This window comes from Oncorhynchus mykiss, chromosome 16 (genome assembly GCF_057628025.1).
Source record: "Oncorhynchus mykiss isolate SJ-2025 chromosome 16, ASM5762802v1, whole genome shotgun sequence".
NCBI lineage: Eukaryota > Metazoa > Chordata > Actinopteri > Salmoniformes > Salmonidae > Oncorhynchus > Oncorhynchus mykiss.
Window position 1 is genome coordinate 13,907,646 of NC_143037.1, and position 69,044 is coordinate 13,976,689.

The 69,044-nt window shown below is 41.6% G+C and overlaps 6 protein-coding genes across 19 annotated transcripts in view; 3 read left to right on the plus strand and 3 right to left on the minus strand.

Annotated features, from left to right (window-relative positions):
• Positions 1-282: 282 nt before the first annotated feature.
• Positions 283-13,938, minus strand: LOC110491410 (cone cGMP-specific 3',5'-cyclic phosphodiesterase subunit alpha'-like). Its single transcript, XM_036946253.2, has 22 exons — positions 13,227-13,938; positions 11,990-12,142; positions 11,539-11,628; positions 9,571-9,711; positions 9,355-9,429; positions 9,175-9,242; positions 8,989-9,055; positions 8,626-8,673; positions 8,304-8,453; positions 7,973-8,116; positions 7,811-7,876; positions 7,459-7,605; positions 6,862-6,969; positions 5,681-5,790; positions 5,186-5,273; positions 4,949-5,049; positions 4,731-4,838; positions 4,479-4,542; positions 4,249-4,323; positions 4,039-4,122; positions 3,552-3,696; positions 283-2,234 (listed from the first exon to the last, which is right to left on the minus strand). Exons 1-22 carry the CDS (start codon positions 13,686-13,688, stop codon positions 2,185-2,187), a joined length of 2,544 nt encoding a protein of 847 aa, XP_036802148.2. The 5' UTR covers positions 13,689-13,938; the 3' UTR covers positions 283-2,184.
• Positions 13,939-20,722: 6,784 nt separating this feature from the next.
• On the plus strand, positions 20,723-23,215 carry rbp2 (retinol-binding protein 2). Of its 2 annotated transcripts, XM_021564379.3 has the most exons (7): positions 20,723-21,114; positions 21,325-21,402; positions 21,667-21,773; positions 21,938-22,074; positions 22,234-22,340; positions 22,551-22,763; positions 22,929-23,215. In XM_021564379.3, the coding sequence occupies exons 2-7, from the start codon at positions 21,366-21,368 to the stop codon at positions 22,946-22,948; spliced, it is 621 nt and encodes a 206-aa protein (XP_021420054.1). In that variant the 5' UTR covers positions 20,723-21,114; positions 21,325-21,365; the 3' UTR covers positions 22,949-23,215.
• A 147-nt stretch (positions 23,216-23,362) lies between these two features.
• Positions 23,363-33,271, minus strand: LOC110491408 (centrosomal protein of 55 kDa). Of its 2 annotated transcripts, none has more exons than XM_021564831.3 (9): positions 33,144-33,271; positions 32,372-32,580; positions 31,704-31,976; positions 29,286-29,339; positions 28,992-29,142; positions 27,594-27,886; positions 27,119-27,190; positions 25,121-25,252; positions 23,363-24,973 (listed from the first exon to the last, which is right to left on the minus strand). In XM_021564831.3, exons 2-9 carry the CDS (start codon positions 32,555-32,557, stop codon positions 24,773-24,775), a joined length of 1,362 nt encoding a protein of 453 aa, XP_021420506.2. In that variant the 5' UTR covers positions 32,558-32,580; positions 33,144-33,271; the 3' UTR covers positions 23,363-24,772. The 2 variants fall into 2 exon arrangements, with proteins under 2 accessions (XP_021420506.2, XP_021420508.2); XM_021564833.3 differs by having other exon boundaries at positions 31,704-31,958; positions 33,144-33,264.
• A 241-nt stretch (positions 33,272-33,512) lies between these two features.
• LOC110491411 (myoferlin) lies at positions 33,513-58,582 on the plus strand. Of its 6 annotated transcripts, none has more exons than XR_016487138.1 (53): positions 33,513-33,826; positions 34,230-34,285; positions 34,529-34,620; positions 39,091-39,199; positions 39,458-39,551; positions 39,954-40,099; positions 40,207-40,335; positions 40,499-40,561; positions 40,672-40,722; positions 40,864-40,894; positions 41,100-41,215; positions 43,125-43,251; positions 43,958-44,061; positions 44,166-44,234; positions 44,315-44,358; positions 44,917-44,999; positions 45,248-45,286; positions 46,058-46,182; positions 46,265-46,378; positions 46,505-46,682; positions 46,778-46,902; positions 46,988-47,097; positions 47,399-47,591; positions 47,809-48,096; positions 48,222-48,385; positions 48,745-48,859; positions 49,052-49,154; positions 49,338-49,477; positions 49,562-49,732; positions 49,885-49,975; positions 50,064-50,141; positions 50,262-50,443; positions 50,869-51,027; positions 51,138-51,239; positions 51,346-51,507; positions 51,938-52,100; positions 52,217-52,290; positions 52,425-53,482; positions 53,583-53,681; positions 53,896-54,024; positions 54,223-54,378; positions 54,774-54,865; positions 55,291-55,461; positions 55,719-55,867; positions 56,047-56,186; positions 56,268-56,356; positions 56,448-56,543; positions 56,680-56,821; positions 56,931-57,030; positions 57,168-57,361; positions 57,551-57,660; positions 57,774-57,921; positions 58,059-58,582. XR_016487138.1 is itself a non-coding variant. In XM_021564838.3 (53 exons), the coding sequence occupies exons 1-53, from the start codon at positions 33,736-33,738 to the stop codon at positions 58,095-58,097; spliced, it is 6,147 nt and encodes a 2,048-aa protein (XP_021420513.3). In that variant the 5' UTR covers positions 33,513-33,735; the 3' UTR covers positions 58,098-58,582. The 6 variants fall into 6 exon arrangements, 4 of the variants coding, with proteins under 4 accessions (XP_021420513.3, XP_090058087.1, XP_090058089.1 ...); XM_021564838.3 differs by having other exon boundaries at positions 53,471-53,482; XM_090201961.1 differs by lacking the exon at positions 52,425-53,482.
• Positions 58,583-62,968: 4,386 nt separating this feature from the next.
• Positions 62,969-66,777, plus strand: nudt13 (nudix (nucleoside diphosphate linked moiety X)-type motif 13). Of its 6 annotated transcripts, none has more exons than XM_021564841.3 (9): positions 62,969-63,082; positions 63,580-63,729; positions 63,845-63,987; positions 64,221-64,328; positions 64,500-64,606; positions 64,724-64,849; positions 65,005-65,116; positions 65,324-65,478; positions 66,059-66,777. In XM_021564841.3, exons 2-9 carry the CDS (start codon positions 63,650-63,652, stop codon positions 66,248-66,250), a joined length of 1,023 nt encoding a protein of 340 aa, XP_021420516.1. In that variant the 5' UTR covers positions 62,969-63,082; positions 63,580-63,649; the 3' UTR covers positions 66,251-66,777. The 6 variants fall into 6 exon arrangements, with proteins under 6 accessions (XP_021420516.1, XP_090058097.1, XP_021420515.1 ...); XM_090201971.1 differs by having other exon boundaries at positions 65,324-65,379; XM_021564840.3 differs by having other exon boundaries at positions 63,632-63,729.
• Positions 66,778-66,872: 95 nt separating this feature from the next.
• Positions 66,873-69,044, minus strand: part of dnajc9 (DnaJ heat shock protein family (Hsp40) member C9) — a 3,812-nt gene continuing 1,640 nt past the window's right edge. For both annotated transcript variants that reach the window (XM_036946255.2, XM_021564843.3), the window contains exons 2-6: positions 68,554-68,745; positions 68,275-68,415; positions 67,808-68,062; positions 67,567-67,650; positions 66,873-67,448 (exon numbers count right to left, since the gene is read on the minus strand). In XM_036946255.2, coding sequence (XP_036802150.2) covers positions 67,338-67,448; positions 67,567-67,650; positions 67,808-68,062; positions 68,275-68,415; positions 68,554-68,745 — 783 coding nt within the window. In that variant the 3' untranslated portion in view covers positions 66,873-67,337. The remainder of the gene's footprint in view (positions 67,449-67,566; positions 67,651-67,807; positions 68,063-68,274; positions 68,416-68,553; positions 68,746-69,044) is intronic.

A 69,044-nucleotide genomic window follows, 5' to 3' on the forward strand; every position in this document is an offset into this window, starting at 1 on the left:
CATTCAGCATGTCAATGTGCTAGTCCAGCTCAAGGCAGAGGAGGCTGGTGTGGGGAGCTGTAGGAATACGGGTAATGGCTGGAATGGAGTTAATGGAACAGTTTCCATGTGCTTGATTTGTTTGCTACCATCCCATTGATTCCATTCCAGCCATTACAATGAGCCTGTCCTCTTATAGCTCCTCCCACAATCTCCTCTTGTTTCAAGGGTAGTGGGTAAAATTGTTCAAGTGTAAAAATGAATTCAGTGGGCAGGTGTAAAGAATGTGACGAGAATCCCCCAGACTTTGATGTATGCCTTTATTTTACGTTACATCTTATGACACGTACATACAGTAGAATTAGTTTGATCAGACATCAAATTCTAATCTCTCTCAAGGATAACTCAATTTAATTAGTAGATCTGCATCTTGGGGTCCTTTAAATGTATGTGTAGGATAGATGAACTCACTTTCCCATATGGCTGTCATAGTGTAAAGCCCTGATCCGAGTGGCCTGCCCTGCCTAGCAGCTTTAGGAACAAAGATTCAGAGAAGCCATTTAAGATGCAGGTTGGCTGTCAAAGCCACTCTTATTGGATTAGTGCTCTTGATTGACAGGGCACGTTGCATAAGCAAAGAATCAAACTTTGCCTGCATTGTTTCCTGCCAACAGCCACTGCCTCCGCAGACGCCTCAGTCACCTGTTACAGTAGGTCGAAAGGAGATGTCTCGGCAGGAATCGTAAGGAGTTCTTTTTATGGGAACCCCATTGCAATTCAATCGGGTTCATCAATTAACTTTCTCACTGTTGCATAAATACATTTTACACAGGTCCCCGAATGGTCAAACAAAGAAAATAAGGACTTTGGCCTGCCTGAGACCACATTGGAGGCTGGTACTCCATCAAACAAACATGATGGCCCTCACAAACAGTAGATATGATAAGACTTCGGTAGCCTGCTTGATCTACAGTAAGTAGGGTATTTCAAGTTTAAAGCTGTGCAGATCTCAAAAGCTGTCTGGCAAGCAAACTCAATCCCATCAAATCATCTTATGGTCAGGTACTTGAAGACACACGAACCTGATAGAACATTTCCGAGGCTTGCCTCCTAGTAACAAGCAAATTGTAGATTTAATTTGTACATATTTTACATACATTTCCTATGTGATGAACTACATTTCTTTGGAGAATGCACATACATAATAGCATCATCTATATTTTTGAAAGATTACTGCATTTCAATATATGATACACATATGTATAAATAGCAAGTAATATGTATATTACATTTTCAAGTTATTGGGAAAATGTTGTGCAGTTTAAAATTGTACACAGTTTGCAATGGATACCTGATGCTCAAACACGACTTCTAACCAGATCATCAGTTCATACGATCTAAAGACTCTTAAAATACATCAAGTAGAAAATCTGACAAACAATCCAAAAATATATATTTAGCATATTAACACAAATATACCTTCACAAGGCTCAGAAGAGTGTGCACGTTTTCAGCATTGCTGCTATATTAACCTTCGGTAAAGTCAATTGTCACTTGCTAAAACACAGTAGCAAGTTTACCTTTTAAGCTTGAGTTATGGGAAGAAGTGTGTGCTCTTGCAGCACAGCATTCTAAAGGAGCAGTGTCTGTCTCTCTCTTTCTACAGAGTTTGTGTTATCATTTGTACTCATATTTGTTCGTAAAAAAAAATCTTGAGATGTGTATATAAGATATTTAGCAGTATTCCTGTTCTCATAAAACAGCTCAGTTATAAAAGTTTGTCCACTGAACTCTCACCCTCATATCTTTATGGGCCATCAGAGTATGGATAAAAATGTACAGCTAATTATTTCCCCGAGCAGAATGTGTCTCAATAAATAGTATTTAAATACAGTATATGCCATTTGGAAGATGTTAAGATGTAATGTTTGTTTCATTACATAGATGATGTTAGTTGTTGATTAAGTAGTACCTATAGTTAGTTATCTGTGAAAGATATGCTCTACTTTAACTGTGCTGTCCAGATATGGTAATGCTCCAACTGCTGGTACATCTGTGTTGATCCATCAGGATTGGCTTATCAAGTCCTGAGAATGAGGGGAAGCGATCGAGTCAGTCCACAAAGGGATACAACTTCACACTGACTGCCTGCTGCGCCTAGGGATCCTCCGCCACACGGCAAGGGCAGAGGCACACTCCAGGGGGTTAGGCAATGGTGCAGGTCTTGGACTTTCCCCCCTCTGGGACCTCATCTGCTGTTTAAACAGAAAACCGGACAGCAGGACAGTTAGCCAGCAAGTAGCAACATAGCAAGACAGCAATGGACATGCATAGCAAGACAAATCAAATCAAAAGTTTGATTGATTTGATTTAATAGCAAGACAGGAAGCAGCAATATAAACAGTAAGAAGACTGTCTCAGTTTGTCTACTTATGTAACCTTAACACCAAGGTTAGGTAACTTTGTGGCCTGAATGACCACTGGAGCCTTGGCTAGTGTATGCATTGACAAGCCTCAGGCACTGTGTCTAAAATAATGGTACTTACTCTTACTGGTATGGATATTTCTCTGGAGATTGTACAATAGCATTCCCTTTAATTCTAATTCAATTCTTGAATTATAATTGGCCACACCCCACAGGAAGCAGAATTTGAATTGAATTTGAATTAAAGAGGAAATCAGCAGTTGAAACAATAACAAAGCGTATTCCCCACCCCTGTTTCGGTAAAAAGCGGAGGGGATGGGGCTGGAGAAATGTTACCACTCATAGACAGTGCTATGGATGAAAGGACTGACCATCCACGATATCAAAATTATGCTTTTAACTATGGTTTGAGGCTATATAGTGTTTGTTTACATGTACTTTATTTACACACATTGGAGTAAAACAGGCTTATTTGGGTTCTGATTGGGTACGACAGTTGAACTAAGCTCATGAGGCATTTCTAAGTTATATTCTTCAAGAATCAGTGGGTACATCTCATTTAGAAGACATAACATGCATGTAGAAACTGCAGATTTACCCTTTAAAGGTAGTATATTTAATTCAACTAAATTAAAATGGTTAATTTCTTCTACCCGTCATTACACTGAGTATACAAAACAAACATTAAGGACACCTTCCTAATATTGAGTTACACACATATAAAATCATGTCTCAATTGTTTCAAGGCTTAAAAATCATTCTTTTAACCTGTCTCCACACCATCTACACTCATTGAAGTATATTTAACAAGTGACATCAATAAAGGATAATATCTTTCACCTGGATTCACCTGGTCAGTCATGGAAAGAGCAGGTGTTCTTAATGTTTTGTACACTCTGGGTAAATCACTTTATTAATCACCGTTTGGGGGATTATTAAAGTACTATCTTATCTTATAATAAATGTTTATTTTGACATATGGCGTCCAATATTATGTAAACATTTGATTTTTAAAACTTCTTAAATTCAATTTTAAATAGAACTTATATATATAAATTCCAAATTCCAAATTCCAAACTGAAATTCCAAATTCCAAACTGACTCCAACCCTGATTTCTTTGAGACTTGAATGTATTTCAAATGTCACCTGGTGGTGCCTCAAGCTTCTTTTTCTCTTCCTCGATGGCCGCCATCTTGGCGGCGTGGATGTCGGCCAGCTCTTTCCAGTTCTTTAGGTTGATGTTCAGCCCATCAAACATGGGGGTGATCTCTACGTGGAACCTTGAGAATTCCTGCACACAAGTAGGCCCCATTTATCGCAAGCATTCACATACCAGGGACTGTCACTCAGCCTGACATCTTCCTTTACGGTGCAAACATTCCTGCCGGGGAGTTTATCTGGTGCGCACTTAGAGATAAATACGCCCACTAGGCTCTCAGGTGGTCTAAACTGGACGGCCCTGTCACAGAAGTTGATATTGATAGTTCACAGAGAAACTGATCTCATCTATTTTTATAAGGATTATTCCGTTTCCAAAAATAAAAAGACAAATATCACAAGCTAATTTTGTTCTAATCAATCCCAATGAATTAAGAATAGGGCTTGGTTGAATTTCAACCAGCCAGGCAGTTACCTTGTACACGAACGCACACACAAACTGAATGAAACCGCACTGCATCTTGGGTAACTCCGCCGCACAGTTTCTGTCCATCATGGGCTGAGGAGCAATGAACGGGATGGAGTAAGATCAACACAAACAGAGAACTAACATATGTTCAGTGATTACTCTATAAACATCTATTGTAAATAAACTGAGTTTCCCCCCCCCCCCTCACAAACTCACAATGGGTTGCTGATCGAGAACGGTCCTTTCCAAGTCACCTTGCTCCCAGAACTCAGCTGCGACCATAAGAGCCACCTATGAGGTGGAGAATTGGCAGCAAAGAATGTATCAGTACTAATCTGCACCTCGGGGCTTCCTGTGGTCTATATTGTTTGGAGGAAATGGAAAAAGGGATTTTGTTTTCCGGTGTTGTTTTGTTTCATGACATGGTGGACAGATATAGCACCCACCTTGCTCTGGACATCCCATGGTTTGGTGATGGCAGACAAGTCACAACCTGTCATCATCATGGCCCTGACACACAAGAAGGGACAGTACTGTTAGAGGAATTATTCCAGAATTATACAAGAATCTTCATTAATGTTATACAAGCAACCATAAACTGTGGCAATGTGCACTTTAAGAAAAGTGGCCAACTGCCTCAAGTTTGCAATCGCGTAGCAAAACCCTGAGATGGCGGACAGAAGAACATTCCTACTCACATGATAATTTCCTTCCTGATTGGGTTGTTGGAAATATGATCGATTTTATCCTTCTCGGTTTCCATTGGCTCAGTGGCGTTCACAATGTTCTGGAACATTGTTCTTTTTCTGGGGGCCAGACCAACAGTCAAATTAGCAGTTTGCACAAGATAGATGATACTGATTCAGTATATTAAGAAGCAGCTATATCAGAGATAACAACAATTGTAAAAACCCACTTGAAGTACAAGGCCAGATCAGTGGCAATGATGCAGACGTCAAACAAGTGCTGTACAGTCTCAAACTGACGCTTCTGGAGATTCACAAAGATGTTCAGGCTCTGAAGGAGGAGTAGAGAAAAATGAAAGTTCAACTCCCGCAATTGTCTTGTGTACGAACACTGGCCAAACGTAGTGCACTCTATAGGGAATAGGGTGCCATTTGGGACACAGAAACTGGAGTCAGGCGTCTCTAACCTCCTCAGCCATGAGCGTCTTGCTATACTCCAAATGGTGCCTCTCCATGATGGAGGAGCCGTGTAGTTTGGCTAAAGGCGATCCACTCCTGCAGGTCAGAGAGGGGGAACACCCAATCGTTAGACCCCAAACGGCACATTCCAAACCAATAACAGATAACTAAACTGTGATGATTTTAAGAGTGCTTCGAGTGCAGGTTGGCATTTATTTCCCCCGTCATGCATTTTGTTCTGACAGCAGCTCTGCAGAGTGGTCGCTATCTGGCACAGCCACAAAGTCATAAAATCTGATTTTAAACCGAACCCTAACCTTAACCCTAACCTTACCCACACTGCTAACCCTAATGCCTAACCCTTTTACAATATAACCAGTTTTGACTTTGCAGCTGGTCTATCTAAGGGGAACTCGCTCAGTTCTGCCTCCAAGACAAGACTCATGACAATAAACGTCAATCTGCACTTTGAATGCTCATAGGTAAACGGAGGGGGTTCTTACTTTGTCTGGTATAAGTTGTTGGTCCCCCTGTGGTCAATATCGTGGCAGAATGCAGCGGCCACCATGGCAAAGGCATCCAGGTCAGAGTAATATTTCCTCAGCCTGCCAGTCTGTGAAGCAAAAGGGCTGATCCATTATATTTTCTCTTATTGTTTTTCTACTTCACAAACAACATCACACAAAAAAAAACAATCTATTATCAAACAGAATGGGAGGGGTGGGGTGATCGATCTATTATCAAACAGAATGGGAGGGGTGGGGTGAACGATCTATTATCAAACAGAATGAGAGGGGTGGGGTGAACGATCCATTATCAAACAGAATGGGAGGGGTGGGGTGAACGATCTATTATCAAACAGAATGGGAGGGGTGGGGTGATCGATCTATTATCAAACAGAATGAGAGGGGTGGGGTGAACGATCTATTATCAAACAGAATGGGAGGGGTGGGGTGATCGATCCATTATCAAACAGAATGAGAGGGGTGGGGTGAACGATCCATTATCAAACAGAATGGGAGGGGTGGGGTGATCGATCTATTATCAAACAGAATGGGAGGGGTGGGGTGAACGATCCATTATCAAACAGAATGGGAGGGGTGGGGTGAACGATCCATTATCAAACAGAATGGGAGGGGTGGGGTGATCGATCTATTATCAAACAGAATGAGAGGGGTGGGGTGAACGATCCATTATCAAACAGAATGAGAGGGGTGGGGTGAACGATCCATTATCAAACAGAATGGGAGGGGTGGGGTGATCGATCTATTATCAAACAAAATGGGAGGGGTGGGGTGATCGATCCATTATCAAACAGAATGGGAGGGGTGGGGTGAACGATCCATTATCAAACAGAATGGGAGGGGTGGGGTGAACAATCTATTATCAAACAGAATGGGAGGGGTGGGGTGAACGATCCATTATCAAACAGAATGGGAGGGGTGGGGTGATCGATCCATTATCAAACAGAATGGGAGGGGTGGGGTGATCGATCTATTATCAAACAGTTGGCCCACCTCCCTGACCTACATTAGTGAGCAGCCATTGGTTGGCAGCATCAATGTCTCTAAACAAACATGAACTTTTAACTACTCTTCTTTTGGTGAGGTTATACACCGTCATTCTGTAAATCGATGTAGCTATCAGGTGATAGTACTGGTGCTGTAGGAGTAAAGGGACTCACCTGTAGAAGACAGAACATGGTCTGGCCCACGTTGAAGCCGTGTCTCCAGTTGTGGTAGGTGATGTCACGGTAACCTTTCCGGACAGTGTACATCCATCGCGTGAGGGTCTGGTTGTACATGGGAAAAGGAAACACTATGACATGAGGGATATTTTACCAATGATCTGTTTGTCACGTTTACCATGAGCTACAGTACATGTACATATTACCTCAACTACCTCGTATCCCTGCACATTGACTCCGGGACCTTGTATATAGCCTCGTTATTGTTATTTTATTGTTGCTATTTTCTATTCTATTTGCTAATTTCCTTACTTTTTAACTCTGCACTAATGGGAAAGGGCTCGTAAGTAAGCATATCACAGTAAAGTCTACACCTGTTGTATTCGGTGCATGTGACAAATAACATCTGATTTGATTTGTATGAGCAAACCAGTAAGACATAGTAGTTTGACAAAAGGAATGTATTGAGTCATGTACAGTTTATACATTGCAATGCATTCTGGGGACATTTACTGTATAATGCTGAGGTTACAACTAAATAACTACATTCAAATAAACATGATTGTTTTACTAGCCAGGGGCTTCAGGACTGACCTCTGCTGGCACTTTGAACTTCTCCACCACGTTCAGCTCAAAGAAGCAGCGAATCCCGCACATGATGAGGCCGTGCTCAGTCACAGGGAAGTCACTGAAGGAGAACAGTAGCAGGTCGACGTCTATGGCCACAGGACAATTTGATCTCTACACAAGGGCAAATGAATAACCAAATATTTATTAACTGCTGAGTCCACTTTCACAGGCAGTTGAAAGTGTTATTACCCTGTTCATAACTTCATGTTCTGTGTTTGGTATCATGCCCTTGTCCAAGTTGATCCTTCACACCACTCTGCCACATTATCATTGTGTCTCTACCCACTTTCACTGACAGCCTGAAACATGATCCTACCAAGAGTTTGTACATCTCTTTCTGGTCACAGTCCTCTGGATCCGCATCAAACTTTTCCTTTGTGTTCTGTGGAAAGAGAAAATGTACGTCCCGTGAGGCTAGTTTCCTCTGTGAATCTCCACTGTCTAGAAGGTCTAAGATTTAACATATCTCAGGTCTCACCAGGATACTCTGCATTTCTGTGTTGGTGCATCTAGTCTGACACATGAGCATCTCCTGGGCGATGTCCTTTCTCCACTCCATCCTGTTCAGTCTGTCGTATGTGTCGCAGTTCAACACCGACCATCCCAGGAACTGGGTGAGGGCCTGGAACAATGCAGACAGGTCTTTAGCACCTCATACGTTCACAACCCAAGACAGGAATGATGAGAAAAGTGGTTGATATGACAGAGAGAGAGAGAGAGCATGCAAAAGAGAGAGAGAGAAAGAGAGAGAGAGAGAAAGAGAGAAAGTGCGAGAGAGCGAGAGAGAGAGTGGATGTCTGTGCACTCACCTCAGTGATCTGTTCGTCGTGCTCATCGAATGGTTTACCATCTTTCCTGTTGAAGAAAGTGGCAATACCCACGATTTCTTCCTTTTTGTTGACGATGGGAAGGGACAAGACATTCTTGATGATGAAACCTGACTCATCCACAGCCTCTTTCTGAAAGACAAAACGGCATGAAGTCGATTAGTAAACGCTTTGAGAAGGATCCCTAGATTATTGCGTTTTAGCAATCTGAGGGCTGGTGGTCGTCTTCAAATAGCACATGTTGCTGATGACTTGATATATTGTAACACCAAGGTCATCCTATACTCAATACCATAGTCCTCACCTGGAACGTGAAGTACTCATCAGCGGCAACATTCATCATGTTACAAATCTACAGCGGAAGAAGAAGAAGACATATTTAAGTCAAATCACTCCCTTTTCGCAATCAAATGTTTTTTTTTCTTTTTCGGAATAATTTTGCCAGCAAACATGCATACATACAAAATTAAGTTACACCCCCACCCCCATCCCAATCAATCCGAGGACCTGAGGGATCAAATCAAATAGACATACATGGATCAATAAATAAATAACAGTCAAATCACTCTCAAAAGTCTCCAATGTACAGTTGGCCCTACATGCTTGAGGATAGTATATGGTCTGTGGTTAATGTATGGACTACATGCACTCTTTCACATCAACTTACAAAGCCGTTCTCTGACACATAAGTGGGGAGCCCACTCACCAGGGCCCAGTGGTCAATAGGAGGACCCCTACAATGAAACAGAGGGAGTAAGACAGTGAGTGATGTATTTTGGTACTTTCAGACTTTTTGGTTTCTTCAGAAAGCATAATAACGAGTGATTTATGACAAGAAGGTACTGGTACTTACGGTATGACTTTGATTTCCTCTTTGGGTCCTTCTAAGAGATAGTCAATGATCTTGTAGAAGATGACTTCCTGCAGATGCACAGGACAACATTCACTGGCTGTGATTATGTAATAGACAAGGCAGTAGAGAAAAGAGCAGAGTGCTTAGAGATAATCATATCAAAGGAAAATGGATGCTTACTCTTCCGTCGGGGGTCTTTGGTCCGCTGTACGGTGGTACGTCTCCCAGCTTCACTGGCCACTCATCGTAGAACTCCTGCACGAAGAGAGGGAAGACATTAACCAGGACTTCAGTGTTCCCATTTCGAAACAGAGGGAGCAGATCCAAAATGGCGCCCATTTCAAGACAGTGACAAAACAGCAATATGCCTTAGCATATTATACACTAGTAACAAACCTTCTCTTTGGTCATGTCCAAGAGGCCCACGGAGTATCTTTCACAATTGAGGTAGATTCTCACAGTGTACAGAGCTTTGTGGAACTGTCTCTCAATGTCTGTCAACTCTTCAAATACTTTGCTGGCAGACCACAGAAGGACCTAGTGAAACAAGGGGAGAATAATAGATGTTGTTGTTGTTTTTGATGGGGAAACTGTTATAATGGTTAAGTCATGGATTGCATGGTAAAACACGGCTTTACAGGAAACTTTAACTGATATGAAGGTATAGTATGATGATCATTGATACACAGTGCATTCGGAAAGTATTCCGACCCCTTGACTTTTTCCACATTTTGTTACGTTACAGCCTTATTCTAAAATTGATTAAATTGCTTTGTTTTTTCCTCATCAATCTACACACACTACCCCATAATGACAAAGAAAAACCGTTTTTTTAGAAATGGTTTTGCAAATGTATAAAAAAACAAAAAACTGAAATATCACATTTGCATAAGTACTCAGACCCTTTACTCAGTACTTTGTTGAAGCACCTTTGGCAGCGATTACAGCCTCGAGTCTCTTGGGTGTGACGCTACAAGCTTGGCACATCTGTATTTGGGGAGTTTCTCCCATTCTTCTCTGCAGATCCTCTCATGCTCCGTCAAGTTGCTGCACAGCTATTTTCAGGTATCTTCAGAGATGTTCGATCGGGTTCAAGTCCGGGCTCTGGCTGGACCACTCAAGGACATTCAGAGACTTGTCCTGAAGCCACTCTTGCGTTGTCTTTGTTGTGTGCTTAGGATCGATGTCCTGTTAGAAAGTGAACCTTCACCCAGTCTGAGGTCCTGAGCACTCTGGAACAGGTTTTCATCAAGGATCTCTCTGTACTTTTCTCTGTTCGTCTTTCCCTTGGTCCCGACTAGTCTCCCAGTCCCTGCCGCTGAAAAACATCCCCACAGCATGATGCTGCCCCCACCATACTTCACTGTAGGGATGGTGCCAGGTTTCCTCCAGACGTGATGCTTTGCATTCAGACCAAAGAGCTCAATCTTGGTTTCATCAGACCAGATAATCTTGTTTCTCATTTTCTGAGAGTCCTTTAGGTGCCCTTTTGGCAAACTCCAAATGGGCTGTATGTGCCTTTTGCTGAGGAGTGGCTTCCATCTGGCCACTCAACCATAAAGGCCTGATTGGTGGAGTGCTGCAGAGATGGTTGTCTTTCTGGAAAAACCCATCGGGTTCTTGGTTACCTCCCTGACCAAGGCCCTTCTCTCCTGATTGCTCAGTTTGGCCGGGCGGCCAGCTATAGGAAGAGCTTCCAAACTTCTTTCATTTAAGAATGATGGAGGCTACTGTGTTTTTGGGGACCTTCAACACTGTAAAAATGTTTTTTGGTACCCTTTTCCAGATCTGTGCCTCGACACAATCCTGTCTCAAACCTCATGGCTTGGCTTTTGCTCTGACATGCACTGTCAACTGTGGTACCTTATGTAGACAGGTGTGTGCCTTTCCAAATCATGTCCAATCAATTGAATTAACCACAAGTGGACTCCAATCAAGTTGTAGAAACATCACAAGGATGATCAATGGAAACGGGATGCACTTGAGCTCAATTTCGAGTCTCATAGCAAAGGGTCTGAATACTTATGGTAATCAGGTATTTCTGTTTTTTTTATATTTAATACAATTGCAAACATTTCTAAAAACCTGTTTTCGTCATTATGGGGTAATGTGTGTAGATTGATGAGGATAAAAAAAAAAAAAAAATTTGAATAAGGCTGTAACGTAACAAAATGTGGAAAAGAGGAAGGGTTCTGAATACTTTCCGAATGCACTGTATGACTGATACATCACACCACTCTTCATATTCTTCAAACACTAATAGCAAATTGCCTTGGTGAACTTTGTCTTTGTATTCAAGGGCCAGCATGATTGACACAGTTGATGACAGCTCATGTTGAATGGTGGGATACACTGGGTTCTTACCTGACCTTTCCTGGATTCCACGTTGAACATGTATGCAGTGTGATGCTGCGTGGCAATGACTTGGGCAAAGACCAAGTACTTGTTCCAGAGCTGAGAACCAAACCAGATTAAATCAATTCTCAGTTCAGCAAACAGGCATTCATCTGATGCGATGTCCTCCAGACTACTGATGCCATACACCCATCACACCGTGCTAACAATGAATATGCAGTATTGCCACCTCTCTTGATCTAGAGAGCCCCTGGTAGTTTTATTGCATTATTAGCATTTATTTTAAAGTAATATTGATTATTAGGACAATGTAGGCTATACAGTGTATGTATATGTCATGTATCATGTGAATTGTGCTATTATGTATTAATCGTATGGTTTTTGAAAGGTATTTTCATAAAGACTAATACTGAGAAACCTTTCTAAGACTGGTATTTGCCTTTGAGAGCTCAGGACTTACTTCCTCGTCGGCTTTTGAGAATTCTTCAGCCCCAATTTTGTTTAGTGCCATGGCAACACCAAGGCATTCCTTATCAGCCATCATGGGGAATGAGAGCATGTTTTTGGTTTTGTATCCTGTCTGCTTGTCCACAAAGTCACTGAAGCGGTTATTCTGGAAGTGAAATAAAGTATATTGGATCAAGACATTAGTCGCGTTCACGCTGCAATAAGCCCAAACAGCCTCCTTAGCCCTGAATTAAGAGAATGCCGTGTGTAAAGGTCTACTGAGCACACAGTCAACTAGACAAAACACGTACCTCTGCTTGCCATGGTTTTTGTAACCTGCACATTATGGATGTCATTGAAATGCCACAATTCTATTACCATTATCTCAAGAGTAATAAGAGTGCTTTTCAAATCACTGAAAATATCATGGGCTAATCAAAGTAGTCCAATTATGGACATCTTCTGGCTAACAAAGCCCAGATTGAACCCCTACTTGAATTCTGTAGTTAATTTATACATTCAGTAGGGTGTTCATGCAGAAATATATGTTGACCAATTACAACATTTATCTTCAGTCATCCCCAGTTTAACATAAACAGTTTTGCAATCATAAAACTGGACATTTCTGTTTTGAATATGATAAAATATGAAATGAACTAAAGAATAAAATACTGTGTAGATAAATTAATGTAGGCCTATGCAATTAATTCATGACAAATTAACCAGAATAAAGACAGTTTCATGGCTTCTGGAGGTAAAAGGGATTTTCTGCACTATATAGAGGGATAACAACCATGACACATGGGCCACATTAACATTTCAAATGCATCCCTTATTCAATGATACATGTAACTTCACTGCATACTTGGTGAAAGGAACTAATCCAAGTTTGCATTGGTCAGACTTCTGGACTCAGATAATCAATGCCAGGCAACACCTTCAAAAAATTCCATGAAAGTGAATTTAACAAAAATAGATGACACATAGAACAGACATGGATGAACACTTTGTACTTCTTTCATTATCTTCTCAAATCTACATACATTCAAATGTCAAACTTATGTGTGAAACGAATGACTTTTATTGATTTTTTATCCAACGTCTCCATTTATCTGACAAGAACAGTGTGCATACAGAACAAGTGTGAATACATTGGGATTGCTTTTGGTAACATTTTACGCCCGCTTTGGCGCGTGTACCCATTTTATATGCGCTTTGGCGCTTGGGCACCTGCTGACAATGACACTCACCTTTGTAACATCCGGAATGTTGTGCATCTTTTTGGAGTGCGCTGTGTATCCAACTACACCCATATCGATTGGAAACACAATCTCATTAGCGGGGTTGACAAGGTTTTCTTCGTATTTGGAGGTAGGGGTGACATTGAAGAGCGTCGTTGTAAGCTCAGGTATTCCATTTCTAGCTCGAAGACCAAAGTAACTGCACCGGTCTGCGTTCAAAATCAAGCAAACCCTCTGCAGGACCTTGTGCAATACCTTTTCCATAACGATTTGCGATTGCATTTCTTTGACCAGGTCATAGATGATGTTGGCCTCCTGAATTTGGGAGACATCTTTGAAGGAAGATTGATCTTTGAGATTTTCTGCGAACGTTGTCGCGATCACTTCGGGGCTCAACTTTTTGTCAAAGTACTCTTTGGCGAACTGGGGATTGTTCTCCAGGTACTTCTCCACACTATCCTTGTCTCCCATTTTGAATTGTTCTCGTTTGCCTCCCTTCTCTCACAGACGCATCACCCGGAAAAGTCGCAAGGTGTAAACGGTGGGTAGTTAGTGGCCTCCGTTTGCACCGACCTGCATTCTCTGCTGTGGTGCTGGACAAATCACAAAAACGTCCTTTACTCTGCTACAAGCTGACAGAATGTAGTGGCTTACAGACTGAAAGGATAAGAGGGCCCGCTAATTAATGTGACATCATGACATTAAAGCCCTAAGCTTTCTTAACCTGCAAATCCCAACACAGATCATTTTATATTGGACAATCCAATCTGAGTCAAGCAGGGCAGGTTGTTTTGTCGCGCTATCGCCCTACTGCAGCTGTGGTAGAGAATGTTCATTTTGGGACAAAATTGTTGACTCATCAAATATATTATCCATCCAATATTCCCACTTGAGTAGAAAGTAGTTGGACAGTTGACCTTAAGGAACCACTCTTCAGTTCTCCACTATAGTTCCAAGCAAACATTTGAGAAAGGTTTGTGGAGGGGTCATGCAAGTAATAGCTGGTCCCATCCTCCCCACCACAGAACTTTCTCTCACAGGGATTTGTTTTCATAAGAATTGCCCTACCTGTATTTACAGTCAAAGTGAAGACAAATGCCAAGTAGGTAGGTTAAATGCATCAGTGAAGCAATTCAAAAAGGAGCTAAATTAAATGAGCTCCCTCTGTAATGTCTTTGACCAGTCCGTTTTTGTCTTGGTAGGATCCAGTGTGGTAAACATAGAGTGGAACAAAAGACACCTGGGACAAGTCTTTTCATGGATGTGTGCATACCACCCCACTAAAACATTGATAAACCTACTGCATTATGTCAACAGTGTTGGGAGAAGTGCTTGATCTTAATGACCTCAATCTCGCTGTCATAGGGCAGTCTGGAAGCCTTGCCAAGTGAGGAGAATCAGAGTTCTGAGAAAGATGGTCCTATTGTAACCCTATCACACAGTCTGGCAAGGCAGGACAGGGCGAGTTTCTCTGTCTATTTTCACATGTGGGATTAAGACTGGCCCATAATGTGTTTACGGGGAACAATGGGTCTTTCTCTCTCCCAGCCAACACAGCAAGCCACTGAATTCTAGTCAGAGAGCAAGGCAATAAAAGATCTGTATCAATGGGACTTGGCAGTCTAAATCCCTTATTAAGTAAAAGTGATTAGTGGGATGTCCTCCCTGACAGAGAAGGAGAGAGACGGGGCCTGGCCTGGTACAGTGGAATGGATTAGTCACATGGACACCCTACCTAGGACTTAATCTCATGAAGAAAGCCATGTGGTAATAACGTCGCTGGCTGCAATGAGACGAATAGGGAAACAACAATAGACTAGATACATAAAGTCTGCAATCAATTTGGATTGGTTGTGTTCAAAAAGTGGTCCCATTCCATCAAACCCCACGGTCTGTCATTGCAGTAGTGTGTGAACCGGCTGCTGCCTCTCAGTTCTGTTAGGGTCAACAGACTCCAAGTGAAGAACAAGCAGCACCGTGTCCAGAAAGTCAGCCACACCAACCAGGCGACTTGTGTTGATATAAAACAAGTGGAGGACTTTCCCTCGATCACCATCTGCTACTGATTAATCAGCCTATCATCACCTTTCCACACTGTAGATCCCTGATCGGATGCTGCTTGGCGAAGATCGTTGTGGTTGGTTGTAAACAAACTTCCCAGGTGACTAACCAACCTGATGGATTGTACAGTTGGGGGTGTACCACAAAGTTACAAAACACCTCATGAAGTTACAAAACATTCATAATACGCTTCGCCCTGCCACCTAAAGATAATTTATATACAATGGGGAGAACAAGTATTTGATACACTGCCGATTCTGCAGGTTTTCCTACTTACAAAGCATGTAGAGGTCTGTCATTTTTATCATAGGTACACTTCAACTGTGAGAGACAGAAACTAAAACAAAAATCCAGAAAATCACATTGTATGATTTTTAAGTAATTAATTTGCATTTTATTGCATGACATAAGTATTTGATACATCAGAAAAGCAGAACTTAATATTTGGTACAGAAATCTTTGTTTGCAATTACAGAGATCATACGTTTCCTGTAGTTCTTGACCAGGTTTGCACACACTGCAGCAGGGATTTTGTCCCAATCTTCCATACAGACCTTCTCCAGATCCTTCAGGTTTCGGGGCTGTCACTGGACAATACAGACTTTCAGCTCCCTCCAAAGATGTTCTATTGGGTTCAGGTCTGGAGACTGGCTAGGCCACTCCAGGACCTTGAGATGCTTCTTACGGAGCCACTCCTTAGTTGCCCTGGCTGTGTGTTTCGGGTCGTGGTCATGCTGGAAGACCCAGCCACGACCCATCTTCAATGCGCTTACTGAGGGAAGGAGGTTGTTGGCCAAGATATTGCCATACATGGCCCCACCCATCCTCCCCTCAATACGGTGCAGTCGTCCTGTCCCCTTTGCAGAAAAGCATCCCCAAATAATGATGTTTCCACCTCCATGCTTCACGGTTGGGATGGTGTTCTTGGGGTTGTACTCATCCTTCTTCTTCCTCCAAACACCACTAGTGGAGTTTAGACCAAAAAGCTCTATTTTTGTCTCATCAGACCACATGACCTTCTCCCATTCCTCCTCTGGATCATCCAGATGGTCATTGGCAAACTTCAGACGGGCCTGGACATGCACTGGCTTGAGCAGGGGGACCTTGTGTGCGCTGCAGGATTTTAATCCATGACGGCGTAGTGTGTTACTAATGTTTTTCTTTGAGACTGTGGTCCCAGCTCTCTTCCGGTCATTGACCAGGTCCTGCCGTGTAGTTCTGGGCTGATCCCTCACCTTCCTCATGATCATTGATGCCCCACGAGGTGAGATCTTGCATGGAGCCCCAGACCGAGGGTGATTGACCGTCATCTTGAACTTCTTCAATTTTCTAATAATTGCGCCAACAGTTGTTGCCTTCTCACCAAGCTGCTTGCCTATTGTCCTGTAGCCCAACCCAGCCTTGTGCAGGTCTACAATTTTATCCCTGATGTCCTTACACAGCTCTCTGATCTTGGCCATTGTGGGGAGGTTGGAGTTTGTTTGATTGAGTGTGTGGACAGATGTCTTTTATACAGGTAACGAGTTCAAATAGGTGCAGTTACAACAGGTAATGAGTGGAGAACAGGAGGGCTTCTTAGAGAAAAACTAACAGGTTTGTGAGAGCCGGAATTCTTACTGGTTGGTAGGTGATCAAATACATATGTCATGCAATAAAATGCAAATTAATTACTTAAAAATCATACAAATGTGATTTTCTGGATTTTTTTTATTTTTTAGATTCCGTCTTTCACAGTTGAAGTGTACCTATGATCAAAATAACAGACCTCTACATGCTTTGTAAGTAGGAAAACCTGCAAAATCGGCAGTGTATTAAATACATGTTCTCCCAATTGCATTTGGAAAATATTCAGACCCCTTGACTTTTTCCACATTTTGTTACATTACAGCCTTATTCTAAAATTGATAAAATAGTTTTCCCCCCTCCTTTCTCTACACACAATACCCAATAATGACAAAGCAAAAGCAGGTCTCCTGAAAAATTACATTTACATAAGTATTCAGACCTCTTACCCTTTTCCACATTTTGTTACATTACAGCCTTATTCTAAAATTGATAAAATAGTTTTCCCCCCTCCTTTCTCTACACACAATACCCAATAATGACAAAGCAAAAGCAGGTCTCCTGAAAAATTACATTTACATAAGTATTCAGACCCTTTGGCAGCGATTACAGCCTCAAGCCTTCTTGGGTATGAGACGGTAAGTTGGACACACCTGTATTTGGGGAGTTTCTCACATTCTTATGTTCAATTGGGTTCAAATCCACACTCTGGCTGGGCCACTCAAGGACATTCAGAGACTTGTCCTGAAGCCACTTCTGCCTTGTCGTGGCTGTGTGCTTAGGGTCGTTGTCCTGTTGGAAGGTGAACCTTCGCCCCAGTCTGAGGTCCTGAGCGCTCTGGAGCAGGTTTTCATCAAGAATCTCTCTGTACTTTGCTCCATTCATCTTTCCCTTGATCCTGACTAGTCTCCCAGTCCCTGGGGATGGTGCCAGGTTTCCTCCAGATGTGACGCTTGGCATTCAGGCCAAAGAGTTCAATCTTGGTTACATCAGACAAGATACATTTGTTTCTCATGGTCTGAGAGTCCTTTAGGTGCCTTTTAGCAAACTCCAAGCGGGCTGTGATGTGCCTTTTACTGAGGAGTGGCTTCCATCTGGCCATTCTACCATAAAGGCCTGTTTGTTGGAGTGCTGCAGAGATGGTTGGCCTTCTGGAAGGTTCTCCTATCTCTACAGAGGAACTCTGGAGCTCTGGCAGAGTTTCCATCGGGTTCTTGGTCACCTCCCTGACCAAAGCCCTTATCCTTCAATTGCTCAGTTTGCTCAGTTCAAATCTTATTCCATTTAAGAATGATGGCGGCCACTGGCTTCTTGGGGACCGTCAATGCTGCAGAAATGTTTTGGTACCCTTCCCCAGATCTGTGCCTTGACACAATCCTGTTTCGTAGCTATACAGACAATTCCTTCGACCGCATGGCTTGGTTTTTGCTCTGACATGCACTGCCAACTGTGGGACCTTATATAGACAGGTGTGTGCCTTTCCAAATCATGTCCAATCAATTGTATTTACCACAGGTGGACTCCAATCAAGTTATAGAAACATCTCAAGGATGATCAATGGAAACAGGATGCACCTGAGCTCTATTTAGAGTTTCATAGCAAAGAATCTGAATAGATATGTAAATAAGGTATTTCTGTTTTGTTTTTTATATACATTTGTAAACATTTGTAAAAACCTATTTTCACACACTGGGGTATTGTGTGTAGATTGATGAGGAAACATGTAATTTAATCAATTTTAGATTAAGGCTGTAACACAACATAATGTGGAAAAAGGGAAGGGGTCTGAACACTTTCCGAATGGACTGTATATACAGTCAATTGCAGCCCAAGTAACAGACACATCTCAACATCAAATGTTCAGAGGAGACTGTGTGAATCAGGCATTCATGGTTGAATTGCTGCAAAGAAACCACTACTAAAGGACAGCAATAATAATAATATAAAAAAAGGAGAGACTTGCTTGGGCCAAGAAACACGAGCAATGGACATTAGACTGGTGGAAATCTGTCCTTTGGTCTGAAGACTTGCTGTGTTTGTGAGATGCAGAGTAGGATGAGCTCCATATGTGTGGTTCACACCGTGAAGCATGGAGAAGGTGTGATGGTGTGGGGGTCTATTGCTGGTGACATGGTCTGTGATTTATTTAGAATTGATTTAGAATTCAAGGCCCACTTAACCAGCATGGCTACCACAACATTCTGCAGCAATACGCCATTCCATCTGGTTTGCGCTTAGTGGGACAATAATTTGTTCTCCAACAGGACAATGACCGTACACACCTGCAGGCTGTGTAAGGACTATTTGACCAAGAAGGAGAATGATGGAGTGCTGCATCAGATGACCTGACCTTCACAATCACCCGACCGCAACCCATTTGATTTGGGATGAGGTGGACCGCAGAGTGAAGGACAAGCAGGCAACAAGTGCTCAGCATATGTGGGAACTCCTTCAAGACTGTTGGAAATGCATTCCAGGTTGAGAGAATGCCTAGTGTGTGCAAAGCTGACATCAACTCAATTTATTGATTTCATATATTTTTTTAAAATCCTTATTTTACCAGGTAAGTTGACTGAGAACACGTTCTCATTTACAGCAATGACCTGGGGAATAGTTACAGGGGAGAGGAGGGGGGATGAATGAGCCAGTTGTAAGGCAAAGGGTGGCTACTTTGAAGAATCTAAAATATATTCAGATTTTTATTAACACTTTTTGGTTACTACATGATCGTTTAATAGTTATGATGTTTTTGCTATTATTCTACAATGTAGAAAATAGTAAAAGTAAAGAAAAACCCTTGAATGAATAGGTGTATCCAAACTTTTGACTGGTACTGTATGTGCATATATAGTTTGGAATACTATGTTACAGCAGATACAAATCTAACTTTTTCCTGACTCTGGTACTGGTCCAGCCATTCTTTGAGGGTCACGGTTATATGGTCCTAGAAAGAAAAACAAATGTCTACCTGGAATGCTTACTGGCAGCTTTAAACCATAAATTAAGGTTTTATGGCCATAAAAGTAAGTGCCTGCACCCTCATTTACTGTATATGGCCATTTCATAACACTTTGCATACAGCCTGCAGGTATAATGCTTTATAACTTGTTTTCGTGTATGAGCCTTTATAATGTCCTATGGTATTTGCTGGTGTGGTATGATCAATGGAATACAACTATTGATTCATTCTGTTTGATCACTCACTGAAATGTTTTTCTCTTTGATATTGATTGCATAGCAAACTAGAAGTCAATGTTCTTTTCTCCACAGGATGTCCTATACAGGATAGGATCTATTATAGATTTATCTAACATTGAGCAATAAAATAATATTTAACATGATTGCCTAACATGGCTTTCAAGTGAAAAGTGAAAAATGTTAAAGGCCCAGTGCAGTCAAAAACTACACGTCCTGTGTTTTATAAATATTTCCACACTATGAGGTTGGAAGGATACTGTGAAATTGTGAAAATTGCCTTTTTAGTGTAAGAGCTGTTTGAAAAGGCCGCCTGAAATGTCTGCCTGTTTTGGAGAGATGGAGTTTTGGCTTTCCATGGTGACATAACCATGCGGTAAATTAGTTAATAGACCAATGAGAAAGAGAGTTCCAAACATCTCTGCCAATAACAGCTAATTTTCAGTTTTCCCCTTCCCACTCAGACCACTCCCACTCCCAGTCCGAGCAAAATTATTACTTGAGAAATTGCTGTTTGCCAAAAAGCTATTTTTGTTTATTTTTGACCATTTAAATTTCAACCAATCACAGTAAGGTACTTAATTGTTACCCAAAAATGATTAGATGTTGAGATAAAAACGGTTGCATTGAACCTTTAAGAAAAGTCGAGTAATCCCACTGGGCACAGAGGTCAGTTCAACAGCTAGTTTTGATTTACATTTGGTTGAGTTATCAACTAACGTGAATTCAGCATGAATTCATAGTGAAATCAACAAGTGAAGTCATCATGCCATTGGATTTAGGTAAAAAGTTGGGTGAAAAAAGACAAAATTCCCTTACGTTGATAACTTTTTTCTAAACCAATCACTTTTCCACATTGATTCAACATCATCACATTGACATTTTTGTTGAAACGACATGGAAACAACATTGATTCAACCAGTTTTTGCCCAGTGGGATGAGACTAACCAGAAGTAACATATTGTAGTTGTTCCAGGGGGAAAAAGAGAGCTGAAACATTTCTTTCAAAGTCTGGATCTGGACGTTAACCTGGGGCTCGTACTGCTGAAGCAGAACATTTCACGCTTAGTGATTGATAGTGAGTATGTATAATGTATAGTATTCCAGATATGCTCTTGCCTTTACCCACAACAGATGTTTCATAAGGCAGCAAAAACACATTTTTGGGACTGGGGTCAAATGTGCAGAACACATCTGGACAAAATGGGAGTCTTGGTTGGAGTTACGTAATGTTTTCCCAATTGGTTAGGGGCTGTCTCACATCTGTTGTTGTTCTTACTCAACCCAGGCTGTGGCAGGACTCTACACTATAAAAACCTCAGTTTGTAGATGAACAGCAGCTCTAAGGCACCTCAGACTTTACAAGGTATGAACTGCATGGGAAGGGATAGTAGGGTTTTACATGTACTCTGCTTAGGGTTTTACATGTACTCTGCTTAGGGTTTTTCCTGTTTTCCTTTTTTTATTACTATCAATTACCTTTTTAACTCACTTTTCATATTTTTGATTAGTTTGCAACCTTTTTAGATTGAAGCTGTAATGGAGTGGTATATTGCCTGATGTACTGATTGTGATGTTGTGATATTTTCTCTTGACTCTGGGCTCTGTCTTCCACGGATCCATCAACAAGGCAACATGCTGAGAATCTGTGTGGCCCTCTGTGTTCTGGCGACATGCTGGGCACAGGACTGTCAGGTTTCAAACATTCAGGTCATGCAGAACTTCGACAGAAGCAGGGTAAGAACAAAATTCACATTTCCAAAATGTCACTTTCAATAAAGTATCTCTGCTCTTGTCCAATCTGATCTATCAGCCTTGGAATGTTCAAGGTAGAATGTAACTGGAATTTCATTCATTGTATGTTATGCAGAGATTGATAGAGCTCTCATTTCATCTTACAGTATACTGGTAGGTGGTATGCTGTGGCCAAGAAAGATCCTGTTGGTCTGTTCCTCCTGGACAATGTTGTTGCTCAGTTCTCAGTAGATGGAAGTGGCAAAATGACTGCAACTGCCCAGGGAAGAGTTATCATCCTTAAGTGAGTTCTGTTTACTTCCAAACGATCAAAATAGTTTCTCAAACCTTCTAAAATTCATCATGTTTTCACTTCTACTGAACTTACTCATTTATCTTTGCTTCATCCTCCACTTTTATTCCATTTATCCTCCCCTTTCAACTCTCCTTTTCCTCCCTTTAGCAACTGGGAAATGTGTGCCAACATGTTCGGCACCTTCGAGGACACTCCAGACCCTGCCAAGTTCAAGATGAGATACTGGGGCGCTGCTGCATACCTCCAGTCTGGAAGTAAGAAAGACTACAGACTCAAAATACAAGACTAAAATCTCCTATTGTTGTACAGAATGTTCCTTTGAGTTACACCACTACCTATTGATGATAACTTGACTATTCTTCATTTGTACATGATAGCATGCCATTGATGAAGCTGCCTACTGTCCAAAGCCTGCTGTTAAACCAACCATTGTTATTATTCTGTCTCCTCTCTCCTCCACATAGACGATGACCACTGGGTCATTGACACTGACTACGACAACTATGCCATCCACTACTCCTGCAGAGAGGTTGACCTGGACGGCACCTGCCTGGACGGATACTCCTTCATCTTCTCCCGCCACCCTACCGGTCTGAGGCCTGAGGACCAGAAGATTGTCACCGACAAGAAAAAGGAGCTCTGCTTCCTCGGCAAATACAGACGTGTTTCACACACCGGTAAGCGTTGTTATAAGTCAATTTAGTAATTAAAAGTAATACTTTACTTTTGTGCAAAAACCAATTGTGCAACTTCTGGTCTAATTAACTATTATGGAATCCTAATATCAATTATAAGCTCAGTATATGCAGTATGTGTAAACGTGTTTTATTCCTCCATTGCAGGTTTCTGTGAAAGCAGCTGATCTGGAACTAGTCAGATGGATATCATGGGTGTAAAATTCCACATATCAGAATCAGGCTGTAAATATAAACCATGTTCCACAACAAAAACAAACCAACCATCACTGGCCAGCCCCTTCCAGCAGTTGGGGAACTTTGCCGTTACCAAAGACAGCCATCAACCAACCAAATGATTTGTATCCGGAAGGATATAGGATACTTTACTGATTGACATTGTATGATGTAGTCTTGAATGACTTTTTGAAATAAATAAAAACACAATGGTACTATTTCAGTGTTTATTTTGTATTATTAGCATCAAGGGTTTCAAGTCATACTTTGTGCTCTGATGTCATCAGGTTGGTTTGCCATTCATACAACTGCATGGTCCCACATGGCTTCCATTCAACAGTGACAAAAAGACAATTACTCAAAGATTGTGTTGATAGCCATTGCACTATCATCTTTATTGCACATTTTTGTACAGTGTATAACAAAGTGTAAAGATAGCTTTTGGATACAGGCCAAAACAAAAATCAAATCAAATGAAAAACAAAGACACCCAATTATCTGAAAAAGGACAATAATCTATTTATCACCAAACTGGTTTCAAAATGTATAAATACAATTTAAAAAAAGGCATCAAACTGAGAATTATTCATAACGCACTGCTTGGAACCAACCATATGAGTATTCTGCAGCAGTAACCTTACAGCTAAGTCCTTGTTGTAACGTTCCTTGAATAGACACACATGAACCTCTTTTCCCCTACCCAAGAGAAGCCTCGCTAATCCTTGGCCTTAAATAGTTTAATGCAAGGACTTACTCATGCAATCTCATTGGAGCTGGTTTGCAAAGTAAGAACAGAGGCGGAAGTGGGCCTTACTCACACATGTAACATTGCCCAGTGCAGCAATTTTTTATCTCAATATCAAGTCATTTCTGGGTAACAAGTAACTTACTGTGATAGTTGTCCATTCTAATGGTCAAAAATAAAGAAAATAGAAAATTGCTTTTTAACAAAAAACTATTCTCAAGCAAGAATTTTGCTAGGAATATCAGAGTGGTCTGAGTAGAGGACACTAAAGCGGTGCATTAGGATTGTGGCTTGGGGATCAATCCATTGGCTCCTGAGTGGCGCAGCAGTCTAAGCACTAGAGGCATCACTACAGACCCTGGTTCGATTCCAGGCTGTATCACAACAGGCTGTGATTGGGAGTCCCATAGGGCGGCGCACAATTGTCCGGGTTAGGGTTTGGCCGGGGTAGGCTGTCATTGTAAATAAGAATTTGTTCTTCGCTGACTTGCCTAGTTAAATAAACTGGTCAAAATTGTTCGTACTTTTACAGTGTTAGTTTCCTCAGCTGTACCAATATGATACAAAACACATGAAAAACTGAATTGACTGCACTGGGCCTTTAAAACTGATGGAATACACCATAGGAATGCAAACAATGCTTATAGAAAGATGAGGTACAACAGAAAAAATAAAGGACCTATGTGGTGAACACTTGTTTCATGTTCTAATCTTACATACGTTCTATGACAAAACCATCCACATAAGATTTTTTTTAAATCACAAAAAATATATAATAATAATTCAAAATAGTTTATTCTTGTCAATCAAAAATAGTCACTGATTTATTGGTAAACACAACTTCAGGAACTTACAGTAGATCATCAGTAGACACATACAAAAATGGGAAAGAAACATCGTCATGTAAAAAGAGCATAAACACAAACCAAATAGACTTCCTCTTATAAGATTATAGAAATACAATATCTTATAGACAAAAGCAAGACCGAGAATGGCCAGATGTACTCCCTTGTTAATTCCCAGAGGCTGTTCAAGTGAAACAGTAGTCGAGGTGGGCCAGCAGTTCTCTGTGTTGACTGGTGGCGTATGGGGCTCTACACTTTGGACACTCCAGGAAACTCTCGTCCAGAAGGCTTTTGGAGGGCGAGGTGGGGATGGGATCCTCAATGGACAGCCTATCAAACTCCAGCTTGTTGTAAGAACTTGGCTCAGAGAAACGAGACTCGCTCTGCTGTTTACGAAATTGAAAATACATAGAAACCAATCAATGGTCCCACAGTTGCTTATCTGAAGATAGCAAAGGTATTTATGATGACAATTGAAAAGCAGAAAAGTCTAAAAGAATTTAAGTGTACTGCAACATTTTGCAATTGCTTACTTGATGGCTGGATTCCAGTCTCGTGATTTGGTCCCGAGCCTTGCGCAGCTCTTTCAGGACCTTGTGCAACTGATGCTGTAAACTGTGCCGATCGAGCTTCTCGTTCTCAAAGTCTTTGGCAGACAGCTGGATCTGGGGGGAATAGACAACAGCAAATCAAGAGAGCACTGCAGAGATCTTGGATGTTGTATTGCATAAGAGATGTTATACAACAGACTATTTCACAATCTAGAGTCAGGAATGGTTTAGGTTGCCAATAGAAAATCTAATTGTATTCGTCACATGCACCAACTACTAATATTGGTACCCTTGGTAAATCATTTTTTATTTATCCTCTTGGTCTTTCAAAATATTCACAAAAATCTAACTTTTAATTAAAGTAAAAAATTAATTCTTAACTCAAAACAAATATTTTTCTCAAATATACATGTGCTACAATTATTGGCACTCCTTCCTTACCTTTGCCAACAGCTCAGAGTCTTCTCCTATAATGTGTAATGAGGTTAGAGAACACATGGCAAGGGACACAAGACCATTCCTCCGTACAGAATCTCTCCAGATTCCAAGGTCCATGCTTGTGGACTGTTCTTCAGCTCATCCCAAAGGTTTTCTATAGGGTTTAGGCCAGGGGACGGCCTTGGCAAAACCTTGATTCTGTGGTCAGTGAACCATTTTTGTGTTGATGTTGTCCTGCTGGAAGATCCAACCATGGCCCAGTTTAAGCTTCCTAGCAGAGGCAGTCAGGTTTTGATTTAATATCTGCTGGTACTTGGAGTCCATGTTAACATGTATCCTAACAAGTTGTCCAGGGCCGTTGGAAGAAAAACAGACCCACAACATCAAAGACCCACCACTATAGTTCACAGTGGGAATGAGGTACTTTTCTGCATGGATATATTTCTGTCTACGCCAAAATCATCTTTGTTTCCAAAAAGCTCTATTTTGGTCTCACCTGACCACAGAACCCGGTCACATTGAAACTTCCAGTGACGTTTGGCAAACTGTAGGCGCTTGAGTTTGTTGTTTGATGACCGGGTTTGTTGTTTTTATGGCAACCCTCCCAAACAACTTGATCGTCTGATCGTAGTTTTGTAGAGTTTCTGACCTAACTAACGTCTGCAATTCTCCAGCTGTTTTTTTGGCCACTCTCACCATCCTCTTCACTGTGCGTGGGGTCAATATAGACACACGTCCTCTTCCAGGCCAATTGTTAACACCTCCAATTACTTTAAACTTCTTAATTATTGCCCTGATAGTAGAAATGGGCATTTTCAACCGGTAAGCTATTTTCTTATAGCCATTTCCTGATTTGTGCAGCTCAACAACTTTTGTCGCACATCATTACTGTATTCTCGGGTCTTTCCAAATAGTGATGGATGACTATGGGAACTTGGCATGTATGTCACCTCATATTTATACCCCAGTGAAACAGGAAGTCATGGCTTACCACTTAAGTATTCCTAATCACTCAGGTGAATTTAAATAGTAAAATATGAATTGGAATATACTTCAGTCAGATTTTAGTCATAAGAATTTATAGGGGTGCCAATAATTGTGGCAGACATGTTATGGAGAATTTTTTTTATTTCACATGTATTTTTTTCAATAATTTTACTTCAATTAAAAGGTTAGATTTTTTGTGAATATTTTGAATGAAAGGCCAAGAGGAAAACAGCAAAGACAATTTTTTTACAGCCCGTTTTGCTCAAGTTTACCAAGGGTGCCAATGTAAGTGGAGGGCACTGTAGACATTACCGTGAAATGCTTACTTACAAGCCCTTAACCAACAATGCAGTTCAAGAAAGAGTTAAGAAAATATTTACTAAATAAACTAAAGCGTAATTTTTTATAAAAAGTAACACAATAAAATAACAATAACGAGGCTATATACAGGGGGTGCCGGTACCGAGTCAATGTGCAGGGCTACAGGTTAGTAGAGGTAATTTGTACATGTTGGTAGGGGTAAAGTGATTATGCATGGATAAACGACCTACATACCTGCTGTTCCAGTACAGCAACTCTCCTCTGCTCCTCATTTTGATTTAACTGAGATTTCTGGAGTAGATTCACCTGAACAGAAAACAGTATTTTGTCTTAAAGGAAATTGGAGGTCCTATCGACATTCAGTATTACTGTGTCTTTTGAAAGAATAGTGGGAAAGTGTAGAGGGTGTGAAGAAGAACGAGGAGCATAGGCGAGAAAGTGGCTGAGACCGGGATCGAACCCCCTTCTCCAGCGGGTATATATGGTTCAGCACAGAACATTTTTATTTAATCCCCAACTACATTGAACTGTTGTTAGATCGGTATATATTCAATGAGACACAACCAGACTCATTTAAAAAACAACTTTTCCCCAGCAACTCATCCACAGGTCATGGTTGCAAATGACAATGCTTTATAAATTAACTCACCTGGTCAAACAAAGTTGCACAATAAACCACACAAAGTATCTCCCTGGTGTATAACAGTACCTGCAGCAGAAGCTCAGCAGACCTCTTCCTCTCGTCTTCCAACCTGGCGTCCATGCTGTCCCGCTCGGACCTCATCCTGTCAGCCAAGCACTTCCTCTCCTCGCTGACTCTGTGTCTCCTGCTGAGGCGCTCGGCCTGGAGCTGTTCTTGGGCCTCGGCCACCTCCCGGCAGCGCTCCTCGTACCTCCCCTGGGCCCGCGCAGCAGCCTCCTTCTGGGCCTCCACGTCCCGCTTGGCCTGCAGCAGAAGCTTGTCGTAGTACTCCTGCAGCTGGGGGGAAGACTTCTGAGGTGCTGGGGAAAATCAAGCAGGGTTACAATAAAATATGATCCTCTATGCAACACTTATGAATCGGTCACTAGGAAGTACCGTTTGTCAAGTATACTTTGCTTTACCACTTGTAATAGCTAATTATAACTAATTTGTAAACGCTAATTATAAGCTTGAGTTAATTTCAGGAAATCAAATGAGCATAATACAAAATCCATCTGTTTAAACTGGAGATATCAGATTTTTTTTTTTTTACCATGGGGTACGTCTCAATCCACCTCATCTGCCAATAGCCGTTTTCGGCATCTACAGTATAAGGTCTACGAGACCCACAAGCGTCACAGGCGTAGTCTGAAGTCAGCATCGCCGATCTGCCAACTTCTGTCAGTAGCATCCGAACGGTTCGAGCTACACACTAATATGACCCCTCTATGGAAAGGTGAGTCTCTCACGAACACGCACATTTGCTCTAGGATGCCCACAAGCCAAACCTGAAAGCAGCCTGGTACCACTTTAAAAATGAATGGAATTATATAGAGATAGTTTAGTGCCAAAAATAATGGGTTAAATATGTATGCAAAAAGACAAATAGTTTCCTGATCCGTCTTATATCTCTTCGATATAATACAGATACTTCAAAACAAACTTCCTTTAGATTTATTTATACTATCAGTTTTTCCATGTATGAATCTGGTATTCAATGTGTTTCCACAGGCTAATAGCAGTAAGGCCAAATGTTTCATCAAATATATATATATATATATATATATATATATATATATATATATATATATATATATATATATATATATATATATTTATTTTTTTCTCCCTAAAGGGTCCAAAAATTTGAAATCAAAAAGCATAATGGTCAGTGCTATGACTATCTTAAAACAATTCCATGTTTGCTTAGTAGAACCACCCCAATTAAGAAATGCTATATTCACAGACTGACAAACGTTGGCCTAGAGGGTAATTATTTTAACCACATGGGAAAAAAAATGTGTGAAATAAGCCTTTATAATGCGGAGAACATTGTGGGATCTGCCGATTTTTAACAGTGGATTTGCTCTTAACAGCAAACGAGTGCCAAATCCCACACAGGCTCAGAGGCCCTGTTTTTTTTACCGGCTGAATCGCCTTCTTTGTGTTGTTGTTGGAGAGCTTGGTTGGCTTGATTTAGTTGCTGCTCCAACTCAAGGGTTCTGGCCAGGACTGCCTTGACATAGGCCTCTCGCTGCTGGTCATAAACCATCCACTGTTGGTTCTTCTCCAAAGCCTTACGGAATCCAGGAAAAAAGACACACGGGGGTAAGGGTTAGGTTATACAGTTTTCCTTAGCACTCAACGCACTACGGTTTTTGAGCAGACAAAGACGAAAACAAAATGGCAATTTTAATCTTGACAAGTTATTCAACTCACATCTCTCAGGTGATCCTGAACTACGGCAACCTCACCGGTGGGGACCCTGCCATTCTATCAAACAGTATAGAAACACGGGTATTAGAATAGATCAAAACAATTGCAGAGGTGTACACAACAGAGACAATCACTTTCTACATGAAGACATGGTCTGTTGTATGTGGGTCTGTGGGAGACGAGTCTTGGATGTTTTACTTAAAAAGTCTAATGCAGACGTTTTTAATCGGAATATCACATCATTTCTGGGTAACAATTAAGTACCTTACTGTGACCATTTGAATTGAAAACAAAAATAACTTCTTAGCAAAGAGCCATTTCTCTGAATTTCTGGGACTAGTGGGAAAGGGAAAAGTAGATGTTATTGGCAGAGAGGTTTGGAACACTTTCTTATTGGTTTATTAACTAATTTACCACCTGGTGATGTCACCAGGCAAGCCAAAACTCCATCCCACCAAAACAGGCTGAAATTTCAGGCAAGTCTTTTGCAACAGCTCTTCCACTAAAAGGGCATAATGATCATTTTCACTATTATTCCAAACTCTGGAAATATATATATAAAACACAAGGAAATCAAGATTAAAGAGGACATAATAAAATCATTAAAAAGGGCAGTAAAGCCTAGCTAAATGCAAAGCCGCCTCTAGTTAAAGTACTGCATACAATAATATAATGCCTAGGGTGTCTTTTAACCAGTCAGCGGCCTAGTCAGCCTGGCTGGGATACATCCTCAATAACACCAAGGCCCAACTATCCCTGGAGGGGCTGCCTTCGTCCTGCAATCCCTGGAGAGCGACGCCAGGTCCATCTCATAATAATAATGATGATGTTAAAGTTGGCCCACAGGTTGACATCTGATTGCCTGGTAAGACCAGGAACATGATACCTATGACCTAAGGAGGCGGGACGTCTCAAGGCTGAGCCACTGTAAGACCCATTGGTCTGCTCAGGCTCTTAACTCCACCTCGAGAGGAGAGGGACTGGGATCATAAGCTTGACAACCTTTTCCCAGATGGTCTGCCCATCCTGTATGACTGAACATGTGCGGTGGGGGTTATGTTGCGGAGGGTAATGCCCCCGGTGATGAGGGCCTGTTGGGAGGTGGATTGCCTTGAACATAGTCTCATGGTTATTTGAAAGTTACATATGGATTAGAGCACATATAATAAACATAGTTCTCTATCCATGAATAAGACTAGTGGTAAACCATTTCCCCCCATACCACAGTGCTTTAAATTGAGGGAAAACTATTTTTATCAGAGGGAAGGGTCTGTCATACTCGTCTGGTAGAGTGGTCAAAGAGGTTAAACAATTAAATGCTTGTGAAGCTCTGTAATCATAAAATGGCTAACTTGTCATTCTCACTCTTATAAATATGACACTAAGAAGATTGGATAGATAAGAAATCAGGAAAATAAATGTAATATTTGAATCATGAAAGATGATAAATAGGAAATGCTGTCAGAGCCTATTCAACTGGTGGCTGCGGGCCAGATCCGGTCTTTTAATCAATTTAGACTGGCCCCTTGATCATTTCTGAACATTAGTATAAAAAAATCTGGAAACAAAATTCTGATGTTTATTGCCAAAATGACAAGGCCTATCAGTGTGGTTTTTAGCAGCTCCAAATAAATCTTCCTATGAATTTGACTTGTGTGAACAGTGTGCAATAAGCTAATATCACCCCATTCCTGAAAGCTAAGACTCTCAGGGACACGTACGTGCCTTCTGTTTCTCTCTATGAAGTCGTGCAGGAAATATTAGAAGGGAGTGAAAAAATAAAAAATGACTGGGGGAAATTCCTCCAAAGCTTAGGCTACCCCCCCCTTAAAATAGAGAATCAAATAGCTTGCTGGTCCATGTTATTACCAGTTAGGGCAGTAAAAAGAAAATCCTGCGTTCAGAAAGCTTCAACGTTTGCTATGTTGCGTGACGGTTTGTACTGAACACGCTTCCCCAAAACTGTGTGCACCATTTGTCAACAGCCTTTGATGTAAATTTGCTTACGTTTGGTGCTGTGGCCTGATCAATATGGGTGTGACCATCTAAAAACACAAAACCTATGCAGTGCACCATACAGTAATCGCCCTGTGGGCCACCATAATCACAACGCTTTTCAACTGGTTGTTCAGAACAGTGCCGTTTCAGATTAATTCAATGTTGCACCCCGTTCTGTCGTACTGTACGCAACCCTGCACGAAAGCCACCTGAGCTGAGTTAACAAGTATTATGTCAGAGGGGCCATTCTGAGAGCAAAGGCTGCCATCTAGAGTTCAAAAATAATATTTCACCTTGAGATTTTGAATGCCCCAGCCTAACCACAACATTCATACAGGAAACTGTAATGTTTGAATATTGAGGGGCGTGAACCTTGAAGTGTCTTCCTGTCACACATAGATTCTGCAGATTCCGCTCACCAACCTGGAAATCAGGAAACTGTTCTTCCAGTTCCTGACACCTTGCAGACACTGCCACCAAGTTGTTCTTCAGGTTCCCCGTCTCCTCCGAGAGGGACTGGAAGAGTTTCTCTCTGTGCTCTGCCTCTCTCCTCCCCTGGTCCAGCTGAGACTGGAGCGATGCCACCACCTCTCCCCCACTGGAACTCAGCTGTTGTCTCAGAGTCTCCACCTCCTTGTCCTTTGCCAGCAGCTGCTGAGTGTTCCTCTCCCTTAATGTCTCCAGAGACAGAATTTTCTGCAATCAATTGCAACATTTTGGTAGTTTATTTCTCTTCTTAAATGAACATGATTCATCTTTATATTAACACAACTCCATCAAGCCAACGGTCTTCAAAGGAACACGCCCATGATGTTCTCAATGCTAAACCCACAGACTGCTACAAAGCCACATTGTGAAAGTGATTGGTGGTCACAACAAATTTATGAACATAAAGTGCAAAGGTTGTTTTGGTTTGAAATGTTTCCTGTTTATGGATGTAGGCTACCTCATCACTACGGTGTCAACCCCATTCCATTTGGACTTTATAATAATCATTTGACTGGCAATACTAGATTAGCCTAAGCATCTCACAAGAGTCTATTTCTGCACAAGCTACTATGCTTTGTCATTTTGCTAGCTAGTTAACTTACCTCTAACAGTTTGCTCTTGTCCAAGTCTGGTGGCCTCGCCGTTCGTTTTGATATTTCATCCATCATCTTCTTCAGGTGATTATTTTCCTTCCTGAGTCTGTCCATTTCCATGTCTGCTTGCTTTGAGCCACTGGATTTAAAGCCTAACTTGTTGACAATGATATCCTTGGTGCTTTTTGATGCCATGTCTGGCGTGTTACCTAGAAAAACTAGTTTGACGTTTTTTTTTGTCAATGTATAACAATTCAAATCACTCACATCTCATTCAATTGCACATTTTCAATCAAAGCTATTTACATCTAGGTAGTAAATCTAATAGGAAATACTCAAGTTTGTTTATTTCATTAGGCATACATCCAATTAAATGTGGCACCTGCAGTGAGGCCTAGCTAACGTTATTTGTTGAAATTGGCACGCCAAACACAAAACAAACTCAAGCCCAAAACAACAGAACATGCCTAACCGAAAAAAAAAACATTTATCCAAAACTTTACAACTGAATGACATAAATAGAATATAATCTTACCAAGAAGATACAGATAATCTGCTAGGTTGTTGGCTATATATTTTTATTGAGTTGGTGGCTAATTCTAGTTAGCTAGCTAAGTTAAATACTGTACCGTAGGTGCTGGTCTGCCTAACAACACAGCTATAGTTAGCCAGCAATCCGTCCTTATTTAGAGAGCTAAACTTTTGTTCGTTCAACCCAAACTCTTTTCTATTGTTAATAAAACATGGATGCATCTATAAATATTTAGAAAATATAACTCACAATGTAGGACTCTGTTTCCGAAATAACAACCTAGGATGCTTGATTTATGAGAATGAAACGGACACTTTCTTGCTTCCAAGTTGAAAACAAGTTTGAATGCAGCGCGTCAGGCGTCATATCCGGGTGTCAGATGACGCGGGCACTCATTTTTTAATCAACCACCACTAGATGGAGACAGAGTACTGTTATTGCTCAAACCAATAACAGATCACACAATAAACTTGCCATGGAACATAAATTTATAGATAAATATGAATGGAAAATACGATTAGCTAAGTCTATATTTATTTTGGTCCTATCACTATCCTGTTTTAATAGCAGCATGCAATTAGTCAACTATCTACCATCTTATCCAACTTTCACTGAACCACTCTTTCCCTCTGTCATCCTCTGTCAACACATACACAGGATGGCAGCACATTGCCATTGTCAAAGAAATCCACACCCACCCTTATTTTCCTAAATTTAACACGGGAGCTATTTCCTCAAATGATGCAGTTGGCTTTAGTGATGGGGAGGTGATGGTGCTGCACGCGATTCGGTTTTTATAGTCATTACAGAGCAATACTGATTCCTGTTAGTGACAATCATAATGTTGCGGGTTGTGGTAGAATCTGCGAAAGGTCTGCCTAAAAGTAAACTTGGAAGTACTCCGGATCCTATAGCAAATATTATTTTTAAAGGTAAGGAAGTGCACTTGCTTTTTATGTCCCAAAGATTCTCTTTCTGTATCTTGATGCACAACTCTGATGGGCTACTTTATTGTCTCCATCCCAGTAGCAGAAAAGGCAGTAGTCATAACAACATGTTTATTAATTGAGAAAGAACACAGGTTGTCAGATGCAGAAGGATGATGGTGTAACCTATTGATGGGCTGAATCAGGATGTAGTCATTTGAAGTAGGCAATAACTGGACCTAAACTGATGAATGCGTCTATTCAATATTACCCGAGTTATCATAATGACTGCATTGACATCCATTCTACCCTGTAAATTAGAAGTTGTTAGGAATTTAATGAATTCTTAGCAAGTGTGAAAGGTGACTGAAATAAGTTTTTTTTTAAATAAAACAAATTTAACTTTCAGATGAAAAGAAGAAAACCAAAACAATTGACAGTGAAGTCAACCCAGTTTGGAATGAAGTAAGTACTTTGTTTCCTGTTCAGACTATTTGTCCTTGGGAAAGTTGCATTGCCAAAAGAAGACTTGAAACACTTGAAATAGTTACAACCCTGATAGTGTGTGTGTGTGATATTGTAGGCTTCTGTATAATATTGTAATTCTCTAATAGGCTTAATAATATAATTAGTGTCATGTGTACCTCAACCCCTTGGGGGTGGCAGTGCCCCTGATTTATAATTAAGAAATGTCATGTTTAATTACAGGTCCTTGAGTTTGATTTGAAGGGTTCTGTGCTTGATTCCTCCTCTTACATTGATGTGATTGTGAAAGACTACGAAACTATTGGAAAAGATAAGTAAGTGGCCCAGACACACACTTCATCCTAACACACCAGCACTAATAGTGGGATTTAGGAAAGCGAGAAACCCAGGTTGCCTCACCATTTAAACAGAGCAGAGATGTCCTCTAAATGAAGTTGCAAAGAACTGTCTAGTCTCCAACGTGGTTACAAGAAGAGGCAGGACTTCTTACAAAATCTCTGACTTAATCTGTTCAATATTACTGAAGGTAGTCATTAGATTAAACCAACCTCCTGCAAATTAACCCCAAAGGGAAAGAGAACTGCAGTCTCGAAATGGTTAAATAATGACAGACAGGTCAAGGCTGGCACAATGGATTCCAGGGATAATGTTAATGGGAAAGTAGGTTAGCATAACCACTCTTTCAGGAGACCACATTGTTGGCTTAACATGTAACTCCCACACCCTAGTTGCCAGGCTCAGACTTGTACGCAGTGAGTGGGGGAGGTGATCCGCCTCAGGCAACAATGAATACCTGTTTGTTCTGTTGGGATGAGCTGGATGGCACTTGTTGACAGGGAAATATTGTATTCAGTTAGGACGAAGCAGTCGTGAGAGCTCAGGCCACTATGGATAGAGACCAATGTTTAAATGTTGTGGTAGCGTATTTTCCATTCACAGAGGGAAAGACATATGGTGACAATCTGGAAACGTAACCACAGAAAAAACGTTTCTAAGGTTTTGCCAGTTAAAATCGTCAAAGCCTTGTATGTTATGAAGACAACACACGTGTTACAGAATATCCAGGTTTTAGTGAGATTTAATTCAGTAAAATGATCATGTCTGTGAATCCACATGTCTGTGGTCCTCTGTAGCTCAGTTGGTAGAGAATGGAGCTTTCCACGCCAGGGTAGTGAGTTTGATTCCCTGGACACTTCAAATGTGTGCACGTGTGACTGTAAGTCACTTTGGGATAAAAGCTTCTGCAAGTATAATTCTTTGCATGTAATACAGATTAGCTACATTCTGCAGCTCAGCACAGTTGGAATCAGGGTTATGATTTTCCAGTTTTGTCAGGTATATGCATGCATCAGTGCAGGCCATGTGTTGCGAGTGACGCTTTCCATCGAGTTAGCCTAGTCTGACACTAGTGGTGGGGGTGTGTAGGGACTCTCCTCTCACTTAGCTTTCCAGGGTCTGTTATGGTACTTTGTAACCCTAGCAACTTGGGATAGAAAAGTTTAACCTTGTGGTTCTAGATTTATTAGATATGGGCAGGAATTCCTCTAATGATCCCTACAAATAGAGTCACACAAATAATATATCTTTGTCACAGATCCTGACTTTATGGTTGGCCAATGTCATTATGTGTTGACATACCCGATTACTCATGCTATGTAACAGGGCAACATAAATTACATGGCTGCGACAAGGAAACTTCCACTGTGGTTGACATAGGAAGGCTGCTGGCGAAAATGATGGGCAGTGGGTGGAAGGACTCCACACTTTGGTAATAGCAGATCGAGTTCTGACGGCGCACCTGTCTGCATTTCATGACCTGAGAACGTCAGGCTGACAGACATACACCAGTCAGGGAGAAATGAAAATAACGTCATGAGAGGCTGGCATTGTAATCCAGACAATAATAACATTGCAGAGAGTTTCGCCACAGTGGTCTGTTACTAACTGCGTTACCCTAGCAACAGACAAGAACCAACATATTCTGCTATTCTGCTCACTGACTCACTAACCCAGCCCTATTGTCCACACATCTTTTTTTGACTGAAGGTATTGCGGGGGGGTTGTTTTGTCAATATAACAGAAATGTTACTATTGTCACAAGGAAAGGATGGAACATCCTCTGATTTATTATCCTGGATTCCAGTTTGATAGTCACTCTCCAGAGAATTCATGTTTCAGCCTCCCAGATGTAGAAGAGATTTGTCTAAACACTGCCTGGGAGATGTAATATTCCCCATGAGCAGAGTGACCAGTAGAGATAAATGATCAAATAAACAAAGAGAGAAAGGACATTATTAACAATACCCACCTGGATCTGTATGGACATTATTCCTGACAGGAGGGTAAAGGTTCAAATCCTTGGAAAAGTTGTAACATTACATTTCACATATTAGTAACTTAGCAGACGCTCTTATCCAGAGCGACTTACAGGAGCAATTAGGGTTAAGTGCCTTGCTCAAGGGCACATTGAGAAAAAACCAGCAACCTTTCAGTTATTTGCCCAATGCTCTTAACCCCTAATTTACCTGCTTCCCAACATCATTTGTTCGTACGCGATGTGGTAAGGCAAGTTATGTCAAATGATATACTAGCTTCGCTCTCCAGGTTGGGCTGGTGGGAGGAGCTATAGGAGGACGGGTCATTGTAATGGCTGGAGTGGAGTTCATGGAACGGAGTCAAACGTGGTTTCCATTTGTTTGATACCGTTACACCCATTCCATTCCAGTCTTTACAACGAGCCCATCCTCCTTTAGCTCCTCTCACCGGCCTCCTCTGATGAAATCTCTATTTGATTGCTCGTGTGTGATGCCAGGTCCCTGTTCTTTGTGGGTGTGTTTGACTGGGTGGGTTTGTTAACTTTGGGAGGAGGCCACCCCTGTGCCTTGCTCACGGTGATGTCACTGAGTATACAGAAGGCTTTTCCTTCCTCATCTGCTCACCGCACTCATGACTAGATGTAATCTCTATTCTCAAATAAAGAAGTTGTATTTTATTTATTTAACCTTTATTTACCCAGGTGAGTCAATTAAGAACAAATTCTTATTTACAATGATGGCTAGAGTCAGTAGCCTAATGTATCACAATCTCCATGCTTCCATATTTGATAGCGTCAAAGATCTTTCTGGTCAGCACTCTCATACAGGGCCTATAGAAAGTCTTACATCCCTTTGAACCTTCACATTTTGTTGCGTTAGAAAGTGGGATTGAAATATATTTAATTGTCTTTTTTTTTGTGTCTTTGATCTACACAAAATACTCCATGATGTCAAAGTGAAAAGAAAATTCTACACATTTGAACAAATTCCTAAAAATGTAATAACTAAAATATAGATGTTGCATAAGTATTCAGCCCTGTTGTTTAGGAAAGGGTACATTTTTCAGAAGTAAAATTTGGCTCAACAAATCACATAAGTTACATGGACTCACTCTGTCTGAAATAATACGGCTTGACATGATTTTTGAATGAGTACCCCTTCCTCTGTCCACCATACAACATCTTTAAGGTCCCTCAGTCAAGTATTGAAATTTTATCACAGATTCAAGTAAAAAGACCAGGGAGCTTTTTGAAAGCCTCATAAAGAAGGGCAGTGATTGGTGGATTGGTAACAATAACAAATCAGACATTGAATATATCTTGAAGCATATCAAGTTAATAGTTATGCTGTGGATTTTGTATTAAACCACCCAGACACATCAAAGATGCAGCCATCCTTCTGATCTGAGCCATCCAGCCATCCTTCTGATTGGTGATTTTAAAACAGCTACAGAGCTGTGATAGTAGAAAATGGAGGATGGATCAACAACATTGTATTGACTCCACAATAATGACCTGTAAGACAGAGTGAAAACAATGAAAATATTCAAAAACATGCATATGTATGCAACAAGGCACTAAAGTAAAAGTGCAACAGTAAAGGGATATACTTCATGCCCTAAATGCCTTACAGCAGGACAATAACCTACAATACAAGGCCAAACCTACGCTGGAGTTGCTTGCCAAGAAAACAGTGAATATTCCTGAGCGGCCAAATTACAGTTTTGACTTAAATCTGCTTGAAAATCTTTGGCAAGACTTAAATGGCTGTCTTAACCATGATCCCCAACACCATGACAGAGCTTAAAGAATTTTGAAAATAATGGGCGAATATATTGCACAATACAGCTGTGCAAAGCGCTTATGAGACTTACCCAAGAAGACTCACTGCTGTAGTCGCTGCCAAAGGTGTTTCTAACATGTATTTACTCAAGGGGGTGAAAACTTATCTCAACAAGTTATATTGGTGTTTTATTTTTCATTACTCTTAAAAAAGAAAAAGTTAACTTTGACATTAGAGTATTTTGTCTAGATCATTGACAAAAAAAATCAATTTCAATCCCACTTTGTAACACAATAAAATGTGAAAAAATACAAGGGGGTTGTAAACGTTCTATAGACACTGTAGTTGTTTCATTTGGCTAGTGGCCAAATAGCCACTCTTAAGGACTCTAGTGATAAGGATATTGTTGCAGTATTTTCATTTCTTACATGCACCTGAAGTTCAATCAAAGATACATTATCAAACAGAATTTCCCTGTGTTCATACCGCACCTTTGTATAGTAGGTGTAACGATGTGCGCTGAGAGTTGGGAAGCAAGTACAGGGAGTGAGTGTTTTAATAAATAAACGGAACATGAACCAAAACACGGAACATTAACCCCCCCCCCCCAAAAAGCACACGTGACAGTAGGAATGTTGTATTTGTTTTTACATCTAGCCATATCTGAAGTCTAGCCTTGTTTTGCAGGTTTCTCGGCTCTGCAAAAATCTCACTGAAAGACCTTGCAACTGGTCAAGTCAAATCATTTCCATGTAAAGATCTGGCTCTTGTCAATGAAAAGGGACAGGCTACTGGGGTAAGTTGTTCAGTATGTACGAATAGAGAGTGCAGCTACTCACCAGCTACCAGGGATATGGGCAAAACAATCATACAATCAGCTGAAATTGAAACAGCTGCAATATCATTATCCCATTTTAATTCATTACATTGTATTAGCTTAACTACAAAAACCACATGAGCACCAAACTTCTCACGCAATTTTCCGTTTTGAATTTTGATATCAGCACATTTTAATGAGATGATTGATTTATTCCACCAATTATTTACCTTCCAGGCCACGGTGAGCCTTGTTATTCATTATGATCCTCCAGCCAATGCCACTCCAAATCCAAATGACCCACAGGCAGGAGATGCTGCAGGGGATTCTGGTACGTCATATGTTCTAATAGACTTAGATGGACGACTCATTGTATATGTTCCATTATGGTGCCTGTGAGAGCACTGGCTGTGCCATTTAGGCCATCTCCATTTTGAAGTAGTAATTTTCCTTCTTATACTACTTCTATGAGTTGGTAAACAAACTGATTGTGAAATAGAGCTGTCTGGTATACTTGTGTTAATCCTCAAAATAAGAAATAAACATCAGGGAAAGATTGGCTTTGGCTATCGACCATGTGACATTGACAGGGGAAGGATTATGAAAGGCCTATGCGTTTATTTGGATACTTGTATTAGCTGTTACTAAAGGCAACAACTAATCTTTGTGCTGTTAATTGTACTTTACCTGGTGACTGTGGTTGAGGTTGTGCTGTGTGTGTTTGCAATGGAAGGTAGAGGTGAAGAGGGGGATGAGGACATCGCTGATGCAGGACAGAGTCCCTCTGCCCCTGGTCAGCCTGGGAACCCTAACCAAAGACCGGTCAAGAAAAACAGGAAATTGAACCGTCCCCTGGCCAATAAACCTCAGGACTTTCAGGTGAATTCTGGCATAGTGGTTCTAGCATCTATCTAATCAGAAGTATGTCATGAATTATGATTTGACATTGTTTTGACTCCCTTTTCTCATTATCTCTTTGCCGTCAGATCCGGGTCAGGATATTAGAGGGACGACAGCTCCCTGGGAATAACATCAAACCTGTTGTGAAGGTGAATGTTTGTGGACAGACTCACAGAACAAGGATCAAGCGGGGAAACAATCCCTTCTTTGATGAGGTAAAAGGAGGCATATTGATTTAACTTCATTTGACTAAGTCCATGTGTGCTTAGCAAATGGGGAATTCTTTCTTGAGATATGACTGCAGTGGATTTGTCCTGAAGCTTAATGTGGATTTGATTTTCTCATTAAACCACCCAGATTCCTTTTTCTCTTTACCAGATGTTCTTTTACAACGTCAACATGTTACCATCGGACCTATTTGATCAATATGTCAGCATTCGGGTAAGTTGAACTCAATGTTAGTAATATGGAACTAGCTGATCTGAACAGTCAGGTAGTACTATGTATTGCATTTCATTCTCACTCTAATAAAGAGCGCTCTCCTTCTGTAGGTGTACGACTCCTTCTCTCTGAGAGCTGACAGTCTCATGGGGGAGTTCAAGGTACGCCATCTTTCTCTTCCACCTCTTACAAAAAAACATTCAAGGATTAATGACCAAAGTGTCTAACTTTACATTCCATTACTCTTGACTTATGCATTTTATCAGTCTGAGGTATTTCCCATATTCCTTTGCTTCCCACAGGTTGATGTTGGCTTCATCTATGATGAACCAGGTATGTTTGTGGTGCCTTGCACAGTATTTAAAAAACATTTTTTTGTGAACTTTTCCTCCCCAATTTCGTGGTATCCAATTGTTTAGTAGCTACTATCTTGTCTCATCACTACAACTCCCGTATTTGCATACACTGTGTCTGTTATCCATTTCCTCAATGGGGTAAATGTTGTGCATGTGGCTGTCTGTCTCGGTCTGTCTCATAGCTCACTCTGTAATGAGGAAGTGGCTCCTCCTGAATGACCCTGATGAATCCAGTTCGGGCGCCAGAGGATACCTTAAAGTCAGCATGTTCATCGTTGGGGCGGGAGACGAATCACTGGTACAGTAGTAGTTGGGGTTACCTCTCACGGTTTCTGTTGGCATGATTCGTAACTGAATGCTAATTTGGAGCATCTTAATGATCTGGATGAACCCATTCCTGTATTATGACTTGTCAGAGCTAAATACATCTCCTTGTCAGGTCACTACCGGTCAAAAGTTTTAGAACACCTAAGGGTTTTTCTTTATTTTTACTATTTTCTGCAATAATAGTGATTGTCATGTAGTAACCAAAAAAGTGTTAAACAAATCAAAATATATTTTATATTTGAGATTCTTCAAATAGCCAACCTTTGCCTTGATGACAGCTTTGCACACTGTTGGCATTCTCTCAACCAGCTTCAAGAGTCTTGAATGAGTTCCCACATATGCTGAGCACTTGTTGGCTCCCTTACCTTCACTCTGCAGTCCGACTCATTCCAAACCATCTCAATTGGGTTGATGTTGGGTGATTTTGGAGGCCAGGTCATCTGATGCAGCACTACATCACTCTCCTTCTTGGTAAAATAGTTCTTACACAGCCTGGAGGTGTGTTGGGTCATTGTCCTGTTGAAAAACAAATGATAGTCCCACTAAGCACAAACCAGATGGAATGGCGTATCACTGCAGAATGCTGTGGTAGCCATGTTGGTTGTGTGCCTTGAATTCTAATACATCAGACAGTGTCACCAGCAAAGTACTCCCACACCATAACACCTCCTCCTCCATGCTTTACTGTGGGAACCACACATGCAGAGATCATCCGTTCACTAACACCGCGTCTCACAAAGACACGGCTGTTGGAACCAAAAATCTCAAATTTCGACTCCAGACCAAAGGACACATTTCCACCGGTCTGATGTCCCTTGCTCGTGTTTCTTGACCCAAGCAAGTCTCTTCTTCTTATTGGTGTCCTTTAGTAGTGGTTTCTTTGCAGCAAATTGACCATGAAGGCCTGATTCACACAGTCTCTTCTGAACAGTTGATGTTGAGATGTTTGTTACTTGAACTCTGAGAAGGATTTATTTGGCCTGCAATTTCTGAGGCTGGTAACTCTAATGAACCTATCCTCTGCAGCAGAGGTAACTCTGGGTCTCCCATTCCTGTGGCGGTCCTCATGAGCACGGTGTAGCCTCCGACACATTGGTGCGGCTGGCTTCCCTTTTTCTCCCCAATTTCGTGGTATCCAATTGTTGTAGTAGCTACTATCTTGTCTCATTGCTACAACTCCCGTACGGGCTCGGGAGAGACGAAGGTTGAATGTCATGCGTCCAACGATACACAACCCAACCAGCCATACTGCTTCTTAACACAGCCGGAAGCCAGCTGCACCAATGTGTCAGAGGCTACACCGTGCACCTGGCAACCTTGGCTAGCGTGCACTGCGCCCGGCCCGCCACAGGAGTCGCTGGTGCGTGATGAGACAAGGAGATCCCTACCGACCAATCTCTCCCTAACCCGGACGACGCTAGGCCAATTGTGCGTCGCCCCACGGACCTCCCGGTCGCGGCCGGTTACGACAGAGCCTGGGCGCGAACCCAGGGACGCTGCAGTACAGCGCCCTTAACCACTGCGCCACCCGGGAGGCTACAATTTGCCTTTTTCAAGTAGGCACACCTGTTAATTGAAATGCATTCCAGGTGACTACCTCATGAAGCTGGTTGAGAGAATGCCAAGAGTTGTCAAAGCTGTCATCAAGGCAAAGGGTGGCTATTGAAATACATACACACTTTTTTGGTTTATACATGATTCCGTGTGTTATTTCATAGTTTTGATGTCTTCACTATTATTCTACAATATAGACAATAGTAAAAGTAAAGAAAAACCCTTGAATGAGTAGGTGATCTAAAGCTTTTGACTGGTAGTGTACTTGGAAAATAACATCTGTGCCTATCATAGTGAAGTGTGACAACAGTGTGTGGCTTCTGCAGGTAGAGAAGAGGGACATTAATGATGACCAGGATGACATAGAGAGTAACCTGCTGCTGCCAGCAGGGGTTACACTGCGATGGGTCACCCTGTCTCTCAAAGTGTTCCGGGCCGAGGACATTCCCCAGAGTATGCCACTCGTATATATAATGTTATGTTGCTGCTGTTGTGGTTGGCTTGTTCTGTTGCTGATGTTGTGGTTGGCTTGTTCTGCTGCTGATGTTGTGGTTGGCTTGTTCTGCTGCTGATGTTGTGGTTGGCTTGTTCTGCTGCTGATGTTGTGGTTGGCTTGTTCTGCTGCTGATGTTGTGGTTGGCTTGTTCTGCTGCTGATGTTGTGGTTGGCTTGTTCTGCTGCTGATGTTGTGGTTGGCTTGTTCTGCTGCTGATGTTGTGGTTGGCTTGTTCTGCTGCTGATGTTGTGGTTGGCTTGTTCTGCTGCCGATGTTGTGGTTGGCTTGTTCTGCTGCTGATGTTGTGGTTGGCTTGTTCTGCCGCTGATGTTGTGGTTGACTTTTTACGCTTGAAGACTCTTCAGCCTAACTCTCAAGTGCTTTCTCTCTACGCTAAAGATAGGTGCACATCCGAACTAGCTATTAATTTAGAAGTGTCTCAATCTGTACCTTTCAAGTAAGATTGTTTCAAGATGCAAGTAAATACATCAAAGTTAAAGGAGTTGTTAGCTATTTTACTACGTGATGTTAGATGGTTCCTCACCCTGAAAGTAGTCTATGGGCCAGGAGAAACTGCCATAGAGAACTTACAGGGTGAGGAACCATCGAACTTCAGGTTGAAATAGTAAACTGCTCCTTTAACCTGTGTGTTTTTCACCATAGTGGATGATGCCTTTGTCCAGTCATTGAAGGGGATGTTTGGAGTGGATGGGGACAAGAAGAATCTAGTGGATCCTTTTGTCGAGGCTCACTTCGCTGGCAAAAGGGTATTCACATTGCTCTCCACCTAAAATTCGAATCAAGGGGAGGATTTGTTTATTGTGGAAATAGTTGTGCAGTGAAGTTGATATGTGAATGTTTATTGTTGAAGCTGTGCACCCAAGTCATTGAGAAGAATGCCAACCCAGAATGGAACCAAATGCTGAATCTTCAGGTCAAGGTAAAACCAATCTAATGCACTGGATTTCTGCTTTGGTAAATTGTGATTCAAAACGATGATCCTGTAAAATCTTTTTGCAGTTCCCCTCCATGTGTGAACGAATCAAACTGACCGTCTTTGATTGGTAAGTCAACAGCATTCCCTCTACTGAACACTTATGATGGACATACTGTATGTATCCATTTAAATCACTCCATTTGAGCTCTGGCAGTTTTCCTCTGCCTCACATCACTGCTTTATTACAGTATTCAGATGCACACTTCCTCCGTTTTTACACAAATAAGGGCCAGGAGTTTTTCCTGGTCACAAGGGTTAGAAATACCTCAGGAATGTACATAGTGTGTATTCAGCCCCCTTACAGTACCTTAGTGCTCGCTCCCTGCTACCTGCCTGTATGCATCTCCAGAGTGTGGTCAGTCAGTTGTTATTTGGCCTGGGAGGAACCCGGCAGTGCTATAGTATGAGTCAGACAGGCAGTCCCTCCCTGTTCCAGGCTGGGATCCTGTTGGCAGGGAAACACCTCTGTAACCTCAGTCTGTTGCGACAGGGAAAAGTGGGAATAGTAGGAAATGGGTGCAAGTCAAAGATTAGGAAAACAATGTGTCCCCTAAATGTGATGAAAGTGAAGTTCATTCACATTGGTGGGTGTGAATGTCATGTTGATATTGCACCTCTTATGCAGGGATCGCCTGACGAGGAATGACTCGATTGGCACCATATACTTGAATCTGGCCAAAATAGCATCCTCTGGTGGCGAAGTTCAAGGTACGGTTCTCGTATTAATTACACTACACCACACTGTCTTTCTCCCTTTCACAATATCTATAGCTCAAGTATATGAGTTCTATGCCATTGTCATTGTAGCTTCTAGTATAATGGTGTTTTTTTTGTATAATTACACTATGTCCATTCACTTTGGTTGATAAGTGAACAGATGAACTCTATTCATCTCTATACTCAGTTGTAACTGTCTAATATACAGTACATGCACTTTTCTTTTTCTCTTGGTATAGACAAACATGCGGGATATGGGTTCTCGCCATCACTTGAAGGTTCAATTAATGAATAGATATGTGGTGAATTGTTAAAGTATTGTTCAGTGCAAAAATCTGTCTTCTTTTGGCCCAGTATCTCTAACAAGTTGCACTATTTTATACATCACATTAGTCAATTCCACTGATTCTAGCCCAGCATGACATTTCAAGGAATTTCGAATGGAGATAAAGGAATTTTGAATGGTTCTAATTTGACCCCAGACAATGATTACGGCATTGGAGGTTACTTTGAGAATGTGTGAATGCCGTGAGTTGTGCACGGTCCACTAATTTCTGTAGCCCTTTGAGTACAATAATAGGATATTTGAATGAAGTAAACACACATATCAGTTTATAGTTGACCTTCCTCGGTACTCAAAAGGTTACAGCAAAACAATTTTGCTTTGCCTTTAATCCTTGATATTCAGTCATTCATTTTTGATTACATTTGCATGCTTTGTTTGTGCTGTTATAGAGTTGACTGCTCTCCTTTTTTTGTGTGTGTCAAAGATGGAGAGCAAGCTCCTTTGCTTCATTTGCAGCATGTGTTGCATTTCTGAGTTGCTGTGTGAGGCTGACATTCTTTGCGTAACCTAACACACAAAACTGCATATGACTCCTGTGAGTTTGCCTGGGCAGATACCCTAACTGTAGTTTTTGAAGATTTGCTAGCCCTATGTGCCATGTTCACCATTCTCCATCCAAGACATCAGCTTCTGACATGCAGAACTAACTCCACAGTAGCTCATCATTTCGAGACATTAGTAAAAAACATGATTTCCTCCACAGGGAAGACTGGGGAGTCTGAGGTGGGTTTCCTGCCAGCCTTTGGGCCTTGCTATATCAACCTGTATGGGAGTCCCAGAGAGTTCACTGGGCTTCCTGACCCCTACGAAGAGCTCAACTATGGCAAAGTAGGTCCTGCAAGGGAATTTAAAACTTCTCTCCATCTCTAAGCTTGACATTGAAAATGACCTATGCATTTATTTTTGACAGGGTGAAGGGGTGGCCTATCGAGGAAGAATCCTGGTTGAGCTGTCAACTAAACTGGAAGGCAAGGCTGACAAGACTGTAGAAGAGATCCCTAGTGATGACATCTTGGTGGCCCAGGTACTGTAACCTATACCCCAATTACTCTTGATACATTTTACTTTAGAAAAACAACTTTAGCCTTTCCAAGAAACAAAATACAGTTTTTTTTTTCTATCTAAACTAAACATTTTATCTTCTGATCAGAAATACCAGCGCAGGAGGAAGTACTGTTTGTGTGTAGTGTTCCATAGTGCCAGCATGCTTCAGGAACCTGGCGAACCAATCCAGTTTGAGGTCAGCATTGGCAACTATGGCAACAAGCTGGACACTACCTGTAAACCACTGGCCTCCACTACCCAGTACAGCTGTGCTGTGTTTGATGGTAAGGGCCCAAGCCACCTTAGAAACCAAATGAATCTGGTTTTTGGTACCTCAACAAGAAGCTTTGAATTGGACTAATTTGTTTATTTTCAACAGGTAACCACTACTATTACCTGCCCTGGGCTAATGCCAAACCAGTGGTTGTCATTACATCATTCTGGGAGGACATCAGTCACCGTTTGGATGCAGTCAACATCATTCTGTACATAGCTGAACGTCTGGTACGAGATGCAGATTTGTGCACCAATTTTGAATGCCTACAATGTATGAATACAGTGTAAAATTGTAGTCTATTGCTCCTTTCAGCAATCTAACATCACTGCGATGAAGTTGGCCATCTTGGCTAAAGTCCCCGAAAACCGTCTGGCTGAGATCTGGCTGAGGCTGGTAAATCAGGTGATCGAGGACCTCAGCAGGTAAATTGAATTAGTCAACATTGGGATAATCTGAGTTTCAAAGATCTAGCATAAACACAGAAATGATGACTCCTAACCCAGCATGTGTATCTAACCCAATCCCCATCATACCAATGTGTTTTTACATTTGTTTTATTTACTGTGTAAATTGTTCAACTGAATCATTGTGCATAGAGTTGTATGGTTTGTTAAACTTTGAAATCAATGTTTTTTGTTCGGCATACATTTTAAAGTACATTTTTTTTGAGTAGTTCCGTTACTGTGGAATTACCCATATCTGACCAAATCCCCATCATACCAGTTTGAAAGTGCCAGAGCTGGAGGGCCACTCAAACCTGACCTCCCTGGACATCCAGATGAAGAAGCTACGTGACAGCACCCTGCAGACCATCATGGAGGGGGCCAAGAGCATGAGAGAGGAGGCGACTGAGATCAAGGATACCCTGGGGGACATTGAGGGCTGGCTGGACAAACTGAAGCAGCTCGCTGAGGAGGTAGGTCAGAGTTCAAGCTGTTTGTCTGGCCATGAAAAATAGTTTTGGCAAGCTGCTATCAATAATCAGAGACTATAATGGCCAAATATTTTGGCTTTAGTCTCTTTTCACTTTTCATGTACAATGCCCTCTAAATTACCCTTGAAGGTAGATATAGAGTTGTGTGTTGTTGTATTAAAACTGGGGATGTACAGTAATTGACATGGTGTCTCTCCAGCCCCAGAACAGCATGCCTGACGTGATCATCTGGATGCTGAGGGGGGAGAAGAGAGTGGCGTACAGCCGCATCCCAGCCTACCAGCTGCTCTACTCCACCTACAGCGAACAGGCTTGTGGACAGTTCTGTGGCAGGACCAGGAATGTCTTCATGCAGTACCCTATGGATAAAAACAAGGGTCTGAAGGTTCCAGTCCAGATCAGAGTCAACATGTGGCTGGGCCTGTCTGCAGACGAGAAAAAGTTCAACAATTTCTCAGAAGGGACGTTCAGTGTGTTTGCTGAATTGGTATGTTTTTATTAAAATGACTAATTTTTCCTTTTGAGTGTTGAACTTGATAGTAATGGAGAAGATCGTTGTATAATGTATATGAATGGCCAATGAAGTGACCTGTGTGTTTTCCCCTTTGGCAGTATGAGAATCAGGCCTACATGCTGGGGAAGTGGGGAACTACCGGTCTGGGTTTACGCTACAAATGCTCTGATGTGACTGGCAAGCTGAAGCTGAAACAAGAGAACTTCATTCCCCCGCGAGGCTGGGAGTGGGAGGGAGACTGGTTCATAGACCCAGAGAAGGGGTAAGACTGGTTTGTTTACAATTTTACTGAATTCCACCATTGTAGAAAAACACATAATCAGCCCTCTTTATCACAATCAAAGGAAATGGGCTGGTTCTGCCTCACTCTCCCCTGGAGAGACCAGTCATGTTCAGTAGGTAGGGCACACTGTAGTGAAATGGTAAACAAAAATACTTTTCTTATTGGGCAAGTCTAGGTTGTCCATCCCTGTTTCAGTCTGTTTTCTTCCCTTTGGTTCATAATGAACATGACCCAGCTATCAGTTCTCTGGTTATTAGCATTTTTCTCCTTCCATCAACCACCCGTTAGTGAGGAGTGTTGAGTGTGTAATAAAATCTCTTTCTGTGTGGCTGGACCAGTCTGTTGACAGAGGCAGATGCGGGACACACTGAGTTCATGGATGAAGTCTTCCAGAATGAGACTCGCTTCCCCGGGGGAGAGTGGAAGCCTGCTACTGAGCCCTACACTGATGTGGTTAGGAAAAACAAACACACCATTTAGTGTCTCTACAAAAATCATGACCATGTGTATTCATACCGCTGGCGTTGATGCAATAAAATGATATAAAAACAGGATCATTATTTAGTACAATGAATGCTTAGATTCCCCTATTCAGCATGGTAGAAGGTGTCCAGGTTTCTCAGGCGTTGTTGGTTGTGTTTGCAGAATGGGGAGAAGACCCACACACCAGAGGAAATCGAGTGTCCTGCAGGCTGGAGCTGGGGGGATGAGTGGACCGTAGATGAAAACAGGGCTGTGGACGAGAAAGGTCTGCTCTCACACTGATCTCTACAACACTGCTTGCCCTTGCAGTGGAAAACGGGACTTTAAATTGGGATTTCTAATGTGTCTTGTCCTCATTTACACCTCATGCAATCGACTTCTGTAAGAATGATCTGTAGTATTTTCAAGCATTGTGTACACATTTCTAATGGATTTATTCTGAATGCAGGCTGGGAGTATGGAATCACCATCCCTCCAGATGACAAACCCAAGTCTTGGGTGCCAGCAGAGAAGATGTACCACGTCCACCGACGGAGGAGAGTGATCAGGCCCAGGAAGAGAACATCAGCTGCTGGTACAACCACTGAGGTCAGTGCACCGTGCCAGTAGGAAACAGTTTGTCTTGAGAGATAATCAAATGTTGTGGATGTCAAATATTTCCCCCATTTTCAGAAGCGAGACCAAGGAGACCCAGAAGGCTGGGAGTTCTCCTCTCTGATTGGCTGGAAGTTCCACAGGCAGGAGCGTTCCGCCGACACGATCCGACGCAGACGTTGGAGGAGGAAAATGGCCCCTGCTGGCCGCCTGGGGGCATCCGCCATATTCAAACTGGAGGGGGCGCTGGTGAGCAACTGGACAACTCTGGTCCACAGGGGCTGCAGCTTCTGCTGGTTTCCTCTTCTCCCTGGCATGAAGACACTATGTGTTGTCCGTCCCTGTTGTCGAGTAAGATGCATTATTGATTCATTTGGAGGAATTCTTGATTGTCTTTGCAGGGGGTTGATGTAGATGAGAAAAAAAAAGATGAGGTTGATGCCTCCAAGCTCTTTGGTGCCAATACTCCTACTGTGTCCTGTTCGTTTGACAGTGAGTGCTTTAGTTATACATGGTCGGCATGGATCTTTCTCTTTGTTTGTGATGCTGGCTTTAACCGTGGGTGTTTTTCTTTCTTTAGGCTCACACCTCTACCACCTCCGCGTCTACGTTTACCAGGCCAGGAACCTTATTGCCATGGACAAAGACAGCTTCTCGGGTCTGCACGTCTCCTTGTCAAAAGCATGTTTTGATTTAGTGAAAGTTGACACGATGTGACATATTATGAAAATGTAGACGTATTATCTAACACACAAAACATTTTCCCATATTGTCCTAGATCCATATGCCCATGTATCCTTCCTGCACATGAGTAAAACCACAGAGACCATAAAAGCTACCCTGAACCCCACGTGGGACCAGACCCTGATCTTCCAGGATGTGGAGATCTACGGGGACCCGCAGAACATCGCCCAGTATCCCCCTGACGTGGTGCTGGAGTTCTATGACAAGGACCAGGTGGTGGGTGTGATCAAAGTCCCTTCAGTCACCCAGGTTAAAGATGCACTATGCAAAAATCGCTCCTCCATTTCCTGGTTGCTAGAATCCTAATAGGTCGCATAATTTCTGAATGTGTGACAAAACAAGCAAGTATAGTGTAGAGAATCATAGTGCCATCTAAACCACTGTGAATTTAAAAAAATAAATAATAATAATAATACAAAACCGAAAGTAAAAGACGCAAAAAACGAAACTTAAGAACGGCAAGTATAGAAATAGCGCACATTGAATAGATCTCCCTCTTCTTAGACTTGCTTTCAACGAGAATGTGAATTTGGGTCAGGTCGTCCAGAAAGTTCCATACTGTAGCTTTAAGAGTTATCAATATAGTGCCCTATTAAACGTGATTGTCATTCTGGTGGTTAACATGTTGCACTCTGCCCCAGGGGAAAGATGAGCTATTGGGCCGGAGCGTGTGTGTCCCCCTGGTGAAACTGAACCCCGGCATGGACCAGACCCCCAAACTGCTGTGGTCTCCCATCATACAGAAGGACCAGCGGGCTGGAGAGGTGCTGGTGGCTGCTGAGCTCATCCTGAAGGATAAGGTGCAGCAGCAGAAGAGGATGTGGAGGAGTAGCAATATTAGTTAGTGGGGTAGGCCTGTAGGAAAAGGGGTGATGTGGATTGTGAAAACTCTCTCCCTCTGTGTCTCCAGGGTAACGAGACGGACCTCCCTCTGGTCCCTCCCAAGAGGGCGGAGAATCTGTACATGGTGCCTCAGGGGATACGGCCTGTGGTGCAGCTCATGGCTATTGAGGTAAACTGCAATACTCCAGTAATGTTATAACTTCCCACAGAAATGTACCTGCTATTTCCCACTTTCCACAGTATGTATTTTGTTACCCAGTGTGTGTTTGTTTCAGATTCTGGCCTGGGGGTTGCGCAACATGAAGCCCTACCAGTTGGCCACTGTGGCCTCCCCTAGCCTTGTGGTAGAGTGTGGAGGGGAGATGGTCCAGTCTGCTGTCATCAAGAACATGAAGAAGTGCCCCAACTTTCCTGGATCTGTCCTCTTCCTTAAAGTGGTAAGAGCGGCTTGCTTGGGGTCTCACAGGCATGAGTGCTGTTCTTTTGTTACATTTTTACACCGTGCCAATGGGTGGGTGCTTATATTTGTCCTGTTTCACTCTTTTACACGTGTGTATTATACACGTGTGAAAGGGAAATGTGTTTTTGGCAAATCCCAACTCCCCCTGAGACACTCTCGGAGAGGGGGGATCATTGCCAGGGTAATCCATTATCAACAGCGACGCTGGAGCAATTAGGTTAACTGCCTTGCTCAAGGGCACATCAGCAGATATTTCACATTGTCGGCTCGGGGATTCAAATTGGCGACCTTTCGGTTACTGGCCCCACACTCTAACCACTAGGCTATCTGTGCTACATTTGTGTAGGCATCCTCTCATTCTCTCACTCAGCGTATCGAGTTCAAGATTGTCATATCTTCATCCTCAGCTTCTTCCCAAAGAGGAGATGTACACCCCTCCCATCGTGCTGAAGGTGATCGACCACAGGCCATTTGGCAGGAAGCCAGTGGTTGGACAGTGTACCATAGACACTCTGGAGGAGTTTCGCTGTGACCCCTACGTCATCCAGAAGTCATCCATGTCATCCAAAAGTAACTATTCTCTTCTTCTGACTCGCTTACTTATTACACGTGCATAATACCACCCTGTGGTGAAATTGAATTTCCCAACAAATATGAGATAAAAATGGCATATCTCTCTTTGTCAGTGGCTTTGATGGCTGCTTTTCCTCACGACACCAGAATTGACATGGAAGACAGGAGGCCTCTGCTTGAAGCTCAGGTATACTTTAGCATTCGAATAGGAATCCCCTCTCAAATTCACCATATTTTGTTACGCTCTTTTATGGTAGCTTTTAAGATCTATTCCATCTAATAATAGAGTCCGAATTTCATAGTCGATACTCTGACTTGCAGTTTGTGTACAGCATGTCAGCTGCAGTCAACAAAATGGCCACCACTACTTCTCGTCTTGTATGTATGGCCATCTGTAGTTCAACTCTACAGGCTGGACAATGACACCGCAGGGTTGAGGGAGCCTCTCTGATACATGTTTATATAGAGAGATGAAATGACAGATACGGAAGGAATGAGTATGAGCAGAGTCAAAATGTGTGACTCATCCAAAAGAAGTAAATCAAAATGAGATATAATTAAATTCAACTTTAAACCTGTTTTTAAAGTTTAACGTTTGAGTTTAAACAAAAAAGCGGACGTCTCTGTCTGACCTTATTCAGAACCAAGCAAAAAAAACAACATTAAAACTATATTTTGTTATATTATTTTGACTTTGCTTTCTCACATCTTGCTTACTCATTTCGATATTCCAAATTTGCAACCGATATTACTGATCAGGGGAACATCTTAAATTGTGTATCATAATTTAAAGTTATGTTACTTAAAATAACAGAACTGAAAATTATACCATTACCATTTGAATCAATTATCAACTTTCTAGACAATCTTAGCTCATGCACTAACAGTTCATTCAATAATGATTAAATTGTGAAATTGGATCACAATCGGGGATCATTGCATCAAACTGTATAATCATTGTATCAAATAAGTATGCCGAATTTTCCCTTCACTCCACAACAGATTTTATACCATCTACCAGATTGATCATGCATGTGAAACAGTTTTAAATGATTCCAATGATTCACATGATTCATGTGACACAAATTCACTGGCTGGCATGATATTCAGAGAATCTCAATTGCATTTCCTTGAATCCTTGCTTCCTCTTTCCTCGCTTCGTTCACAAAACCCATTGGATGAGAAAGTCCAAGGTCCCTCCCCTCTGACGTTCTCCGCAAATGGGTTTTGAGAAAGAGGCGAGGAGAGCGGACGCGTGTAATCAAGGAAATGCAATTAAGGTTCTCCCATTGACTTGATACCTTGTTTACTTATCTTTCCTTTCATCCCCTTCATCCCCTTCTTCCTTTCTTCTTCTTCCTTAAAAGCATGCAGAGAAGGTGAGATATGGAAACTTTACATACATCTCTCTATCACATAAGAAGCACTCTGTGACATACGGTCTTGAATTTAATACTATCTTCACTTTTTTTACATTAGGAGAAGGAGACAGTTGATTGGTGGAGTAAATTCTACGCTTCCATTGGAGATCATGAGAAGTGCCGTCCTTACCTTCAGAAAGGATATGACACTTTGAAGGTGAAGTCTTGATGTCTCACACAGAATACACCTGTGCTGCATACATCTGAAGTAACTCCAATAATTAGGTGGCATTTAGTTTTTCTTTCCTGGACTCAAATTGAATTCTGATTTACAAGAATTCTGCTACACTCGCATTAACATCAGCTAACCATGTGCATGTGACCAATAAAATGTTCATGTGAAATATAATCGTCTACATCTCTGTTTTCAGGTGTATGATAAGGAACTGGAGAATGTTCCTGAGTTCAAACAACTCACCGATTTCTGCAACACCTTCAAACTGCAGAGAGGCAAGAATGAAGATGAGGAGGATGATCCATCCGTCGTTGGAGAATTCAAGGTGGAACAGCAGTTTCACTATTATTACACAGATTCCATATACATGCTCGTGCATGCCTCCATACATACGCATAACCACATTGGCTCAACAAGATAGAATGCATCAGTCATAAATCAGGCTATCGATCCCTTTCTAGTGGTAGAGTTAAGGCATCGCTACCTGTCAGTGATGGCTGATGACGGATGACTGTGTTTTCAGGGCTCTTTTAAGGTGTACCCTCTATCAGACGACCCGGGTGTGGCTCCTCCTCCTCGACAGTTCCGTGAACTGCCTGAAAGCGTGCCTCAGGAGTGCCTGGTCAGGATCTATGTGGTCAGAGGCATCGACCTGCAGCCCAAGGACAACAACGGTCAGGTTAGTCCAGCGCCGTGACCTTGGAATTCTATCTGCGAAAAGATGATTCTGAGATAATTGGCTTTAAAGTTCCGAACCCTCATTGGTTTGAATGGTGTGAGCAATTCTCATTTTGTACTCTTTTTGACTTAGCAACATGAATTGGGGTATTTAAAGTACCATATAGGTGGAGAATGTTGCACAGAAAAAGGTTACGTCAATAACTCAGTTTTGCCAAAAATTGCAACGTTTTATTGTCACATGCACAAGTGGAGTGAAATACTTAACTTGCATGCTCTATATAACCTTATAATTCTAAGCTCTCACACTGTGCATTGCCAGGTTGCTGTTCTCTTACCTACTTTTCTATACTTGATGATGACATGTTGTTTTCTAAATGTGCCTTTCCTTTACAGTGTGATCCCTATATAAAGATTTCCCTGGGAAAGAAGTCAATTGAGGACCGAGATAACTACTTACCAAATACCACCAACCCTGTTTTTGGAAGGTAAAATCTCACAGTCATTTAAAGTGGCAATATGTTACTTTTTGGGCGACCTGACCAAATTCACATAGAAATGTGAGTTATAGATCTATCATTCTACTTGAAAGCAAGTCTAAGAAGCGGTAGATATGTTCTATGTGGGCTATGCTTCCCATTCTTAAATTTTGTTTTTGCGTCTTTTACTTTCGGTTTTGTACACCAGCTGAAACAACAATATTTCTGATAATGGAAAATATATTTCCACAGCAGTTTGGATGGTACAATGATTTTCTACACTATACTATATTATTTTGTCACATAAACTGAAATTAGGTAAACTATTAGAGTTGTAGCAACCAGGAAATGCCATAGCGATTTCTGCATAGTACAACTTGAAACGGTATTTATATTATTCTACTCTACACTTATACCACACCTCCTTTTTGCAGAATGTTTGAGATGTCATGTTTTCTGCCTCAAGACAAAGACCTGAAGATCTCAGTGTATGACTATGATCTGCTGACCCGCGATGAGAAAGTGGGAGAGACAGTGATTGACCTGGAGAACCGCTTCCTGTCACGTTTTGGCTCCTACTGTGGCCTGCCTCAGACATACTGCATGTGAGGAGACTTGTTCCTGCTGTACATTTTATGTCATAGTTCACGTCAAAAAAATCTAAGTTTGTCAGACATTTTCAGAACTCTTAATTTGGTGTTGATATGAGTCATAGTGTCATGCCATCTGTTGTGTAGGTCCAGATAGCAACTACATTCCTCAATCTGAAATGAATGAGAAAGATAGGCATTCTCATTTAATTGAGCCCATAATCATTATGGGGGACTCTGATTGATTGGCTGTGTTGATCTTCATGAAACAGCTCTGGAATCAACCAATGGCGTGACCATCTGAAGCCCTCTCAGATCCTTCAGAACCTGGCCCGCCTCAAAGGCGTCCCTCCACCCAGGTTAGAAGATGATGGCAAAGCACTGTCATTCAATGGGACTCAGTACACCCTGGCTGAATTTGGTAATTCATATGCTGTTTTTTTAATGGACTTTTCGTAACGTTCAACTTTCATTTTAGGGACATGAGGACCAGAGTATGTTTTGTGTGACATGAGTAGGGCCTGTAGTGTTTTTTTCCTGACCAGCAAAAAAACATGGACCCTAAATATGAGGTAACTCACGTTTACCATCTACATTTAGAGGCCAACAAAGAGATCCACCAGCACTTGGGTCCTGCCGACGAACGGATCTCTCTGCACGTGCTCAGAACACATGGACTGGTGCCTGAGCACGTGGAGACAAGGACACTGTTCAGCAGCTTCCAGCCCCAACTTTCTCAGGTCACTATCCATGTTGTCTTCCTCTTTATCTTCAATATGTCTCCATATCTGAGACTAACTGTATTTGCACCTCACTTATAGGGATGCCTTCAAATGTGGGTGGATGTTTTCCCCAAAAACATGGGCCTTCCCGGACCTCCCTTCGACATTGTGCCACGCAAGGCCAAGAAGTAAGGAGAATAATTTCACAATTTGGTATTTCAAAGTGATCTAGTCTATAATCTTCTATTCTATTCATGAATACCATATCTCCATTTAAAGGTATTTCCTGCGAGCTGTTGTTTGGAACACCTCTGATGTCATTCTGGACGAAACTAGTATTACTGGGGAGCGCATGAGTGATATCTACGTCAAAGGGTATCCGTGTTGAAATGTTTTTTGAAGCGATATTAGGATCTGACTATTACCATGGCAGCCATGCATATAACACACTTGTGGTTTGTTCAAACACATGAAAACCTAAATGAATTAACCAGTTAGTCTGTCGGTCCAGCTGGATGCCAGGTATGGAGGAGGACAAGCAGAAGACCGACGTCCACTACAGGTCTCTGGACGGGGACGGCAACTTCAACTGGAGGTTCGTCTTTGGCTTTGAATACCTGCCCGCTGAACAGCTGTGTCTGGTCTCCAAGAAGGTGTGTTTAGGCTTGAGAAACAATTACAAACGGAATAGTGTAGTAAGACAAAATTGAGGTACATTTCATTGCCGTCAATTTTGTCAGTCTTGCTTATTATTTTCAACAGGAGCACTTCTGGAGTCTAGACAAAACAGAGTTCAGGATACCCCCCAAGTTGATTGTTCAAATTTGGGATAATGACAAGTTCTCATTGGATGATTACCTGGGTGAGACATTTCTTTAGCACTATGAAAAACCGTACAATACTTTTTTCAACCAAAAATTACCATATGATAATTTTGCTCCAGCTGATCAAATCAGCTGTAACACATGGTCCTGAGATGGTCTTCTGGTCATTGTACAGGCACGGTAGAGCTGGATCTCCGTAAACTTACCCCTCCGGCCAAGGTTTCAAAGACGTGCAATCTGAGTATGATGGAGGAGGTGATGGATGCACGACCACATAAATCCGACCTGGCCAATTCGCTGTTCGCTCAGAAGTCTGTCAGAGGCTGGTGGCCATGTGTCACTGAACAGGATGGGAAGAAAGTCCTTGGTGTGAGTACAGCTAAGAGGTCATTAATTTTAAACGGACAAAATCAAGAGTGTATAAATCAACCTGGTTTAGCTGTAAACTTATATTCAACCATGTTTAGTATCTCTAAAGAAGGTTACTACTTTGCAAATTACAGACTATATGTGAAACATTGTGTGGTTAATTCAGATTTATTCATCTGTTATGTTTAGGGGAAGGTTGAGATGACTCTGGAAATCGTGTCTGAGAAGGAAGTGGACGAAAAGCCTGCTGGGAAGGGCAGGGATGAACCCAACATGAACCCAAAGCTTGACTTCCCTAAGTAAGGATTTCCACTCTTCTGTGTATATTCACCCTTTTATAGGCCTAACGGAGATGTATACCTCCGATATCGACCATATTAAACTGTCTCCTCCTCTCTTCCAACATCAACAGGCGTCCGGACACGTCCTTCTTCTGGTTCACGAACCCCTGTAAGACCATGAAGTTCATTGTGTGGCGCAGATTCAAGTGGCTTTTCATTGGACTGATCCTACTGATTCTAGTGCTGCTCTTCGTCGGAATCCTGTTGTACTCTTTACCGGTAAGAACAGGCGGGAGGGGATACTGTTCAATTAAACTGTGCTAAATGAAATTCACATGAATGAAATAACAAACTGACAGATTGCCTACATTTTGATGTGATTAATGCTTGCCTAATTACAATTTCTCTCATTCCAGAACTACATTTCAATGAAAATTGTGAAGCCATTCAAATGAAAACGCCATATTTTGCTCTTATGTCAAGAAAAACAGAGACCAAAGTCTTCCAATGTATTTTCAACCAAAAATATCCTGACTATTTTTATGTATTCTAAACTGTATTTGTGTTATATTTCAAAATAATTTTTAAAAACCTATTTTCCCACAGAATGCATCATTAGTATATTGTTCAAACCAACCTCTGACATAATTATATTATCTTTGCACAAGTTAATCAGAATTCCTTGAACCTTATGCACTTCAAATCTTTTTAATGGATGCTCTGTGCTTTGTAATGAACATTTATGTGGTCATATACACACTGATTCTTTAAATAAATGATTGTTTTAAGGCCCTAATAAATGATGATCAGTAGACCAATTGCATTGGGGGTCTTTGTGGTTATACAGTATATACTGAACAAAAATATAAATGCAACATGTAATGTGTTGGTTTCATGAGCTGAAATAAAATATCCCAGATTTTTTCCATACGCACAAAAAGTTTATTTCTTTCATATTGTACACAAATTTGTTTACATCCCTGTTAGTGGAGATTTCTCTTTTGGCGAGATACGCCACACCTGTCAGGTGAATGAATTATCAAGAAGCTGATTAAGCAGCATGATCATTGCACAGGTGACTTTGTGCTGGGGACAATAAAAAGCCACTCTAAAATGTGCAGTTTTGTCACACAACACAATGCCACAGATGTCTTAAGTTTTGAAGGAGCATGCAATTGGTATGCTGACGGCAGGTATGTCCACCAGAGTAGTTACCAGAGAATTGAATGTTCATTTCTCTACCATAAGCCACCTCCAACGTCGTATTAGAGAATTTGGCAGTACGTTCAACCAGCCTCACAACCGCAGACCACGTGGTACCATGCCAGCCCAGAACCTCCACATCCGGCTTCCTCACCTGTGGTATTGTCTAAAACCTGCCACCTAGACAACTGATGAAACTGTTGGTTGGCACAATTGAAGAATTTCTGCACAAACTGTCAGAAACTCTCTCAGGTAAGCTCATCTGCTTGCTCATCGTCCTCCCCAGGGTCTTGACCTGACTGCAGTTCGGTATCTTAACCGACCTCAGTGGGAAAATGCTCACCTTCAATGGCTACTGGCATGCTGGAGAAGTGTGCTCTTCACAGATGAATTCCGGTTTCAACTGTACCGGCAGATGGCAGACAAAGTGTATGGCGTCATGTGGGCGAGCGGTTTTCTGATGTCAACGTTGTGAACAGAGTGCCCCATGGTGGCAGTGTTTTTATTTTTTTTAAATTTATTTAACCTTTATTTAACTAGGCAAGGCAGTGACGAACAAATTCTTATTTAAAAATGACAGCCTACCGGGGAACAGCGGGTTAACTGCCTTGTTCAGGGGCAGAACGAGAGATTTTTACCTTTCGGGTTACTGGCCCAACGCTCTAACCACTAGGCTACCTGCTGGGTTATGATATGGGCAGGCATAAGCTACAGACAACTAACACAATTGCCTTTTATCAATGGCAATTTGAATGCACAGAGATACTGTGAGGAAATCCTGAGGGTCATTGTCATACCATTCATCCACCGCCATCACCTCATGTTTCAGTATGATGATGCACAGCCCCATGTTGCAAGGATCTGTACACAATTCCTGGAAGCTGAAAATGTCCCAGTTCTTCCATGGCCTGCATACTCGCCAGACATGTTACCCATTGAGCAAGTTTGGAATGCTCTGGATCGATGTGTATGACAGCGTGTTACAGTTCCCGCCAATATCTAGCAACTTCACACAGCCATTGAAGAGGAGTGGGACTACAATCAACAGCCTGATCAACTCTATGCGAAGAAATGTCATGCTGCATGTGGCAAATGGTGGTTACACAAGACACTGACTGGTTTTCTGACCCATGCCCATCAGAGATACTTATTTTTTAAGGTATCTGTGACCAACAGATGCATACAGTGGGGCAAAAAAGTATTTAGTCAGCCACCAATTGTGCAAGTTCTCCCACTTAAAAAGATGAGAGAGGCCTGTAATTTTCATCATAGGTACACTTCAACTATGACAGACAAAATCAGAAAAAAAATCCAGAAAATCACATTGTAGGATTTTTTATGAATTTATTTGCAAATTGTGGTGGAAAATAAGTATTTGGTCAATAACAACAGTTTATCTCAATACTTTGTTATATACCCTTTGTTGGCATTGACAGAGGTCAAACGTCTTCACAAGGTTTTCACACACTGTTGCTGGTATTTTGGCCCATTCCTCCATGCAGATCTCCTCTAGAGCAGTGATGTTTTGAGGCTGTTGCTGGTCAACACGGACTTTCAACTCCCTCCAAAGATTTTCTATGGGGTTGAGATCTGGAGACTGGCTAGGCCACCCCAGGACCTTGAAATGCTTCAGTCTTCCCAGCCTGGTGCAGGTCAACAATTGTGTTTCTGGTGTCCTTTGACAGCTCTTTGGTCTTGGCCATAGTGGAGTTTGGAGTGTGACTGTTTGAGGTTGTGGACAGGTGTTTTTTATACTGATAACAAGTTCAAACAGGTGCCATTAATACAGGTAACGAGTGGAGTACAGAGGAGCCTCTTAAAGAAGAAGTTACAGGTCTGTGAGAGCCAGAAATCTTGCTTGTTTGTAGGTGACCAAATACTTATTTTCCACCATAATTTGCAAATAAATTCATTAAAAATCCTACAATGTGATTTTCTGGATTTTTTTTCTCATTTTGTCTGTCATAGTTGAAGTGTACCTATGATGAAAATTACAGGCCTCTCTCATCTTTTTAAGTAAGAGAACTTGCACAACTGGTCACTGACTAAATACTTTTTCCCCCCACTGTATCTGTATTTCCAGTCATGTAAAATCCATAGATTAGGTCCTAATGAATTTATTTCAATTGACTGATTTCCTTTAATTTACTGTAACTCAGTAAAATCTTTAATATTGTTGCATGTTGCGTTTATATTTTTGTTCAGTGTATACATACAGTGTATATACAGTACCAGTATTTTTCTTTATTTGTACTATTTTTACATTGTAAAATAATAGTGAAGACATCAAAACTATGAAATAACACATATGGAATCATGTACTAACTAACAAAGTGTTAAACAAATCAAAAAATATTTTATATTCTTCAAAGTAGCCACCCTTTGCCTTGATGACAGCTTTGCACACTCTTGGCATTCTCTCAACCAGCTTCATGAGGTAGTCACCTGGAATGCATTTCAATTAACAGGTGTGCCTTGTTAAAAGTCAATTAGTGGAATTTCTTTCCCTCTTAATGCATTTGAGCCAATCAGTGGTGTTGTGACAAGGTAGGGGTGATATACAGAAGATAGCCCTATTTGGTAAAAGACCAAACCCGTGTTGCGGCAATAACAGCTCAAATAAGCAAAGAGAAATGACAGTCCATCATTACTTTAAGACATGAAGGTCAGTCAATACGGAACAGGTCAAGAACTTTGAATATTTCTTAAAGTGCAGTCGCAAAAACCATCAAGTGCTATGATGAAACTGGCTCTGACGAGGACCGCCACAGGAAAGGAAGACCCAGAGATACCTCTGCTGCAGAGGATAAGTTCGTTACCAGCCTCAGAAATTGCAGCCCAAATAAATGCTTCACAGAGTTCAAGTAACACATCTCAACATCAACTGTTCAGAGGAGACTGTGTGAATCAGGCCTTCATGGTTGAATTGCTTCAAAGAAACCACTACTAAAGGACACTAATAATAATAAGAGACTTGCTTGGGCCAAGGAACATGAGCAATGGACATTAGACCGGTGGAAATCTGTCCTTTGGTTTAATGAGATTTTTGGTTCCAACCGCCATGTCTTTGTGAGACACAGAGTAGGTGAACGGATGATCTCTACATGTGTGGTTCCCACTGTGAAGCATGGATGAGGAGGTGTGATGGTGTGGGGGTACCGTGCTGGTGACACTGTCTGTGATTTATTTAGAATTCAAGGCACACTTAACCAGCATGGCTACCAAAGCATTCTGCAGCGATACGCCATCCCATCTGGTTTACGCTTAGTGGGACTATCATTTGTTTTTAAACAGGACAATAACCCAACACACCTCCAGGCTGTGTAAAGGCTATTTGCCAAAGACGGAGCATGATGGAGTGCTGCATTAGATGACCTGGCCTCCACAATCACCCGACCTCAACCCAATTGAGATGGTTTGGGATGAGTTGGACCGCAGAGTGAAGGAAAAGCAGCCAAGAAGTGGTCAGCATATGTGGGAACTCCATCAAGATGGTTGGAAAAGCATTCCAGGTGAAGCTGGTTGAGAGAATGCCAAGAGTGCAAATCTGTCATCAAGGCAAAGGGTGGCTACTTTGAGGAATATAAAATATTTTTTGATTTGTTTAACACTTTGTTAGTTAGTACATGATTCCCTATGTGTCATTTCATAGTTTTGATGTCTTCACTATTATTATACAATGTTGAAAATAGTAAAAATAAAGAAAAATCCTTGAATGAGTAGGTGTGTCAAAACGTTTGACTGGTACTCTATATATAATTATTTAAAACATTAAACAATTATTATTCTTATCTCAGGTGAAAACCCATATAATTGGGAAGGATCATACAGTCAATGGTAAGCAGGTGAGGAATACTACTGTAGTCCAGGCCTAACTCCAGCTATAACAGCATATTGAAAAATGTGAAGAGACTGGAATGTCAATTGAAAGGAAAAAAAAGTCAAGTGATTAGTTATTTGATCTGGTTTTTCCATCAATGAAATGCAATCAATTGATAGTTAATTATTGCAACACAAAATAATCTTATCCATTGCCATTTTCCAATAAAAAACAACTCAACTACAGATGAATGAGGTCAAATTATATTTGACTCCACTATTACAGAGAAGACATACCCTCTGTCAGTGGCAGAGGTCGCTGCACGCTCTGTCTGTTAACACGTTTGGTCTCTGTGCCTTGACGCAAGTTGTTTTCCCTTTCTATTTTTTTCGTTTGAGGATTTGGACTGCAAGCAAGGTGAATTTAGATTTATTTTGTCTTACGGTATCATGTTTTCAGTTTAGTTTAGCCTAGTAATGGTTTGGCAAGAACTTGTGCCGCTCATAGTAGACATTACGAAACAACCTCCATTTTGAAGTCCTAAAGAGTCGGTACAACGTGTAGGCTACTGTCAGAGTGCACTGTCCTCTACATGCGATTGTTCATGAACATATACGTGAAGGACAACACTCAAATGCAAAGAATATACTTGTAACATACTTGTACATACATTGATTGAGATGTGGTTTCACTGCATTTATTTAATTATTAAAACTAAATGTTTCTTACTAGAACTCACCACGATATGGCTTCTTTGGCAGGCTCTGCTCCATTGGAACCAGAGCTCAGTCCTCTGGTTAAGCCAGAACAGCGCTACAAAGACAGTTTCCACTATCATCTACCTTGTGTTTCACCTTGATTCCTTTTAATTTGTTTACATGTAATATTTATTTGTATTGCGTTCATTATTTCAGATGTTCTACACAATACAACTCACCTGGGACCAATTGTTCTCATTGTATGTAGATCTGTGGGACCCTAAACATGCTCCAGCCACTGAGAATTCTCTTCAGACCCAAGTGGATGGTCTCACGGTCCTCCGCCAGCTATGTGTCCAGGATGAGGTCAGTTCAGTTAACTGTCAGAAGATATACCCACCCATTTAATAAACATACTGCAAGTTAGATAACGGTTGAATGGGATTACATTCATGCTAAAGTTATGGCATGTCTGATTTAGGCACTTGAATAAGATAAAGGAGGAGGATGAGGCGTGTCGAGCAGCATTGCAGTCTGGGAATATTTTCCTCTATCACAAACTGGCTCCTCTACTGCGGCGGACTGACAGTGGAATATACCAGCTCCCAGCTCTCCAGACCAAAGGTATTGTATGGCCAGAGGATTAGTGCCATTGAAGCTAGGATTGAGACTAACTGTATATAACAAGGACAGCCCCCTCTCACTTCAGAATCCACTAAATTGAGAGTGACATTATTGCAATGACATAATAGAAATGGGCATTTCTTGACAGGAACAACTTTCAACAGAGATGTACCTGTATATACCAACACAAACATGTAGTATGCATGTCATGGAAATACATTTGTTCCTCCCAGATGTAGAAGAGATTCTCGAAAAGCTTGGAGAGGACAAGGAGATGGTGAAGGAATCCATTCTCATCAACTGCACTGAACAGAACGAAGCACAGTTCTCCTTTGATGTTGGTACGAGAACATCCAGACATGTAATACATTACTTCATGGAACATAGAGTTAGTTGGTACATCAAATTCCCATCTGGAATAATAATCCATCTCGTTCTCCACCTACAGTACATTGTCCTCTGTGTCTCTTGGGTCAGACGACAGGTTGACCGACTGTCTCTCTGTGCTGTAGGGGCGATTGAGCAGGCTGCTGTGGAGGAGCTGTGTAGAGGAACCTTCGTAGACCTGAGGAAAGCCTTCTTCCTACTGAGAGGGTCTGAGGCACCGCTTGTAGCCAGAGTGGGTATTGGAGTCAAGTCTCCAATCTAGTGTTGCACTGTGTTTTTCTAGTATTGTATTAGACCGTGTGTCTCTCTGTGTTTGCTATAATACCTGGGTGTATGTTTTGATCATCAGGGGCAGGCTCTCCTTCGCTGGCACCAGACCAATGGCTTCTGCAGCTCCACTGGGCAGCCCACCCAAAGGAACCAGTCTGGCAGTCAGCGTGTGTGTCACAGCAGTGGGATCACTTATTACCCTAAGGTAAGAAACTGGGCTTATCTAGCAATTATAAAAGGTCAATCAGCTATTTAACAGCTCTCATTTCACATTGGATTTTCATCATGAAATAGAGTAGTTAGTACATTTCCCCAAGCTGGGTGAAAAGTAGTTCTGTTGTGTCTTTTGTTTTTCTACAGATGTCTCCGGTGGTGATCGTACTGGTGTCTGATGGGAAAAGGTGTTTGCTGGGGAGGCAGTCCACCTTTCCACGGGGGATGTACAGTGCACTGGCAGGCTTCTGTGACATTGGTGAGTCTCATGCCGCACATTTCAAACCAATGAGGCATGTGTATTGACTATAACATGTCTATTACATAGGCTACATCCAGTCCTAATATGCTACCCAGATGTAAACAGCCTGAGAGATGTAACTCACTTATCCATAACTGTACTTGTTAAGACTAATATATTACTGTTGGCATAAGCACTGGTATAGGTTCCTGAATGTGTCAACAGGTGAGACCATGGAGGAGGCACTCCGCAGGGAGATAGCTGAGGAGGTGGGGCTGGAGGTAGAGTCTATCCAGTACTCAGGCTCTCAGCACTGGCCCTTCCCACAGAGCTCCTTCATGGTGGCCTGTCACGCCACCGTCAACCCAGACAAGACACACGTCAGTCAATGGCTGCCTCACTATTCTAACTTTCTCTGTGTTCATACATTAATTTGGCTTGAGTGTGAGCAAGACATCTAGACGAAGCCTTCTCCACAGGCCTGGACTAACCAAATCTGGGGCCTAGGTCCAAACATTTTTTGACCTATTTCTGGGTGGCAGAGAGAATATTTTGCAGTTCTAAAGCTAATTTCCTGCAATTCTACACATTTTGCCATGGGCCAGAGATAAAGTGTTGCAGTTTTAAAGCAAATTTTCTGCAATTCTACACATTTTGTCATGGTTAATGCAGGGTTCATATGTTATTTCAGTTACTCAAACATAAAATCAGGTCGGTAATCCAACCCTGCTTATCCATTGTTGTACATTTAGTGTCCAATAACTGCCAGATCACATTTGTTTTGTTCAATTGTTTTTTGTTCATTTAATTTTTAAGGAAACTGTGAGATTATACTTGTAATAAAAAGCTCTATATAAAGAAAATATTTTCCATGTCAATACAGTGTACATTGAAATAAATAAAATAAGTTGAAAACTGAATTAATTGTACGTTGCTGATCTGAACTGCTTTGCCTAACAGGTCAGTGTGGATAAGGTGGAGTTAGAGGATGCACGGTGGTTCAGCCTAGAGGAAGTCCAAGAGGCGCTGGCGATCAAGGCACCACCACGGAACAACAAAGGAGAGCCTACTGTGTTCTGGGTCCCACCAAGCTACGCCATAGCTAACCGGTTGATCCAGGAATGGGCCAATCAACAACACCTCAAATCATAGCAAGATGGGTGGACAACAGAGAGCCTCAAAGCTGCAAACACACCACACAGATGATTTTAGAAGACCAGGCAGGAACACTGTACTGTTTAAGTGCTTGGTAACACACACAGACGGGAATGAAACATACAGGTCAAAAGCAGACATGGATGGAACTGACAGGAAATACATCTCACTTGAGGAAAAAAGTGTTTGACCAGGACATTGTGTTTCAAGAGATACTGTAATACCATCAAAGGGCTTGGCTTATAGCTAACATTTTTTATTCTTATTATATATATATATATATATATATACACTATGTAAAGGACATTTTTGCATACATTTGTGTGATCACTAGGCCTTTATGAAGTTTAAACTGTTGATTTAGTTTAAATACTGTAACTACCTCCACAGTATTGCAATGATTCTCAAAATGATTTACAAAGTGAATGGTTGTAATAAGTGTATCAGTACTGTAATAATATCATACTTGTATGTACAGATAACTAAATTAATAAAACCATAAAACCTAAACTGATGTTTTTTAAGCCTGATTGGTGTATGTACAGAAACTAACTGAATAAAACCATAAAGCCTAAACATACATATTTTAAGCCTGCTGTTGCCACCAAGAGAGACTGAACATTTTGGACGCTTTTATTTTTTGACTTAAAAACCAAATACATTTAAGTGCAATGTGAAAAATAAAATAATCCTTAAGGGCTAAACATAAAACCAATCGGCAACATTACATCACAATGTCTTGATAATGTGTTGTTGCTACATAACCATCTAGGCCACTGGTTACAGAAGCTAGTATGATAAGACTTTCCGTTACCAAGTAAATCGTTTTTATTTTTTTAAATCTTTGGAAATATACATATGACTTCTTTCATAGTGACACCCCCCCATATATATAGGCACATCCCCTGCCACTCAAATCATCGGACCATGTTTAGGTCCTAAGTGACTTATGAACAGAATATCATCTTTCACTATGACAGAGTGGTCTCAAGAACTGTCTTTGCGCAGGATCAACTTTTAATCATAACATATAATGAAAACAGATGACTGTTAGCAAGAGCGCAGAGGTGAGTTAGAAAAAAAGTCACTTCTTTCCCTTCCTTCCTGAGGAGGAGCTTGGTCTTTTCTTGCAGTACTTTGCCTCCATGTTATCCATAAAATTGTTAAAGCCTGCCTCTTTTGACTTCTGATTTTTCTGAAATAAAAGAAAAGGAGGGGGGGATAAGAGATACATAACCAATGGCAGCTTCGAAAAAAGGTCAGTAATGGTTTTACAGTTACGTTGTACCACGTTGGTCAACTAACTGTCTCACCTTGATCATGGCCACCAGGCTGTCCTCGCTGTTCAGGCCCATCTCTTTCTGCATCTCCTCTGCCTCTTTACGCTCTTTATCGGCCTGGAAACACAATGACACAAACATTGACAGCTGCAATGGTGACCATACTGATGTTCACCTGTATCAGTTAGCTATGTCTCTGTGATAAGAGCATGAGATAAAACAAACTCAAAATGCACTGAGGAATATATATAGAGTGGTGGATTAGTTCACACACCTTGCGTTTGCGGCTGCTTTTCTTCTTAGCACTCTCGTTGGTGAAAGCCTTGTGAGCCGGCAGCACCTTGGAGTCGATGGCGCACTGGAGGACGGCTCTGATCCGTGGCTCGTCCTCCTGGGTGGCACACAGCACGTTCTCCATGATCATGTCCATGTCGCCCTTGTGCTCCTCATAGACCCGCATCAGATCATGCTTTTCTTCCTCAGAGTCCTTGTAGGACTTCTCAAAGTTCAGGATATCTTGAAGTGTGATCTGCAAAGATAATGCACAGTCTTGACATAACTGATCATGTCCAGGCCTGGGACTTTCTGAATGTACAGTGTTAATTCATTGTAGCTGAGATTTTAATTTAAGGCTGCAGAATGTGAAAACTGTGCAAGGCGGATGTGAAGACTTTCACTAGGCACTGAATGTATCCATTTGTAACTTACACTGGGGGAAAAATGCTTAACTTGAAGTCCTACCTTAGGAAACATTGTTCTCCAATATTCTTCCCAGTTACGATCTTGGTCAAGTGAGTCGGACTCCTCGTCTACTATGCCCTGCTCGTCGTAAATGGCCCTTTGGTCTTTGTCACTCAAGACTGCATACACCTTTCCTAGAGTCTAGTAACACATCAAGATATCAAACAGGACAGAAACTGATCATCGGACACCTGCTCCTCCCAATATATCAACCAAGGTTTTAAAGGTAAACAAACGTTCACACATTATTTTTTTTAATGTAAGTGTTGTCTTGCCTACCTGGAACTTGGCAGTGGCTTGCCCGTCACCTGGTGATCTGTCAGGGTGGACTTGTAGTGAGACTTTATAATAACCCCGTCGAACCTCTGCCTCCGATGCATCATTTGTGACACCGATTACATCATAAAGGTTTGACGTCTTGAACAGCTCCTCACATTGATCCAGTAAACCCATGTCTGCTTCCCCTAGCAACTAGGACAAATAAAGAAAAATGCAACATAAAATGTAAACAATGTGTGAGGAATTAACTGGCAGTGATATAGCTAATGTAACTAGCCAACTAACGTTACGCTATCCCCCTTAACGTTACTCTTTCTGGCTCTCTTTCTGCCCAAACAGTAGCGTCTATCTCAAATTCACTTCCCCAAAACAATAACCAAACGCACAAAGTCGGAGCTACAACTACACAAAATCGTCAATAACATGACTGTCAATTTCAATAATTTAGCTTGTCGCTCAACGTTAACTAGCTAGCTAGATTGCGCTACTTA

Coding starts and splice junctions, on each gene's coding strand:
- LOC110491411 (XM_021564838.3), top strand. CDS start 33,736: ATGTTGCGGGTTGTGGTAGAATCTGCGAAAGGTCTGCCTAAAAGTAAA. Junction 40,895..41,099: donor CTTCATCTATGATGAACCAG/GTATGTTTGTGG, acceptor TCTGTCTCATAG/CTCACTCTGTAATGAGGAAG. Junction 57,031..57,167: donor CTCATTGGATGATTACCTGG/GTGAGACATTTC, acceptor GTCATTGTACAG/GCACGGTAGAGCTGGATCTC.
- LOC110491408 (XM_021564831.3), bottom strand. CDS start 32,557: ATGGCATCAAAAAGCACCAAGGATATCATTGTCAACAAGTTAGGCTTT. Junction 27,191..27,593: donor CTGCTGAGCTTCTGCTGCAG/GTACTGTTATAC, acceptor TTTTCTGTTCAG/GTGAATCTACTCCAGAAATC. Junction 24,974..25,120: donor GACTGGAATCCAGCCATCAA/GTAAGCAATTGC, acceptor TTTCGTAAACAG/CAGAGCGAGTCTCGTTTCTC.
- nudt13 (XM_021564841.3), top strand. CDS start 63,650: ATGCTCCAGCCACTGAGAATTCTCTTCAGACCCAAGTGGATGGTCTCA. Junction 64,329..64,499: donor ACAGTTCTCCTTTGATGTTG/GTACGAGAACAT, acceptor TCTGTGCTGTAG/GGGCGATTGAGCAGGCTGCT. Junction 64,607..64,723: donor AGGCACCGCTTGTAGCCAGA/GTGGGTATTGGA, acceptor TTTGATCATCAG/GGGCAGGCTCTCCTTCGCTG.
- rbp2 (XM_021564379.3), top strand. CDS start 21,366: ATGAACAGCAGCTCTAAGGCACCTCAGACTTTACAAG. Junction 21,403..21,666: donor GGCACCTCAGACTTTACAAG/GTATGAACTGCA, acceptor TCCATCAACAAG/GCAACATGCTGAGAATCTGT. Junction 21,774..21,937: donor AGAACTTCGACAGAAGCAGG/GTAAGAACAAAA, acceptor TTCATCTTACAG/TATACTGGTAGGTGGTATGC.
- LOC110491410 (XM_036946253.2), bottom strand. CDS start 13,688: ATGGGAGACAAGGATAGTGTGGAGAAGTACCTGGAGAACAATCCCCAG. Junction 8,674..8,988: donor ATGTGTCAGAGAACGGCTTT/GTAAGTTGATGT, acceptor CTTCCGCTGTAG/ATTTGTAACATGATGAATGT. Junction 4,123..4,248: donor TTCTCGATCAGCAACCCATT/GTGAGTTTGTGA, acceptor ATTGCTCCTCAG/CCCATGATGGACAGAAACTG.